The sequence below is a fragment of the Anabrus simplex genome, chromosome 1 (genome assembly GCF_040414725.1).
Source record: "Anabrus simplex isolate iqAnaSimp1 chromosome 1, ASM4041472v1, whole genome shotgun sequence".
Taxonomy (NCBI): domain Eukaryota; kingdom Metazoa; phylum Arthropoda; class Insecta; order Orthoptera; family Tettigoniidae; genus Anabrus; species Anabrus simplex.
The window spans coordinates 1,161,652,355-1,161,724,443 of NC_090265.1; positions in this window are offsets into that span (position 1 = coordinate 1,161,652,355).

The window sequence follows — 72,089 nt, forward strand, 5'->3', positions numbered from 1 at the left end:
ATACCGATGCATTGAGCGTGTTACAATCACTAACGTCGTGTAAATCATCATTTAATTGGTACCTGTACAATGTCAAGCATCTTATTTATCAATTTGAAAATCTGGAGTTTCCTTAACTTTAGTATGGACCCCTGGACATTCCGGAATCATAGGCAATGAACAAGCGGATTCTGCATAAAAATACGCGGCCAGTCTGCAGACTGACCGTATTAATGTAGTCATGCCCCCCACGGACTATTATAACCTTGTAAAGGACTCAGCCAACCATGCTTGGCAACACGAATGGTGTAACTCTGACCGACATAAAGGAAAATTTTATTATCAACTTCATCCTCACATACCTACTAAATCTTGGCACATACAATGTTCATACACTAGACGACACATTACCAACATAATCCGGTTACGCTTTAATCATGCCCTTACCCTACAATATAAATATCGCTTTTATCTCACCACCCTACCGCACTGCATATGTGGAGATCAAAATGGTAACATTAACCACCTACTTTTCCAATGTCCTGTTTATTCTTCCGCCCGGAGATTATTTTTCGAACGATTAGCACGCATTAACACCCTTTCCCCAACCAGTGTTTCTTGTATATTGCTTGATCCCACCCCTGTAATGATTCAGATAATCAATCGTTTTCTTGATGACTCCCGCCTAACGTTGTAAGCATTACAATTGCATTTGTTTCCTTGTAAGCTATTTGCTCTTGCTTCCACTTGTATTTTGTTTATATACATGTAGGCTGTCTCTTGGATGGGATTACAATATACACTTATCTGACTCAGTGATGTGGAGATGTTATTACCCTCGAGAAGTTTGTGAGTGAATATCGGTACTTCAGTGTTTTTAGACCAAGTGGACCGTGTTATAATATTATAATGTGTCTATCAAACAATCAAATCAAATCGAATAGAAATTAATTGGGAAACGTGCTGACATCTAGCGGTAATATTTATTACTATGTGACCGTTCGCGCAGGAAAGAATCGGAAATTGTTTCCAACTGTTCCTAATCCGCGCATGCGCTCTCGTACACAACACAAACTATCACAGATTTACTGCACGAACAAAGCTAATATTTTTGGAGATATACTGACCCGCAACACATACATTATGGAGAGGGAGAATGCCTTGATAATATTCACAGAATAGATGACGGAACCTTACCGGCCAAAGTTCTAAGCTAAAATATTTCACATAGGAGGTTTTTTCCCGGAAGCGACGATCTGTCTCGAAATCGGGACGAAACATGTATCACTAATAGGTTTTAATGTAGTCTAATCAATAAACACGATTTATGGTATATTAAAGGTGGAACATTTGTTGTATGGATTTTCACACGTTAACAAAATGGTATGTTAGTTTTCGAGCAAAATTAATATAATGTGCGTAATAAATCATAATGGACTCTCGAGCTCTGAACGTCGAGAAATGTTAAAAATGACGACAGCGGTCGCTATGGCGCACTCCCTCCCTGGAAGTTCCACAATCTCAGTCTACTGAAGACACTGTAGAGAGTATGAAACCCCCTCACACGTGTTGGAGAAATGTCCTCGGGCATGATTACTACGCATCAAACGATACAACTCTAACCAACAGTCTGAGATCCAAGTAAATTGAGGTCTAGGAGGCAGTCCATTGCGTATCAGATGGTTACAGCAATTGTCGCATAGACAAAATCGCCATTTACTGCAACTAAATTTCAGATGGAATAATACATCCTACTATTCGAATTAAAAACTCTACTTCACAAACTCAAGAGATGGACGGAGAGAAGAAAAATGTACGTGAGCCTGTATTCCCTTCTTTCAAAGATCAGATAACATCGACAGACTCACCGCATATTTTTTGGAGCCTGAGGAACGATTATCAAAGTAGAAGGAAACATATATACATCAACTTCAAGGTCAGATTGTAAAAACCATTATAAAATGTTCAGTAGCAATCGTTAGAAATCATCTATACGGATGTCATAACATTTCAAATTTCGTTAAGAATGAATCTATGGATCGAAACTTAAATGCATGTAAATAACACGTATCACTTGTGTATTATTCTGTATCTCATGGTAAGCACATTGTCATATTACATTATCATCACATTATTCTTGTACTTCATAACTGGTCAGTACGCTGTGTACAGTGTCACCTTATTCGAGTACCAGAAGCCTTTAGATGATGATGATGATGATGATGATGAATGGAGTAAATCTCACAGATGGTCCATTATGAAAGTACGGATGGTGAAATTTCCTCAGTGTTCTGGAAGTGCGGAGGTGGTAATTGACAAGGTCAGAGTTGCTACTAAATATCTATCCAATATAACAAGAAATCGCCGTGTTTGTATCAAATCATGATTATTACAGATACGTCTTCCTCAACATTATACTAATGCCGTATCTAAATATGAGCGCCTCCGAGTAGAAATATTCTGCATGAGCGCTTACTACACCTGTGCTACATCGTTACTACGTAACAGCACTGTGTGCACTGAAGCCTGTAAACTGCTCTCACTCATTAGAGTGGAGTTACTACTTGGATAATTCTCTCGAATGGAGAGTTGCGCGTTTGCAGCAGAATTAACATCGGCACAGACCAAAAATTATTTTTTTACAAATGTTTCTCGTAAATATATTCTGATCACGTTTCTACCAACATAAACTCAATAATTACACGGTTCCAAATGATGAAAATAAAACTCTGGATGATCAGCACGTTTCGGACATATTTTTTACATTATATGCCAAATTATTCAAAATGTTTAGTTCATTCTCTCTTTAACATTATCTATGTCAGAAGAACTATCCCAATTACAGCACTAATGAAATTAAATGGCGTATGGCTTTTAGTGCCAGGAGTGTTCGAGGATTTGTTCGGCTCGCCAGGTGCAGGTCTCTTGATATGACGTCCATAGTCGACCTGAGCGTCGTGATGATGATGAAGACGACATATACAACCAGCCCTCATGCCAGTGGAATTAACCAAGAATTGTTAAAATTCATGACCCTACTGGGAATCGAATACGGGACCCCTGTGACCAAGGACCAGCACGCTAACCATTTAGCCATGGGGCCTGACATTACAGCATAAACTGGCTGGTTCAATTCCGGCTCAGTCCCGTGGTATTTCAAGCCGCACATACATGCTTCGTATGTGTAGATTTACCGGCAAGCTAAAATCTAGGCATCTCCACGTCGCTGAAAAACGCAAAAGTAGTTTCTGTACCCTAGAACAATACTACGAAATTAATAATAATAATAATAATAATAATAATAATAATAATAATAATAATAATAATAATAATAATAATAATAATAATAATAATAATAATAATAACCTATATGCAAAGCAGAAAGTCTGTCTGTCTGTCCGTTTGTCTGTCTGTCTGTCTGTCTGTCTGTCTGTCTGTCTGTCTGTCTGTCTGTCTGTCTGTCTGTCTGTCTGTCTGTCTGTCTGTCTGTCTGTCTTTTATACAAATCTACACCGTTTCACCAATCCGAACCAAATTTTGTATACTAAACTTTCAGGACCCTGCGGGTAGCACTGTCTACAAGAAATTTTGGCACCCCTATCCATCCCCTAGATTTAGGGCATTTGGCACGTTAGCACAGAATAAACATCGAAAAATCTAATTTGTCGTCCGAGGACGAGACAAAGCTCTTTTTAATCTTCTCGACGCGAGGACTAAAACTAGATAAGTCCTCACGGAACACCGAAAATCACGCTTTAAGGACCTAAAATCAATCGTTTTAGAGATATTGGCACCAAATTATACCCACTCTAGGAATCGGATCAAGAAATGACCGATTGTAACCATGGTAATGTCAGATCAAGGGATCCCGCACATCTTTCCATCTCAGGATAGGCCTCTTTGCATATAAAACCATAGTGAATCATTACATAGCCCTCTTTATAGGCAAACAAAATATACATTTTGACAATTTCAGGGCCTGAGAAAATTTTAATGGAATGTTTAAAGAAATGCTAGAGAACACTCGCTGAAAGTACAGTAAAAGTAAAGCAAAGCCATTCCCATACGACCATGAAGTCCCTTGGGGGACTGGAAGGAAAAGGCAATAATAAGAATAAAATCATTATTTTATGATTGGCTGCCCTTCCCCCCTCCCCCGCCCCAAGACATTATTCTGGCACTCACTTTTGGCGTAGGCTGATCGAACCTCAGGCCATGTGCCTTTTTAGATGTGGAACTGTAGTAATGTTCACATAATGTGTGAAATTATCTATGAAAATTGTCATGAAAGGTATGATGCTGATGGTGGTGGTGGTGATATCAAGTTGGAGTGAAGCTTAAAATTGAATAATTACCGGGTGAGTTGGCCGTGGGTTCGAATCCCACTGTCGGCAGCCCTGAAGATGGTTTTCCGTGATTTCCCAGTTTCACACCAGGTAAATGCTGAGGCTATACCTTAATTAATGCCACGGCCGCTTCCTTCCAACTCCTAGGCCTTTCCTGTCCCATCGTCGGATAAGACCTATCTGTGTCGGTGCGACGTAAAGCCACTACCAAAAAAATTGAATAATTACTTCACTTCTTTGATGTAGGGTAACCACTGTCACCACTTTGATATTAACTTTAGTAGTCCAGTATTTCTCAGTTCTAAGTATTCCCTTAGTTGTTTGGAGAACTTCTGGTTAATTCTCCACAACATTTGTGTTTCTCCTTTTCTACTTTTTTCAAATCCCTCGATTCGTATCACTGCAGACTGATTTTTATATTGATTGTATATAATTGTTCGTCCTCGGTACATGATTCTAATCACCTTTAGAATCTCAAAGAGCTTGGTCCAATCGACATTATCGAATGACTTTTCTAGATCTACGAAATCCATGTACGTGGGCTTGTCCTTTATAGTTCGATCATCTAAGATCAGACGTAAACTCAGGATTGCTTCGCATGTTCCTACATTTCTTCTTAAGCCAACTTGTCTTTCCATTCTTCTGTAAATAATACGTATTAAAATTTTGCAGACATGAGATACTAAACTAATGGTGCGGTAGTTCTCACACCTGTCAGCATCGGCTTTCTTCGGAATAGGTATAATAACATTCTGCCGAAAATCGCATGGCAATTCTCCTGTCTCACATCTTACGCACTAGATGGAATAATATTGCCATGCTGGTTTCTCGTAAGGCAGTCAGTAATTCAGAGAGAATGTCATCAATTTCACGTTCATCGTTCCTATTTAGGTCTCTTACAGCTCTGTCAAACTCTGACCTCAAAATTGGGTCTACCCGTTTCATCAGCATCTATAGCGTGTTCTTGTTCCAGAATGAAATCATATACGTCTTTACCTTGATACAACTGTTTGATATGTTCCTGTCATCATTCTGCTTTTTCTTCTTTCCCCATAAGTGGCCTTCCACCTGAGCCCTTAATATTCATACACCTAGACTTCCTTTCTCCAAAGTTTTCCTTGGTATACTGTGACCGTATCGGCACAATTAATAGGTATTTCAAGGGATATGCTTGGTAAGGAAGCCGGTAGCAAGCTCTCTTTGTGTAGATGTTGGGAGTATCACCAGGTTGTGCAATACGAAGCCCGCCAGAGAGGCGCCTTCACCCGCCCACTGGGTGGCTTAAAGAATCCCCGAACTAGGTACACGTCATAGAAGAAGCAGGAGAAGAACACTGTTTAGCGACTCCATATTGGAAAACATATGCCAGCGTACAGCGATGCCAAGGCGATCGGGCAAAATTTAATGCATTTTCGGCATAAATAAGGCTTAATTAACAATACTCCACCCGTTAGAGTAGTGGGCTGAATTTTGGTGGAATTATAAAGTCAAGAGTTCTGGTAGAAAATACTCTCCAAGCGAAAGGCGTTGGTAAACAACTTATATAACTCCGGTCGCGTACGGACGCCTAGTGAAAAACCAGATGCCTTCGGGGATTCCCTACTTCCCCTCCAAGATGATAAATTAATTACGGCAGATCCGCCGAACATATCCAATTCCGCATGGCATAGCGTACTTGTGCATAACCAAGTCACACAGTCTAGCGTATTGCTAATTTCGACAGGCTGGTTTATCCAGGAGCAGTCGAAATAAGAGTGGGGATGAAGTCACTAAACCGCCCCTACCACCGGGGCTAGTATAAGTTTTTTGCAGTTCCAGGGAGCTTGAGCAGTCGTTGAGGAGCTTTCGACGGGAAACGACGGTCGGTTCGCTATCGGATTACCGCTCCTTGGTATACTATGTGAACAAAGCGGCAGGGAAAATCTTTCAGTTTTTTTTTTTATTATAATTTGTGATAGGCAACAGACGATTACGGTAATGAGATATACTTAAGATATCGGTTGCAAAGTAGACTAAGACTTCGTGAAAGATGAAGTAGGATTTTGCATAACAACTACTTGATAGTACGTAGAATTTCTCGAGCAGAACAAAGAACTGTATAAAATCACGCTGTTTCTGAACAGAGCGTAGGTCAGATTATTAACTGATTAACAATCTAGTGAGGAGTGTTCCTGAACTATTAAACCATACAGAAGATAGGGATAGAAAATTCTGCATCATACGAATGCTGGGAACGCCCGGTTTAACAGTGTAATAGACTAGCTGAAAGTAGCCGATATATTCATCTCCTTGTAACTGGCAGTGGGTAGACAAAGAAGTAATAGGAGTGAACGGTAACACGTGTGCAAGAAATTGATAAATTGTGTGAATTACAATCTAATTTCAGTGATCCGTGTGTTACTAAAATGGATTACGCGAGACAAGATATGGAACTTCTGAACTCCAGGACTACAGGATCCAGCGCCATGGAGTAATCCAACATGGGCAGGCCTCCGGATCCTCCGGACAGGGCCGAAGACGTCAACTGTTGAGTACAAAGTTATGTTTCTTTCCAATGCTAGTATTTCCCTTTGTAAATAATAGTCATGAAGTATAGGGTTAAAATAACATATATAAATAGGTTTAATCCGCCCAAGAATGGTCGGGAATCCTTTTATTCATTTTTGTTTCAATTAATTAATTAGATATGGGAAGGGAGTGATCCTGTGTTAGTGTATAGAATAGGGGACCCCTTTTAGTGGATATATTTGCATGTTATTATAATTTGTTTATTTAGTGCTGAGAAGGAATTGAGGGGGGAAAAGGAGTAGAATGATATGTAGATTAATAATGTAGATCTCATCTGAGCAAGTGCCTAAGTTACGTAGGGATTAGCGAGGTGACAGAGTCATCAACAAGTGCCCGTATGAAAGGAAAAACTTGGGCTAGAATCAGCACTATGTTCGTAAAGTCAGAAATAGCATGTTGTTGCATGGTAATATAAGTTTTGGCTGTAACTGGTGATGTTCAAGGAATGACGTGCCGAGGTTTGAACCCCTGTCCTCCACTACACTATTGAGGTTAGATGTAGAAGGTCTGTTAGTGGTTTGGAAGGATTTAATAATTTAAATTAATTTGAATTTCATTATTATTATTATTATTATTATTATTATTATTATTATTATTATTATTATTATTATTATTTTCTTAATGTAACTTGAGCAGTGTTTTGATACTATACATTTCAAGCAAAAGGTTAGAAGATTATTATTATTATTATTATTATTATTATTATTATTATTATTATTATTATTATTATTATTATTATTATTATTAGTATTATTATTATTATTAGTATTGTTATTATTTTACCTAAGGTATTTTGATTGATGATTTATACCGATAGATAGGGTAGTATCTGATAGGTACACACACTAGCCTCAGAGGCGGAGAAATAGGAGTATTGCTGTGGTCAGGGGCTAACGGATGGTGCACTTTGGAAGGAGAGAAGACACGAGTCGAACTCCAGACCTCCAGAGATATGAGAGAATGAAATGTGAATTAACGGTCGAATTTGAGAAATGATTCTCGTGTACTGAATGTATGTGGGCTGGTCCGAGCATTGAATAAAATGTGCCAGTTTTCTAATGAATTAATTTGATGGACACAGAGAGAAAAAGGCCTAGCGGGAAGCAGGCTGAATGGTGTTTTTTTTGTCTCCGGACCGTGGGACAAGTGTCAGCTGTGAATCTATGGCTGAGAGGGGAGAATCTGGAACAGGGAGGAAGATATACAAGCAGAAAGGTTGGTCGGACCAACATTCTGGTTTCTTTTGAGAATAAAGACAGCAAGTGCTTTAATTGCCACCCCGTAGACCATGACCTACAGAGCAATATAGATGTTTATTTTTGTTATGACAGTTCGATACACGATTAGATTAATTAGGGCTTGATTACAGTACCCTGGATGGAGACGACCAGAGTCTCAGGTTCGAACCTCATGTGGGCACAGCAGTGATCAACAGCTCGCTAAGACAGCGGGTTACAACGGTTAAATTACAGCCATCGTCCTTATTGATACATGTGTTTGATATATTTTCTTTTTCAGGATGTGTTTTTGTTGGTTACTTTTAATCGATGTCGATTTGAATCTAGACTTCGTGAAAGTCCACTGGTAGTGATTGCAAATGATAGTTCGTTGTTCAAGTCTGTGTTTATTATATATGGAAGACTTGAGTCCTTTTTCTTTCCTTCTCCGTGTTTTAGTGACGGATTTCTGATATGGTCAGAATGTTCGGATTAATTATGTTTTTAATCTTTACTTCATTGATTCCTAGCGTTAGCCGACCATTCAAAGGCGGACATTTTTCTTTTGTGTAAATAGAGTCTAATGTGTAATACGGGATTCAGTCCCATGGAATACTCGCATTGGGGGAACATGGCTTGTTTTGTTTGTTTTTGTGAATATGATAGGGTACTCAGTGGTTTATGCTAAACCGGGTGATGACGCGCACAAAACAATTGCGATAATACACAAAACAATTTGTGTAGCATACATCCAAACTAATGTAATAATTATGTAAGCAATATATGACACAGGCAATTCAAAGTGATAGTATGTGAAAAAGTGAAATCATATTAACAACCTCTCGGTTATTCTCTGTTTTGGTAGAGAGGGATATGGATATCTACGTCTGTGTCAAAAACGAAAATTTATTGGAGTAGAGAAAATAACAGCTAACGTTGCCTTTCACATAGATTTTGTCTGTGGAATGTGGAGGTAACAGCCGATGTCAATGGCAGCCCGGATTTTTCCGCTGCTAAAATAAGTGATTTGCTCATATTAATTGTGTAAGAAGTATCAAGAGTGTATGTAAATTTGTATATTTCACCGAGTGAGTAGTAAATTGTTCCAAACGATTTCATGCCTATCTATACCGAAAAACATGCATCCAGAATCCTCTTCCGTTCATTGTAGGCCTTTAAGATAGCTTATGTTTGATAGCCTCTTTATGCCGCGAACGTTCTTCGGCCCTGAGGAGTCCGTGTTCAGACCTCAGGAACGGGAGAGTAGCTTTGATCTAGCTGAGTGGAATGGTCGATAACTCTTCATGTGAGTGGATTAAGTATACAACCCCAATGAGGAGAAATCGGCACAGACCAAAAAGATCCCTTGACTATCGACTTCCGTGGAGCATGGTCCCATGTGTTCGTGACCCGAAAGGGTTGGTTTGTTGTCACATGGTCCCATGAGTCATGGGGGACGGTGGGAAAGGTTCCAATACCTGTGTGCAGCATGTACCTTTCCTAGGACCATACAACCTTCGACATCCTTGCACTTCTTCTTCAGCTATTCTACCTTCAGCTACCTTGCACTTTCTACCCACTACATTCTTCGCCTGTATCTTTTCTGCCATCATCATTTCTAGCAGTCTTGTGTTTTCGTCGTTCATCAATCAGGTCTAGTATCTCCTGAGTTATCCACTAATACATAGTTGATATTTTCTTCATTCCTAACATTTCTACAGCAGGCCTACTGCATTCTTCATGACTATCTACCCTTCTTTTATTTTCCTTCACCCTTTTCATTTAGCCCTTTTGCAACATGTTCCTTGAAACAATCCCTCACACTATTTCCTTTCAACTTGTCTAGATCCCATTTCCTTGCATTCCTTCCTTTATTCAAGTTCTTCAACTTCAGACAGCACTTCATGACCAACAAGTTGTGGCCAGAGTCTGCTCCTGGGAATGTTTTGCAATTCAACTCCTAGTTAATGAATATCTGCGTGATAATAATGAAGTCTATTTGATACCTTCCAGTGTCTCCAGGTCTCGTCCACCTATACAGCCGTCGTTTATGGTGTTTGAACCGAGTATTAGCAAGGACTGAATTATGATCGGTGCAGAATTCAACCAGCGGACTTACACTTTCATTCGTTTGCCCGAATTCTCCTACTGCATTGTCTTCTCTTTCTTGGCCTACAACTGCATTTCAATCTCCCATCACAGTTAGATTCTCGTCATCTTTTACATATTGTATTAAATATTCTATCTCTTCACATATTCTTCCGATTTCTCCATCATTCGCTGAACTAGTAGGCATATAATGTTGCACTGTTGTGGTGGGCATTGGATTGGTGTCTATCTTGACGACAATAATTCTTTCACTATGCTGGTCGTAATAGCTTACCCGCTGCCCTATTTCCTTATTCACTATTAAACCAACTCCTGCATTACCCCTGTTTGATTTTGTGTTGATAATTCGGTAGTCGCCTGACCAAAAATCCTGTTCTTCCTGCCAACGTACTTCACTTATACCAACTACATCTAACTTTAGTCTATCCATCTTCCTTTTCAGATTCTCTACCTACCGCAACGATTCAAGCTTCCAACATTCCAAGCTCCGACTGGCACAATTTAGCATCCATCTTCCTGAGGATCACCCCCTCTCGTTTAGCCCCCACACGGAGATCAGAAATGGGGACTATTTTAACTCCGGAAGGGAACCATCATCAGTGCATCATTCATACAGAGACAGCTGCGTGTCCTAGGTAGTTAGTTACGGCTGTAGTTTCCCGTTGCTTTCAGCAGTACCAACACAACTAATCTACGTTGAGTATTCCTACAAGGTATTTCAGCCAATCATCTGGACTACCACCCTTGTAACGTCCGAAAGGTTGCTACTCCCCTTTCGATGAACCATTCGTTAGTCTGGTCTCTCAATATATACCCACCCGACATGGTTGTGCCTGCAGCTCGGCTTCTGCTTCATTGGGACACTCAACCTCTCCACCGTGGAAAGGTCACAGGGTTCGCAGGGGATGGGGCTAGGCCAGAGATATTAATTATCGTTGTTTAAATTTTGTTGGTACATTAAAAGTACATCTCGTAGGGTTTCACAATTCCGGTCCATGCATTTTACCCCAAATTTTTCAGTTTCTTCACAGGACGTGCAAGCGTTCTAGGCCACAAGTTTGAAATTTCCCCTAACACATGGAAGTTTAAGAATTAGAGTGAAGTTTTTACAGGAAATTTAATTCTAAAACATTCGTGTGTTCTCTTGTTTGTAAGAGTAATAGATTGTTGGTTATTTTTAAATTTATCGGATAAAGTGTGCTTCAAAAGAGAGAAATGTAGTATATCTTGGAAAACGGCTAAAGTTTGGAGGAAGATGTATACGAGCATTTTGGTAGAGCATTCAGTTTTGAATACACTTTATGTGCTCCATTCTTTCATAGGACTCTTCAGATAGGGTATTCACTCTTTATGGTTCGCGACTCACAATTGTTCCTACTTCACCACTTTTAAACGAACACCTGCTCTCCTGATAAGTTGACATAATTATAAATAGCCTATTTTTATTTCATTTTATATTCTGAAATACTTTCTGTTATACAGAGGCTGCCTTGCGACAAAGTACATTTTTACATTCATTTTAGGAGAGAAATATACATTCTTGTAAAATGTTGGTGCTAAGCTAATAGTAACAATGATTTCTTAGGATTATCAATGAACTCCTTAAGGCTATGGTGGCAATCTCCCAGAACGTTGTAACTGGCAGTGATACCTGTCTCAAAAAATTGGTGCCAAAACCGGGAATTGTTCCCATCGCTCCAGTCATGAGACCCACCATATTGATTTCCTCTTGATGGTATTCCTCCCTGTAGTAAGGAATTATTGGTAGGTAAATATTCCTATTCTTGAGGTTGACGTCTGACGGCTGCGAATTGTGGCTTTCGAAGCGAACAGTGGGGTGGATGATGCATCCTCTCTTCTTATTCGTGAAGGCAATGATATCTATCCTTCTGTGGTTTACGTTGTCCGCTTAGCCATGAAACCATTCAAATTCCTTGAAACCATGGGCTTTAAGCTTTTTCGCTGTTAACGAGTGGGTGTTATGATGACGCGTATTCCTTAAAAGATCACCATGAGGACAAGGTCCCAGAAAATGCGTAAGAATTTTAATCTTCTTGAGGCAGCGCGTAGAGAGAGAATCGTTCTGAGATCTTCCAAGTATCGAACTAACTGCTGAAACGTTTGTTGTCATCTTAATTCCCTCACGCCAATCACTAAATGACAAGCATTGATGGTCTCAAATCCAGGATTTGGCAGGAGTATATTCATTGCATAAACATACACCTCTTCCTTTCTGCTGCAAGTTACACCACTCACTGAATGCCCTTTCTCTCAGAATTCTTCTCACTTTTCGGTCATCGGTTATTTCTAAGCGAGGATGTAGTGAATTATCAGATGGAGGGACATTAAGGGATTGTAGTGAGAGAGTTATTTCTCCTTTCAGATTTCTTGTAAAAGGGGTGTATTCTTCACGTACATTACGGCAGGCAATTAGAAGTCTCTAAATTTCAAATCTATGAGCTCGAAAAGTTAAAACCAAAAATTCAATGTTCTAGACACTTAAATATCACAGCGTTCCGCATCAGCACTAACGCTAGCGCAGTTGACTCTGCAGTCACTCAGTTCCAAGACCCTGAGAACGCCCTCCAACTTTAAATACATATAATCAATGTAAACCCATTAGACCTTACACCACCCCGCTAGTCCCATAAAATATATTGCCACCATTTTTCGATATTCCAAGTTCAGCTCCAAGCTCCTGATGTCACATTCCAGCATTACGCACCTATGAATAAAGCCGAGACCCGTGCCGCCATCTTGTTCCCAGTTCAGCTCCTATCCCATGAGGTTGCATTCCAACGTTTACGTCCCTACGAAGAAAGCATATGCACTAAGTCTTACATAATCTCTTAGTCTTATTAGTACAAAGTGTAGTTGCTATCTTGTTCATGATTCCAAGTTCAGCTCCAAGTCCCCTACCTCTGTACACTAAAATAAACCTGTGACCAAGAATGAACTATTTTAAGAGCGATATTGGTAACGGGGTATCTTATTTTAAGTGTATAGATCACATGAGATAACCATCAGAATAGCAGTTTAATTTTTGAAATCGAGCATCGTGCGAACATTGACACCTTGATATTGGGTGTAGCTGCAATTATTTCGAAGTTAACATTTAAGCACTTGAAGGCTGATAGCCTTGCCGTTATGGCTCACGTGGGCAATATGTTGATATCCTTCTTATAAAATCGCGCCTCCTACGTCGATTGGCACCTTGATATGGGATGTAGTTGCAATTGTTAGGAATTTAATATTTTGGTAGTTTGAAGGCTGATATCCTTGCCGTTATGATTCACATCAGCAATATATTGATATATTTCTGTTTAAATCGAGCCTGCTGCGTCGACTGACACCTTGATATGGGGTGTAGCTGCAATTGTTTGGAAGTTAACATTATGGCACTTTGAAAGCTGATAGCCTTGTCGTTATGGTTCACATGGGCAATATGTTGATATATTTCTGATGAATTTGAGCCTCCTGCGTTGACTGACATATTGATATGGGATGTAGTTGCAATTGCTCGGAGTTAGTCCTATAAGAGGCCTTGTATAGCGGCCATCTTACGCATTAGCCCCTGCGTCAGCTTTACCGTATTATGTTACGCCGCTATGAATGACGCATACACATTAAGCCTTACAGCCGCCATCATGTTCCAAGTGTAACTCCAAGTCTTGGAAGGTTAAGTTAGCTTGCGTGGTCAGCGTAACGTTAGGCCTGCAATTAGCCCACCTATCGAAATTGAAGTCTATTAGGTTAAGCTTCCAGTCTTATGCGGTTATGCCGTGTGTTGAACTTTGAGTCTAAGAGAGTCTAAGGTTAAAGATTTTACTCCTAGGCTTTGAACTAGGGTCTCTATTGTTAACACCATTAAGACTAGGATCAAACACGGGAACTGCAAGGTTAAGTCTAGACACGCCATGCCTGTTAGGTTAAGCTTACCCTCTTTGCCACAATCACATTGGCTGTTAGGGTAAGCTTGCACTTTTTAGCATCGAACTTGGGTCTGTAATGTTAACGCACTTTAACCTAGGGTTGAACCCGAGGTATGTAAGGTAAGCCTGGACACGTAGCCAGCGTAAGGTCATGTAAGTTTCAGGGCACGCTCTTAGCTAGCAGCCTGAATCGCACTGTGACGTCACCCAACGGTGAAGGCCTCGTCCAGGGGCCACCGAATTCCGGATGCGACAGAACTGTCCAAAAGTAACTACTAAGAGCACTTCGTATTAGTATGTTTGTATCAGAAAAGTACTTTTCCGGAATTTTCTCTGGTTTGATAGTTTGGAATGGGAATATGAGAGATGGGCATATAACTGTGTTTACTATTTTAAAGTTCCGATCAGCATGTAATAGTGGAGATATCAATTTCTCCATTTTATTTTGTAAATTTTTAAGTTTCTGTGTAGGTTGAAATATTATTTCATTCGAGAAGTTAACTCCCAGATAGCGGGTTGTTTCTTCATTTTGCAAACTTGATATATCACATATATCATAGCTTTTAAATTCAGCTGGGTATTCGATTAACTTTCCGCGTTCGATGCAGATTGCCGTAGATTTCATTGGGTTAATGTAAAGCTGTATTTCATCAAATCTCGAGAGCTCAAGTGCTGCTGTTCCACTATTGCGTATGACAATCAAGTCATCAGCGAAACCCATGATCGTTAAAGGTTGATAATGCAGTACTAAAGAATATCCATAGAGGCTTGTGAGTGAGTTTTCAGTTAGTTCGTCTAAAATACGATCCGTCTCTATATTGTAGAGACAGGGAGAAAAAGGTGAACTTTACATAACACCCGTTTCTAGAATGAAGGTGGCTGTCTTTCAAGTCACAGTTTCGATTGTTGTGGTGTTCCCTGTCTGGTGATTAACTATTACATACATACATATATTATCATTATAGACTGTTTTGCCTTTCAGCGTTCAGTCTGCAAGCCCCTGAGAATTTACTAAACGTCGCCACAATCCTCGATTTGCAACCAGTGTTGTGGCCTCAATTAGTTCTATACCTCTTATCTTTAAATCGTTAGAAACCGAGTCTAACCATCGTCGTCTTGGTCTCCCTCTGCTTCTCTTACCATCCATAACAGAGTCCATTATTCTCCTAGGTAACCTATCGTCCTCCATTAGCTTCACATGACCCCACCACCGAAGCCGGTTTATGCGTACAGCTTCATCCATCGAGTTCATTCCTAAATTAGCCTTTATCTCCTCATTCCAGTACCCTCCTGCCATTGTTCCCACCTCTTTCTACCAGCAATCATTCTTGCTAGTTTCATGTCTGTTATGAGTAAGATATCCTGAGTCCACCCAGCTATCGCTCCCGTAAAGCAAAGTTGGTCTGAAAACAGATCGATGTAAATATAGTTTCGTCTGGGAGCTGACTTCCTTCTTACAGAATACTGTTGATCGCAACTGCGAGCTTACTGCATTAGCTTTACGACACCTTGATTCAATCTCACTGACTATGTTACCATCCTGGGAGAACACACAACCTAAATACTTGAAATTACCGACCTGTTCTAGCTTTGTATCACCAATCTGACATTCAATTCTGTTGAATGTCTTACCTACTGACATCAATTTAGTCTTCGAGAGGCTAATTTTCATACCATACTCATTGCACCTATTTTCAGGTTCCAAGATATTAGACTGCAGGCTTTCGGCACAATCTGCCATTAAGACCAAGTCGTCGGATTAGGCCAAACTGTTTACTACATTTCCACCTAACTGAATCCCTCCCTGCCATTTTATACCTTTCAGCAGATGTTCCATGTAAACTACAAAGCAAAGGTGAAAGATTACAGCCTTGTCTAACTCCTGTAAGTACACTGAACCAAGAACTCATTCTACCATCAATTCTCACTGAAGCCCAATTGTCAACATAAATGCCTTTGATTGATTTTAATAACCTACCTTTAATTCCATAGTCCCCCAGTGTGGCGAACATCTTTTCCCTTGGTACCCTGTCATATGCTTTCTCTAGATCTACGAAACATAAACACAACTGCCTATTCCTCTCGTAGCATTTTTCAATTACCTGGCGCATACTGAAAATCTGATCCTGACAGCCTCTCTGTGGTCTGAAACCACACTGGTTTTCATCCAGCTTCCTCTCAACGACTGATCGCACCCTCCCTTCAAAGATGCCAGTGAATACTTTGCCTGGTATACTAATCAATGAGATACCTCGATAATTGTTGCAATCCTTCCTGTTCCCTTGCTTATAGATAGGTGTAATTACTGCTTTTGTCCAATCTGAAGGTACCTTACCAACACTCCACGCTAATTTTACTACTCTATGAAGCCATTTCATCCCTGCCTTCCCACTATACTTCACCATTTCAGGTCTAATTTCGTCTATTCCTGCTGCCTTATGACAATGGAGTTTATTTACTATCCTTTCCACTTCCTCAAGCATAATTTCACCAACATCATTTTCCTCCTCCCCATGAGCTTGGCTGTTTGCAACAACACCACCATGATGATTTCCTTTTACATTGAGAAGATGTTCAAAATATTCCCTCCACCTCTCCAGTGATTCCCTGGGATCCATTACGAGGTCACCTGATTAACTGTTAATTCCTTTACTTTCTCAGGAATTCCTAATATCCTCAAAGTATCGAGTAAATTATGGTGCCCAAAATTGACAAAAGCCTTTCTGACGTCTAGAAAAAAACCACTGTTATATCAGGTTGTTTCAGTTCCGCCGAATTTAAAACCGAATAGAGTGTAGAAGTATTGATATGTGTATCGGCTGAAGATATAAATCTCCGTTGTTGTGGATTAAAAGCAACGTATTCTCTTAGGCGTTTATTAAGAACTCGCTCGTTTACTCTCCTAACAATAGACAAGATTGTGATTGGTCTCCACTTCCAAATGTCAAAAACGGCAACTCCCACGTTTATAAGAAAGGATCTTGCCTTTCTAAAACAGGGTGGTACCTATCCTGTCTGAAGCATACTAGTGGCTCTTGTAACGATTACCTCGGAAGCTATGTCACTTTCAATAGCTCTAACGATGACATAATCAGGTCCAGGTGAATAGTTGACTGCGATTCTACTTGTTGCGAGCTGTGTTTCATCTTTAGATATAACATCATTAAACATGTCATTGTGAACGGTTTGTGTAGCTTCACTAACTTTTAAGGGGTAATTTTCCCCTCACTGAATTATTTTCATGTTCTGATATTTCATGGAAATAGCCCTGTACATGTTGAGAATTTATCAGACATCTTTCATTGTTTCATGAAGGACCATTCCAACTGCTTTCCTACGTTGCTGGAGGAACACAAATTAACTTAATCGATATAAATATTTACTTCGTCTTTTTTCTATATCCCTGTCAGCCGACTTTGCTGATTTGGACTCTGCTTATATTCTTTTTTCCGTACTAACACACGATTTCTTTTTGCTCACCTTGAAAAATTTCATTTCTGGGTGTTTAGGCGCTGGCAAAAAAACGAATAGCAGTGGACGGAAACGTTAGAAAATTTTCTACAAATGATAATAATTAAAAATCATGGATGCCACTTTGTAGTTTTCAATTCCATATCACCATTTGCTCTTGGCAGAACGAGTTATGTGTGTTTAGTTGTTTTATTTCTTTTCTAGATTAATGGGTATAATTGGAATATATGCTTTGCCCCTCAACGTATATTTTGCCACCCTATTGGCAGTGCAGGGAAAGTTTCGTATTATCACTGCCGGAATCCGCTGTTAGAAATAGGCCTGTTAAGGAATTGTAAATTAATTGTGATGTAACATATTCAGAGCTTTCTTTCACACCGATTGTAAATTATTTTATTTATTTCTTTACCGTGAATTTCTTGACTTACCTCTCTATATCTTTGCATTTTATTAGTCGCATATTATCGTGATGATTACTTTAATTAATAGCCTTAACTTGCCATTCACTCGCTTTTAATTATAGTGAAGATTAATGTGAAAACTGTTAATTATACTTCAATATGAATTAAATGTTATGTGACATGCTTACTACGTTACTCATCCATTCTTATGGCAATTAAATGTGAACCCAACCATTCCACCCAGTTGGCTTTAGATCGTAGATGATTCAGTATTGACTTTACAGTATGGGCATCTGAATTTCAATATTACAACGAAGGTTTTGTTGTCTGACGGATTGCAAAACAGTAACCCACTTTCCCATTAGTCTAAAATCATATTTTAATTAGCAGGTACTTTAATTACTGACACCAATATAATTGAAAAATGTTCACTTACGCATCAGTATAGATCTCATTTTCAAAATCAACAGAAACGTCATTTTGACAAGCCGCAGTTATCACAAATTCATTAACAGCACATCTCTAAATACAACAGAAAATTATCTTAATAAATTCACTGTCCGTCATCGAATAACCTCAGGTAATCTCCCGCAACAACGATTTTTTATTTTACTTGTGAGCTTAATATCTTAGAATATTTTAGAATTTGAACATGAGACACACTAATATCTTGGCTTTATTCTGTCCATGACAGAAGATGTCGTTAGTTCGTTATATTATATGCAGAATAATTCTCCTTGAGTAAATGGTAATACATGTTTTAGCACTGTGAGAAACTTAAGAGACATCATAAAATTTAAATTTCTTGTCAAATTTCTCTCTTCATCGACAAATTTTTACCAGTCATTTACCTTGCTTGGATGAGCAAAGATCAAATAATTCCAGTTTCTTCTGAAACCTAACCTGACAAGAACGAATGAACAATATAATGTGCTATCGTTTATATTTTTTAAGAAATCTGGAGCATTACTATATGGCAGATTTTTTACGCCTTCGTATGGTTAAAGTTTCATAAGTTCCACTTATGTTTGTGATTTTTCATTAGCTTGCTTGCTTGCTTTATGTCGCACCGACACAGATAGGTCTTATGGCTATGGGAGAGGAAAGGTCTAGGAGTGGGAAGGAATCAGCCGCGGCCTTAATTAAGATATAGCGCCAGGACTTGCCTGGTTTGAAAATGGGAAACCACGGAAAACCATCTTCATGGCTGCCGACAGTGGGGCTCGAACCCACTATCTCCTGGTGATTTTTCATTACGATATTATCAGTTATTGAGAGGAGTAGGACTACTCAGCTTACAAAATTGAAGTTCAGATTAACATACAGAAGGAAGTCACCGAGCAAGTTAGCGCTGTGCAGCTTTGAGCTGATAGTCTCGTATATCCCCTTTGGAAGCTACATTTTAATGCACTTTTCCCGATGTTCTTCATGGATCTTGTTGACTATAGTAATCTCACTATTTTAAGAATTCACAAGTATTGTTAACGAGTTGGTGTTACTAATATTAGCAGAACTTTACACTATGCTTTGCTCGATGTGTGCGCTAGTATTATGTCCTCTCAGCTCCGCTCTCTACGAGCAACTGGTATGTACTCACCACCGGAAGTTTTGGTGGAGCAGTACTTGTTAGGCTCATAAAATCTGACGCAGCACCTCTGTAGAGGAGGGCCGAATAGCTCAGCACATTCATCACCGACACAAGTAAACGTTGCTCTGCAATAGGACTGAAAAATACCAGATAGTAGAGTACTAGTGCATAACAGAGAGAAATGAGTATAAACTAAACTAACCGATAGACCAGGATTTCCACCACATGTACCTTGCGTGTAAATTACAACTTATCTAAATTTTATCTAATATCCAATCTAGCTTCTAATAGCATCAGCAGAGAAGAGCTGTCAAACTTTTGTAGTACAAGAGTTTTGAAGCCTGCAAGAAACCAATGCAACGGAGCTGTTCCATGTAAACATTCTAAAATAACCAGAAATGTAACGAAGAACTATATGGTAGCGTAGATGAATTTAATGGCCATTTCATTTCGCCAACGGGAATTAATCCGGTCGAGAAAGAGAAAACAACTGATTCATATGGTAATACGCCATCTTAACACACGGAAGAATTTTGCTTCAGTCACGTCACACCGTAAGAACTGATTGACTCAATAAAACGCATCAAGACCAAGGCGAGGGGCGTAGATAATATAGACCACGAAATGCTCATGAAAATTCTTCATCACATCATTCATCCATTGGCGAATATCTTTAATTATTCACTGCAACAGTGGGCTTATCCGGAAACATTAAAAATGGCCATAGTTCTCCCGCATCCGAAAATTAGACTGGCAAAGGACGTCAGTGACTATCGGCCGATTAGCATCTTATGTATATTGTCAAAATATTTAGAATTGGTTGTTCATAAGCAGATTACCAAATATCATACTCAACACAATCTCTTCGATATCCACCAATCCGGCTTTAGAGCAAGACAGTGCATTAACACGTGTGACTGATGACATGTCCGCCTCTGTGGTGTAGTGGTTAGTGTGATTAGCTGCCATCCCCGGAGGCCCGGGTTCGATTCCCGGCCCTGCTACGAAATTTGAAAAGTGGTACGAGGGCTGGAACGGGGTCCACTCAGCCTCAGGAGTTCAACTGAGTAGAGGTGGGTTCGATTCCCACCTCAGCCATCCTGGAAGTGGTTTTCCGTGGTTTCCCGCTTCTCCTCCAGGCAAATGCCGGGATGGTACCTAACTTAAGGCCACGGCCGCTTCCTTCCCTCTTCCTTGTCAATTTCTTCCAATGTTCCTATTCACCCGCAAGGCCCCTGTTAAACATAGCAGGTGAGGCCGCCTGGGCGAGGTACTGGTCATTCTCCCCAGTTTTATCCCCGACCCTATGTCTAACGTTCCAGGACACTGCCCTTGAGGCGGTAAAGGTGGGATCCCTCGCTGAATCCGAGGGAAAAACCAACCCTGGAGGGTAAGCAGATTAAGAAGAAGAAGAGGAAGAGGAAGAAGAAGAAGACTGATGACATATAACAAGGTATGGACAACAAACAACCGACAGTTCTAGCATTACTGGACTATAGTTAAAGCTTTCGACACTGTTGACAGAGACAAACTTACATCCAAATTAAATAATTTTAATGTCTCCGCGAGTGCACTCCAGTAGATCAGTTCCTATCTCACCGGCCGTCGGCAGTGTGGACTTAACAACAACAATGAATATTCAAATTAGCGTACGGTTGACGTGGAAATACAACAAGGATCTGTACTGGATCCCCTACTTTCTCTTTGTATGTAAATGGCATGTATTCCGGATTAAAACACTGTAAATACCACTTATCCGCCGATGACATACAGGTAAATATACTCAGAAAACACGAAAATGTTCACTCAAAAACACTTGATGACTTGATGACCATAGATATATGGGCCAAGAAATCACGGATTAAAATTAAACCCATTAAAATCCCAGGCAATAATTATCGGTTACCCTAAATTATTTTGCAAACTCAATCGAACAGCATGATTCTTCCTTAATATCACTACGTGCGATTATTTGTATTAATATTACTACTGTAATTATTGTTAATATTTTTTCATGTTATTATTATCAGTACTTATTATTAACAGTGTTCTAAGTTAAGACTGGTTAAGTGCAAGAAAGGGAGTACATCGCTAACCTTGTCAGAATAAATAAAACATATTATTATTATCATTTGTTTTTTTTTCTTGCTATTTGCTATTTGCTTTACGTCGTACCGACACAGGTAGACCTTATGGCGACGATAGAATAGGAAAGGCCTATGAAGTGGAAGGAAGCGACCGTGGCCTTAATTAAGGTACAGCCCCGGCATTTGCCTGGTGTGAAAACGGGAAACCACGGAAAACCATCTTCATTGCTGCGACAGTGGGGATCGAACCCACTCTCTCCCGATTACTGGATACTAGCCACACTTAAGCGACTGCAGCTATCGAGCTCGATATTATTATTATTATTATTATTATTATTATTATTATTATTATTATTATTATTATTATTATTATTAAGAAATCACCAATGTCGATCTCCCTATTTTTCTGAACACAAGTTTAACGATCAAAAGAAGCGCAACAGTGGTTGACATTTCGCAACTTGCCCCATGAAACTGACACTAACAGATTTTCAATTTCACATATGAAGAATCTGTGGCTTTATGTTCAAGAATTCGCCTTGCCGATTTTGAAGGACATTTTCAGTAACACTGAGGAAAATATTACAATCTCTTGGAGCAAGATTTAAAGAGAATTACTTTTTAACTCAAACGAAATAAACAAATCCTTTTGTTTTGAATTCCATTCCGTTTGTCTACAGTTTTTAGCGTTTACATTCGTAAAAACTGAAATAAAAAATAATTTCAAAATTATTGTGGTTTAGTGAATAATCACATGCCGTAAATGCCTTCTTTATACGCTACTACACACATTCACTTCGAACATTCCAAATCACTCAATAGAGAGAGAGCGCACAACGTTCTGTCAGTAACCAGTTTGCAACCCGGTACCAGAGTAGGAGTACGAAGGAAGCGGCCCCAGCATTTTCCTGGTGTAAGTGAGAAAATAGAGAATAGCATCTTCAATACTGCCGATGGCGGGATTTGAATCCATAGTCTCTTGAATGCAAGCTTACAGTAACGCAGCGCATACCAAGCAGCAAATTTGCTTGGTAATTATTAATTACAATACTCCGGAAATGGACAATGTAATTGAAAGTTTTATCCTACAACTTATTTGTTTTAAAAATGGATTTCTCGCCAGTCTTAATTCTGAATTTGCGCTCTTGTAAATACAATAATGCTATTCTCCATTTTTTCAGATCTTGTCGTATAATGAAGAAATTACAGTACTTAAATTATCTGAATACGATTGTTGAAGCAGATATTACAGATATTTTCGAGTAAACTATGATCCAGTTCTGTAATATACAGACATGGGTACCATACGGTAAGGTTTTATTGCTCCATAGAGTAGCTGAGCGAAACTGGGGCCGTAAAAAGTTAGCAGTAAAGAAATATTAGAGATTTCTCCTCCCTGGAGTAATGGTTCGTAGACAGAATTTTGTTACTTTGCGGCGAGCTTAGAGCAGTGCGCTATAAACTAGTGTTACTATCTTTGCCACCTTAAAATCTGCAAAGACATCAGGGAAGGCTGGAATAATCCTCATTCTCATCTCTTCCACGTTGGCAGAGGAGCCTCCTTCCCGAGATTTCAGGACAAGACTTCAGAAAATAGGAACATGACAAAAACATTTATAGTATTGTTACTGTTACCAGCGGAAATGAACACAGGCTGCTGCAAAGGTATAAACAGCAATGAATTTGCAATCCATAACGCGATTAAGAAGCTGAAGTTTTTGCACGTTCGAGATTTGAAATACAGTGCTGATAACGACATTTTAAAAGATTTCTGGTGTCCTTATCTCTACGCCATTCACAAGAATAGACTATGTAATTGAAAGTTCTTTTGTAAAACTTACTCGTATTCCTCTTTTTCATGTCTTTCAAGCTGGCAGAGCGGCCTACTTTCCGAGATTTCAAGACAAGGCGCCAGAAAATAAGAACATGACTTAAACACTTATATCATTCGTACTATCAACAGTAACACTGAAGAATGCACAATATATTTCGAAGTCTTCTCGTAAAACTTCCTTACTGTTCAGTGCACAGATTATACGGTCCCGAAGACCGTAAAGTGTAGTGTGTCGTAACAAACATATAGCATTATTACGTATTTTCAAAATACTATGATCATTCAACAATAGAGTAATTCAAAACTTGTTGCGTGGTGGCACTGCATATGGGGCAGAGTTCATATTACAGTAATTAATGAATAACATATATTTTAAAGTTAATTTGCACGTCATAAACAATGTCATCACTTCTTGGAACAAATAAAGCGTATATTATTGTAATTTAAATATGCCGTTATCTCTGAAACAACCATCCAAAACTACTTTGCCGTACATTGTATAGGGGTACTATTTAAGTACATTGAACAATTCGTATTTAATGTATGCATGTGGTTCTCATGGAAAATTATTACAGGTGTTCTTCCGTTTCTTCTTTCTGTATGATGTGTCCGGTTGCTCCTAACACGGAGAATAAACGTTTACACATCTAACTCATCCGGCATCTATATCATTGTAGTATCAACCTAAATCAGTAGATACTTTTGGATGGTTCGGCGGCGTCCGGAATCCGGTGGCTCGTGGTCGGGCCCTGATCCGGTGAGTGACGTCACAGCGCGGTGCGGACTGCCAGCTAAGAGCGCACCGTTAACCTCACATGAGCATGCGATGGCTACGTGTCTACGCTTAAACTTACAGACCCACGGGTTAGACCCCAGGCGTCAGGGCGTTAACCGTAGAGACCCTAGTTCGAAGCACGTGCCCAAGCTTAACCTCAAGATCACTGGGTTAGACCCCAGGCCTCAGGGCGTTAACCGTAGAGACCTTAGTTCGAAGCACGAGTCCAGGATTAACCTCACAGACCCCGCGTTCGACGCCAGGTCTAAGGACATTAACCTTACAGACGTAAGTTCGATGCCGAGGCGAACAGCATAACAGTGTAGGCGTAAACTTACATGATGTTAATGGCTAAAAGTGCAGACATAGCCCTACGCTGAGCAGGCGTTAACCTAACCAGTTGCGCTTCCCTACACCCTGGCTAAAAGTGCAGGCTTAACCTTACGCTGACCACGCACTAACCTAACCGTTTGCCCTTCCCTATACCCTGGCTAAAAGTCCACAGACCAGGCGTTATACCTTCCTTATATGAGCTTAGCGGAAACGCGTTGTAATAATAGGACTGGGGGGATGATGTATGACTTAATACATACGATTTATCCATGGGGGCGTAACATTGGAAGGAAACGTCAGGGGCTTGCAGCTGAACTAGAAACAAGACGGGGGCTATAACGCTTAACATGTATGCTTTATTCGTAGGGGATGTAATATTGGAAAGCATCTTTGAAGCTCGAAACAAAGCGACTGCGGAGTCCAATACGCTAGTGCGCGAACTGATGCGTAACGCGCTATTGGCTTTCAGTGTTTGGAACAATGAATTTTTGATTTTAACATTTCATGCTTATAGATTTGAACTCTATAGACTTATAGTAGCTTACAATATTGTTGACATCAATTAGGGATTAAAACTTTGTTTTGAGAATCGAAAAATGATCGCTATACACTTGACAGGGAATGGAGTCCAGGGCTCTGCAGTTTGGACTACTTAGTATCATGAAAATTAAATGTCTGCGCATTGAAAGCGTGCGTTAAATTGAAAACACCCAACCTTCGAGGTACAAGAAATTTAAAAAAGTCACCGACCTGACTACGAATCGAACCCGTGGCTCCTCTACTTGGGCAGTAAACAAGCATGACTTTACGAGAAAAACTTGCGCGTATACCTCCTCCTTCCCCTCCTCCTTCCCCTCCTCCTTATAGACCTAAACTTCCTCCTCATAGACTTATTAGCCTACGACTACCTCCCCGCCCTCCTCCTCCTCCTCCTCCTAAGTTCCAAAAGTGTCTACTTACATCTGTCATAGAGGTTGGTGGTTTCCGTTGAACTAGGACTTCTATAACTACTAAGCAGTGATCTATTCAAATTAACCCTCTGGAGCATAGGTTGCTGCATCTGCCAGCTGCGCTTTTCTGAATGTAGCCTTCTTCATGGAGGCTGCTGTAAGGAAAGCTAAATATCTCGGACATACCTTACGGAATACCAAATATTATCTTCTACTTTCGATCACATAAGGGAAGGTTGAAGGAAAAATGTGTAAACGGTAAGGAAGTATATTACAGCTGAACACTATAAGTCAGTGGAGAAGGATGCTTGCTATGGGAAGTCTGTTACACACAGTAAGCAATCGGACAGGAGTGCAATGTGTGGTTGCCAGCATTCTTTAACAGATATGAGCAAAAAGTAAAACGATACAGCCAACCTACTGCGTAAATACCGATATCATAAGCAACACTGCCATTGGCATCACACTAATTCAAATCATATGAACGCAAGTCTTAATTTCAAAACTACTTTATTTTCCGACACGGATTAGAAGACACTAGTTCTGGTCAATGTCTCGTATCTCCGTGTATAGAATAATGTCAGTTATTTTCCGTTATTAAAGTCAATATTATAAGTTAATGTTCATATTAATAATAAATGCATGTACTACTCACTGCAGTTGAAGTTTGTATGACAGCAGTCATATTCTGGTGTGACTGGTGAACAACCCAGTTCTCGGTAATACTTCAGTAACCTGTTGTTGCACTACCTAATGTTGCAATCTCCTGTTATAGCTATAACAGATCTTCTTCTCCTTAGCGTGCCTGTCCGCCTCGGACGTTGGCGATCAACATGACTATTCTGGCTTTATACATTGCAATACGGAACAGTTCTGCAGATGTTTTATTGAACCAGGTTTTAAGGTTGTAAAGCTAGGAAATTCTTCTTCGACCAGGATATCTTTCTCTTTCTATTTTTCCTTGGAAGATAAGTTGAAGCAGCTCAGATCTTCTGTGATTCCTCGTGATGTGTCCAAACTATTGCAGTTTACGACACTTCATGGTGTTGATCAGCTCTGGTCTCTTGTTAGCTCTGCGTAAAACCTCAACGTTTGTAACTTTCTGAGTCCATGATATTCTCAAAATTCCTCTGTATAGCCAGAGTTCAAATGCTCCCAGTCTAGCAGTGGTGGCTTTTGTAAGGGTCCATGTTTCCACACCATAAAAGAGAACTGAAAACAAAAGGCATAAAAGTAGCCGCATTTTGGTATCCATGGTAAGGTCATGATTCTTGAAGGTTGAGCTCATTGAGTTGAAAACACTTCACGCTTTTCCAATGTGACACTATATCTCTTGCGAATTGCCCCATGCTTCGTTAATGATGGTACCCATGTACGGGTACTGTGAAGCTCTCTCTATACTTGCTACATTGAAGAACAGATTCACCCCTCGGATGTTCTTCTTACTGATGATCATCAAGTTTGTTTTATTAGTGTTGATATCCAGACCATATCTCTTGCTTCAGAAATTTTGTTCATCAACTTCTGTAGCCGTTCCATCGTATCTGCAAAGACAATTGTGTCATCTGTGTAGCGCAAATTGTTGAGTTTGACACAATTCATTAAAATTCTTTCTTCCACATCAAACAGGGCTTCTTTGAATACGTGCTCAGAATAAAGGTTGAAGAGCATCGGTGATATTATATATCCTTGCCGGACCTCTCGGCATATTCTCACTTGCTCAGATTGGTCTTGATCTATTGTTATGAGTGCAGATTTGTTCCAGTATAAATTTGCTATTATTCTTAGATCTTTCCCATCAACTCCTGTTTTCATGAGTACGTCTATCAGGTGTTCATGATTCACACGATCAAACGCCTTTTGATAATCAATGAGGCATGCAAATACGTTACAGTTGATATCCCTACATCTTTGGAACAGTACCTGTACACTAAATATTGCTTCTCTAGTGCCAACTGCCTTCAGAAACCCGAACGGGTTCGAAATTATCTGTTCTTCACAAATACTATATATCCGCTTGTGTATCACTTTAAGAAATAATTTTAGCAGATGGCTCATTAAACTGATGGTACGGTAGTCCCCACATTCTTAATCATTCTGGAGGGATTTTACCTGATGAGTAAATGTTGTTGAATATTTTTGTGATCATTTCTATTTATTCCTCACTGAGCAGTTTGAGAATTTTTGCTTTTATGCCATCTGGCCCAGCTGCTTTCCCTTTCTTCATTTGTTGTATGTCCACTTCCACTTCATTTACTGGGATATCTGGTCCTGTTGTATCTGATATCTCTGGTTCCTGTCTCCTCATGTCATATCGGAATAACTGTTCCAGATATTTCTCGCATTTTATCTTTTTTTATTCCTTGTCGATTATGAGGTTACCACTACTATCTACTAGCTTTGCACAGCTTGATATGCGATATTCTTTGTTGCCTCTCTGACCTTCCACTGCACATTGAAATCGTCATCTCTACTCTGATAAAACTCTATTTCTGCACATAATACAGTTTTTCTTTTTCTTTGGCTTCTCTGACTTTCCTTCTGATTGTAGTTTGAACCGCTCTGTATTCGATCAAACCTTTCAATTTTCTCAAGTCATATTTCCGTGCTGTTTTGGGGACAACATATTTCATTCTGATCTTAAAATTTCCAACCACTGGGACATGGTCTGATTGTATATCTGCTCCTGGATATGTTCTGACAGATGCACAACCATTTCCGTATTTCTTGTTCACCATCATGAAATCAATCTGATTCCTCAAAATGTGTCCTGGTTTGTCCATGGGCGATTTCCACGTGTATAACTTACGTGGTGGTAGTTTAAACCATGTATTCATCACCAGTAGCTGATTTGTTTCTGCAAATACACGTAGTTCCAAGTAATTTCCTCGAGCGTTCCTGTCTCTTAGACCAAAGGGTCCAACGGCATCTGGCTGTTCTATCATGACTTTAAGAACTTCGGCATTTGAGCCCGTGGCTTTACCGTTCTTCTGAAGTTTTATAGCATATACAACTTTATGCGTACTTATTTCAGGGCCAATTTCACTCATTCTCTTATCAGGTATTGGGGATCATCCCTATCATCTTGAAAATGAGATTTGATGTATTCCTGCCACCTTTGGAGCTTCTCTTTTACACCTAATATGATTTCATTGTTGTCATTTCTCAGAATTTGGCCATGTCGTTTTCGTTGCAAACTATTAAGCCCTTTTACCTTTTTATGTATATTGAAAAAATCATGCTTCTCTTGAAGGATCTCAATTTCTTTGCATTTGTCAGACATCCACATTTCTAGACTTTCTCTGCATTTTTTACGTATGGTTTTGTTCAATTCTTTGTATTTAATTCGATCTTTTGTTTTATACTTCCTTCTTTCATTCATCAATTTCCTCTGTCATCCAATTCTGCCTCTTGTTGTTAATGTGCCCTATGTGAATGTCTTGGATTTCAATCATGCTGTCATTGACAGAATTCCATGTGGATTCCAATTCTGTGGGATTTGTGTTTTCTATTGTTTTCTTTTCTTCCAAAGCATTTCTCACTGAATCTCACATCCCGATGCACTAATATTTTGATACCAATACGTTTGGATGGTGGAGTATTTCTTACAGCTTTTCTAAATCGAGACCTTCTGAAATCCATTACTACTGGATTATGATCACTATTAATATCAGCATCAGGATACGTTTTCACGGATTTCACATATTTCCTTAGAAGTTGACCTACACAAATCGAATCAATTTGGTTCCTTATAATATTTTCAGCATCATTGGAAGGTGAAGTCCATGTTTACAGTCACCTTTCGAGGAAGATTGAAGAATATGTTATAAATAAACAAGTCATGTTCTGCACAAAACTGTACCAGTCGGTCTCATCTGAAATTTCTTATTCCAAGACCACTAAATTATTTTCTGCGCCAGATACAATTTTTTGTAGACCAGTGTTATCTCTCCCTTTTTGGTGAGCTTCATTGACTCTTCTAAGGTGTTGTAGAAATACCCTATTTTTTCGTCATCTTTATCAGTAGTTGATGCATGTACCTGAATGATGTTCATAATCCGATGTGATGTTTGCAATCTCAATAACACTAAGTGGTATAAAATTCAGAACTGATTTTGCAATCATTGAAAAGCAAGGCAACTCCATATCTATGATTGGTGCAATATCTCGCAGGATCATTAATGCAGTGGTTTCCCGTTGCCTTCTGCATCCTAATGTCGTTGACTAAACTGGTTCCTCCGCCTTTGGGAACCATTTCTTGTCCCCAGGACAATAGAGTGCCCTTACCCATACCCACTCATCCACTCTCAAGGAGACTGTTGGCACCTGGTACTGGGGATCTCCTTATACGTGGAGATAAATGGTCCCTTCATTCGTTAGCCGCCTGCATATACAATTTGGCTTTCATGTGCAGTCGTTGCCCCCTCTCTACCGCGGGGCGGTGAATGTCAGAATTTCACCGTGATTGAAACGAGGAAAATGAAATAGAGTGTGGCTTTTAGTGCCGGAATTTTACAAGGATATGTTCGGCTCGCTAGGTGCCGCTCTTTAGATTTTACGCCGGTAGGCGACCTGCGCGTCGTTGTGAAGATGAAATGACGATGAAGACGACGCATACACCCACTCCCAGTGCCACCGAAATTAGCCAATGATGGTTAAATTTCCCGACCCTTTCCATTTAGCTATGGAGATGGACTATAATTTCGGTACAAATGGATGAGAACTCTTGCAGGAGGATTCGCGCAATGAAGAGAAGGATGCTAAGTTCAGAATTAACTCGATAGATATAATTGTTCGTATGACCGATTTCGGTGGTGGAATCAAATGAAGCGATTTTAGTTTACCGAGGATAATAATTATCTCGGTGTGTACGATAATTTCCGCAGGGGGGAACCAGGAGGACGATGATTGGACACAGTTTTAATGTCTATGTAAGAGATATAGAATTAGATGAGGTCACATGCCTTAACGGATGAGCTGACAACACATGGGAGAAACTGTGAAGGTAGGAATGACAAGGTATAACCTGAGACGAGGAGCTGACCATAGATATTCAAAACTGTAAACGAAGAAATAACAAGATCTAGTCTAACATGAGCAGCTGATCATAGGTGGGCGAAATTGTACAGGAAGAAATGAAAAGGTTTACTTTGAAATGAGCTGACCATAGTTGGTTAAAACTGTAAATATAGGCATGACAAGGTTTAGATGGCCCCACCAGAATGCAATGAATACAACACGCACAAACAAAAGAAATAATTTTCATTATTTAGATGCGAACTCTCATGGGTTGGTATTCTCTCTCCTTCATCGATTTTCATTCAGCTCGCTCTGTAGGCTCATATAAGAAGAGTGATTGTACAAATAAGTATGGAACATTGAAAATAAAATAATGTGAGAGAGACCTAGTACTCAAGTATTAAAGGTACTTAGTAAAATTCTGGAGACGGCGAGAATGTCAAAAGATGAATAGTCAAACTGACTAACAACAATAGCGATTGGATCAGGACTATCAAGGACACTAACACTATGAAATATGATATAAATAAATTCTTATGATGATACGAAAATTTTGACAGTACATTTAAAACATTAAATTAAAATCAGTATTATCAATTCCATTTTAAAAGACTTACCGAAGAGTAATGTAATTTTCAGGAGAAAATGGTAGGAACACTCTCTGTAAATAATGTACCGAAAACTTATTAAAGTTGGCATGCATGATCAAATTAAAATCTGTATAACGCATACTCGTACCTAAGCTAGTGCACAGAGTGATGGGTTTGCATCACCGCTTCATTTTATCAACTCAGTGCCTCCATTAACTACGAAACGAGATCATCTCACGCTGCCCTAATTTAATTTGTTTTTGCTGTAGTGTTTTACGTTCCCTGATTAAAATAACAGATGGACCTACCAGAATGCAATGAATACAACACGCACAAACAAAAGAAATCCTCTTCATTATTTAGATGGGAACTCTCACGGTTTGGTATTCTCTCTCTTTCATTGATTTTCATTCCACTCGCTCTGTCGGCTCATATAACGGATGTACTTTAACAGAGGGAAGTCAAATGTTTGATGCTCTGCATAGCAGAACGATAGTTAAGAGAAGAGTAACCGTGAATGATAAGTAGGTCTGCAGAGAATTAATGCACCCTCTTCCCGGTGGAGTAGGAAAGGTGTAGTACATCTATTCCCTTACGTCTCATCCCTATAACTTATTTGTTGTTTCTGGAGAAATTAGTCTCGTAGAAGAATGTTCAAGAAACACTCAGGAGCTACCTGTAACACCATGCTCCACTTATGAATGTCGTTAAATACATATTTTTTTAAATTCTGCTAGTAGTTTAACGTCGCTAGCCTTGTGTGAAAATGAGAAAATATGGAAAATCATCTTCAAGGCTGCCGACAGTGGGATTCGAAACTACCATCTCCCGAATGCAAGCTCACAGCTTTGCGACCCTAACTGCTGGGCCAACTTGCTCGGAACCGTGACAATCTGCTGTTTAATTTTGTTTCCGAAATAGCTCATACTCAAATACCAAATGTCGTGTCAGTCATCCTACTAAGTTTGGTATGCTACCTTCGTAGACAGAAATTAATCCTTGACATGAGGGGTGTATACGCCGCAATAATAATAATAATAATAATAATAATAATAATAATAATAATAATAATAATAATAATAACAAAGGTCTAGGTAGACTCCGATCACCACTCAGATAGAAATTTCTGCTAATAGTAAAGATCCCTTACAATAATTCATTATGGTTGGCTCCACAGAATTACCGAGGTTTAGCACTTAAGTGTAATATATAATAATAGATATATTCACATATGTAACTGCATGATAGGAAGTTAAGAGGAAAGTAGTGGAAGTAATAACTGGGAATAACAAGGACAAAGTTTGAGCTCAACGTCGGATCAAATAAGGAGCACAATAAGTAAATGTTGCACTTAGGGATTCGCGTTAGGTTCGGGTATAGGATTGTCAAGACAAGATAAGAGAGCACCGATACCTTTGACAAACAAATCTATTTGAAAAACGCAATGCAAAATTTACAATAAAATCTAGTGATATTTACAATAGTGGCGTAGAAAAGAAAGGAGTTCATACAAATATAGTTTCGTCCCAGCCATCGTCTCTAGAGTAGATACATCGTATAGAAAAAAATAAGAGAAAAAGCGGAGGGGAGGGGTGATAAAGAGATACATACATGCCCAAAGGCAAATAGCAAGATGACCAGAAATACCTCTAACACTTTACACAAATTTAAATACCTGAACAGAAGAAAAGATTTCGTAGAATACCTCAGAGAAGTTCACTGGTTATACATGTTACGCAAGCCCAGGTTTTCAGAATGATCTCTGGGAAACATTACACACCTCGAGGGTGAAAATATGAGTTCGCTGATGCCAACGAATACCAGGCAAATTATTTGACTGCAATTTTAACCATCACGACATCCCAAGCAGGTCAACCCAGTCTCACTTAAACTTGAAACGTTCAAAACAAAGTAAAAGTGTATGGATCAAGATCAGGGTTGGTGAATAAATACTTCATGCTCACAGTTGAAGATGTCACTGAAAAGCAATAGTTGCCAGACACACATTGCTCAGAGAGCTTGAAACATTTCGCACCAGGCGTAGACACAAAATACTTTACTAGGAAATGGCATGCTCCCCATCAGGCGCTAGGTAAATACAAGTGCTTATATTGCAGGCTTTTAAAACATAATTAATTGTCAGTCAAACCGCATGTCCATGTCTATCGTTCCGGAGCGAGAAGAAAAAATATTATATACACTGCCCCTTAAAATAAATTTATAAATACTCGAAGCATTTTCATTTTACTGTTAGTTCTATTTATCTTAGTGTGAATGTCCGAGAGCGTGTTCAGCTTGCCATTTCAGTAGCTGCTTTTCCTGGTACCTCGTACATGCATCATTGTGTAAGGGTGTTGATTGTGAGCGTAGGTTTAATTGGGCGGGCTAAGAATGGGAATGAAGTGGCCATGGTCCTCATAAAGGCACCATCCCGGCAATTGAGTGAAGCTCAAATTGAAAACTACACAAAATCATTTGGAGAATGGACAATGGGAGATTATGGCTAGCAACCATAAATGTCTGTGTCGTAACGCACTGAGATGACCTGTTCAGATTGGTAATTGCTATTTTAACTTCACATTAATGTTATAAAAAGTTATTACCTATAATACAAACAAGAATTTACCCAAACTACAAGTTCTACAAAACGAACAAAATATTAAATTATAAATACATGAAGGCTCCAAAATACTAAACGTACAATTCGAAATAATAGATTTCAAAATGTTAAGGAACACTACTAACTACTAAATAACACTACCTATAAGCATTATACATATCGTCCTAGATAAGAAAGGAAGTATGAACCAAAAATATACGGAGGGAATGACATTTATACACAGTGAGATTAACGTGGAGCGTTAACTTAACTACCTCCCGAATGGTCCGACAACGTTTAAAATCCATTTTCTCAGAAATTGTATCACCATATTCTATGATTTGTTTCCAAATGTTAGATGCATATGACTCCTAATCTATACCAAGTGTTTAAATAAAGGTGTCCGATATTGCAACAGGGGATGGGATTGATAAAAATGAGAAGAAATGTCCAGAAACAGATACCCGTTGAGATATTAGCGATTTTATTTGTGCTGTGTATTTACGCTTCAGACAATGGACGTTATCCTAGCAGCTATATTTAACGAACACATGACTGTCACACAATGAACGGCCGAGCAAGTTGGCCGTGCGTTTAGAGCTTGCATCCGGGAGATAGTGGGTTCGAATCCCACTGTCCACAGCCCTAAAAATGGTTCTCCGTGATTTCCCATTTTCACACCAGGCAAATGCTGGGCGAAGGCCACGGCCGCTTCCTTAAAACTACTAGGCCTTTCCTATCCCATCGTCGCCATAAGACCTGTCTGTGTCAGTGCGAGGTAAAGCCACTAACAAAATAAACCACAATGAACGTCGAATAACCTTCCTCCCTACTTTCACTGTCTCAACGGCTAGGCTGAAGAGCATACGGGTCAATGGTCTGCTCGACAACTGGGCACTTAATTTAAATATATGGAAAGTAGGGCGTTCTATAACATGAGAGGAATACCTATACCACTGAGATGAGAAGAAACATAAATTTCATTAACTGATAGAATCACACCAATAAATTTGCACGAGAGAATGACATATGGTTACACGCAATAAATCAACTATCTGGAGAGCGCCTCTATGTCCACGTCAGTCTGTTTTATACCTGACTATCATTTGACACCTCCAACACACCTTGTAAACACGCACCTAGGAATTTACACTTTGCAAAGAATAACGGCGTACCCTTCACTTATTATCGATACCCGGTGGTATGCGCAATACACATATGATTAAATATCTACACTGGAATTGCACCTCTTGTGAAACGAACACAATTGCATCTACAGCTGGGAGAAGGACTTTCTCTTTCGTTCCCAGCCCATGTACGGAATTCACTTCGCACTTCTTTCGCGCTGTCCAGACACATAATTATTTATTGCTACCAAATATAATTTTATCAATGACCCGGTCCTATTCAGTCTTACTCTGATTATAATATTAATATTATTCTTTCATCCTTCCGGTCTGCCATCTCAAACACTGTCTCGTTCCCTCACACACTAGGATCTCAAACACCAAGCTCGATATCTGCAGTCGCTGAAGTGCGGCCAGTATCCAGTATTCGGGAGATAGTGAGTTCGAGCCCTACTGTCGGCAGTCCTGAAGATGATTTTCCGTGGTTTCCCATTTTCATACCAGGGAAATGTCGGGGCTGTACCTTAATTAAGGCACGGCCGCTTCCTTCCATTTCCTAGACCTTTCCTATCCCATCGTCTCCCTAAGACCTATCTGTGTCGGTGCGACGTAAAGTAAATAGCAAAAAGTGTCTCAAACCACATTGTTCATTCATTTAGAAGACTCTACTTCTCCAGGTAATTTAACTAACACCACATCACTCGCGTATTATATAAATCATGGATCGCACCCCGAGTCGTGTTTTCACCTGCATCTGGTTAGCAGCCTTAATATTAAATGGGGCGTAATACCTGCCTTACCTGTGAAGCATTGAAACAAATTACAGTATACTTGAAATATGATGACTCATAACGAATAATGGAATCGTGGTGACTTAGAACGTCTGTCGAAGTATTACTCCCATCTTTAAACTATTTCACACACAACAAACACTAGTGGCCTTATAATTAATTTATGCAAGAAATTCCACGGGATAAAATTTTGATTACCCCAATCACAGAAGACCAACCAATATAAAGACCTATTAATAAAAAGCTTCACTCCTTTCGAAAGACGCTTATGGCGCTCACCTACCCTTTAGATATTTATATGCTAGAGAAAACATATACGCAACTTTTAGCATTTTACTGGCGTGATGAAATTTATGGTTAGAAAGATGGAATGTAGCTAAAGTTTCTGTTTGCAGTAGGTACACCTGAGGGTTTTTGAGCTGTCATCACGGAAGCCTCGTTAATGGAGATTTCTCGGTTCGTCTTCTTCTTCTGGGTCTCGTACATAATGGCTTGATCTGCAAACTGCAGATGGACGTTCTGGACGGTCCCTGATGAGACGAATTGCTGGCACAAGGCGCGACTCTCATAGATTCCCCTCCTGGGTTCGACGAGCACTCTCGTGCATATAGGCAAATGGGATTTTTTATGATGCACTGTTTTAGGCATCATGAAATAACCTGCTATGGATAGACACACTCCTGGACTCAAGTGAACTAACCGAGTAACGGCAAATACCCTGCAGCTCGCTAATCATTTCCCTTTTACAACACGTCACAGTTAGTGATATCCGTTGTTTTAGATGAGCGTCACACTTCCATCCCTACACTATTCCCTGGCTATACTAGCACTTCTTATTTGCTCGATTAGCGCCTCCCGAAACTATACTTGTCTTAATCACGGCAACTAATCATTCGTAGAACATATCGACATCTCACTATATTCGAGTAATCAACAGAAGCTACCCGCTCTTATAATGTTATACACATGAGCCGCTGCTAATTCTAATAGTCTGAATTCCCTGAATATGTTAACACAAAATTACAGGCACTTATAATTGCACGTCACAAATCCTTGTTTTACACCACAGACTAATTATGTCACATGCGTATCAGTTGAGCACGGAATAAACTTCCATGTAACACAGTTTAAATTTAATAGCACATAATATTCTTTAGTATAACTTAGCAACACCTGGTTCTCTATAAAAAACGGCGCTTCAAACATGAAGGTATAAGGAATGCTTCAGAATGGAATACTATGGACTAGTTCGGGTTACTAATATAGTGAAACTGGCCTGTTGGCTGGAGAAGAGGTAGGCTCCGTCCCCTTCTGATTGATCGCTCCGTTAGTAATGATTTCTGAGAGTCGAGTGAGTACTCAAATTGTAGCCCTTAAATTCTACCTTCCACTGAACGAGTTTCATTCAAATCGCATCGGTGGATCTCTCGTAATCTTCTAAGCGTTCTCTCGAAAATTGCTGGTTCAGATATTATCTTCTGAGGATTCACTCATTTCTTTCGAGGGGCGCGACCCTAACATCTATTTCTTTTTTAGCACATCTGTCTAAGGTGCGTCATTACTGATACACTCGTTATGTAGTACATTTTCTGACATCCTTATTTTGTGTAAAATACGCCGATTCAAATGAGTCCTTACTCATAAATTTCCAAAGCTTGTATCAAAACTTTTATTACTATGATTATAATTAATAAATGAACACTATGAGTTGGCACCAGTGAATACGCAGGAAAATAACTGAGAGTTTCCAGTTCGTGTGTTAAAACACTGTAAGTAGACTCCGCCTTCTGATCTAAAGGTTCCCCTGCACTTGGCGTGCTATCCTATTTTCTGTCTGCTGACAGAGAGGGTAATTTCAAGGACTCGCTGTACTGGGATCCTTTTCTCTCTGTTCGTGTAACTAGACCTCCGCTCTCCGCGCTGGCGCAGCGCTACTCGTATCCCGGTCAGGGCGAAAAATGCTCATTACGACACTATATGTTGTAGAATATCGCTGAAAACGGCATAAATTATTAGCTGGAACTCATGCATTCCAATGAACGTGATATTGAACGGTTACAGTACCACACGCCAACTAAAATTCAATTTACAGATAAACGTGTTCAAAGAAAAGATGCGAAATTCCACTGAGGTTCAGAATTAAGGTCGGCCACGTGCCACATTCCATATCCATAATCCTGTACTCAAGTTTCCTTTCCCTCTTTCTCCTCCTATTCCTGCTTCTCCTCTTTTCCCTCATGACATCCATGTACTTATATTCAATAGATTTGACTCGAGCAATATCGAAACAACGCAGCACCCACGCCTATTCCCTCTAATATAAATTTTGTTGATAGATATCCATATTCAAATACATAAATCCCATGTAACATACCAATAGTAATTGGGATCTTGCCAAAAAGCTGATTTTAGGACATATGTTCCAGATAACTACCGTGAACCGGAACACACAGACCCAATATTCAAATACCACAACAATAAAAAGGACACGCGTATATCGACACCAGAATATTCAATGTGCTGTCTATCTGTTACGGAAATATCATACTAACCACTTTACAGGGACATACAGAGAAATGAGCTAGTGAAGTTCCCCGATTCCAGGGTAGTGTGTTAAATTTTGTTTTAGTCGCCGTGAGCCACGCCAACATTTAATGTTAAATTTTATTAGCCTATAACTCTAAAACTACCACATATATTAACTCGAAATATTTTTCCTGGAAGGTTAACATCTACATCATTCAAGAATAACTTTGAAGGGTGGATAGCTTTATCATGTCGCATCATGTCAGGAGTTCGATTTGGTGACATAACAGCTAACCAAAACCAAACCCCATGGCACCACAGCCCTTGAAGGGCCTTGGCCTACCAAGCGACCGCTGCTCAGCCCAAAGGCCTGCAGATTGCGAGGTCTCGTGTGGTCAGCACGACGAATCCTCTCGGCCGTTATTCTTGGTTTTCGAGACCGGACATAACAGCTACATCATACAAATTGTTCTGGCCATGGCAATTCTTACTTTATTCGCTTCTAAACGTTCATTTGATCCTATAGAAACGAAACAACTTGAAATTTTAAGATCATCTCAGCATGGTGTAAAATTCGTGGTAGCTGTGGTTCCCCCACACGACAGTACGAAAAGATTTTAGACTTAGCCATTTTGTTCCCAAGTCAGCGGACTTGATTCCGACCGTGGTTGGTGGTATTCGAGGAAGATTAAATGTAACACATTCGTATCGTTGAAGGACACATTTGAGACAAACTACCGACATCCTGGACCATCTTAAAGTACAGGGAGTCACAACAACCGGAAACATCCTTGTGAACATATGTTCTACTGACTGTCATACCCGTCATTGGCGGGTTCTTGTTTGTATAAGTGAAGCAGTAAAATGGCAGAATACTTCAAATAACAACAGTGAGTCAATGCAATGTTATACTTGATTAGTCATACAGATATAGGACACTGTAGGCCACAACATTGTTTTCTTTGAGATCGGTGAAATTAGGGCAACCACCTCCCTTATGACTGACTTTTTTCGCTCACTCAGTGAGGGATTGTGTTTTCGATAGTCATCTTCATTATCTTCCTGGTCAATTGTGGCTAATGCACGAGCGGATTTCAAACTTATTTAAACAAACACAACAACAATCACCATTATTATTAGCTATTTCATTGTCATGACGACATAACAATAGTGGCTATCCCCGACAGCGAAGTTCGCCGTTGATGAACTTACCAATAACATCTTAAATTCTCGAACACCTCCATTATTGTAGCTCGTAAGGTGAAAATGTATGATGTATGGAATTTTATAACATACATCTTCTTTAGTTGTCGTTATACGCGTTGTTAAGATCGAATTAATTAGAGAAATATTTGGAAGTTTTTAAAAAACGTGAGGAGTTCAGCCATGCTGATGGTTCACGTAAAGGGGGAATATAAATCCCATTCGCAGCAGAATTGAAAATATGAATATGGTATGGATCAGTGTATCACTTACCAGTAGTTAACAGAACGTGTACGAACCACAGTTATGGCATGCTACTTCCCTCCAATACTGACACAAGCTGTTCTACTCGGACGTAGAGGATGGTTGCCTAATTGTAATTCCTCTAGAAACATTAATCAACACCACCACCACCATCTACTCGGGCAGTTACTTGATACGCAGAGATATCGGAGATGAGTGGCATCAAAAGAGATAAAACACATCACAACAAACAGTAGTCAATGTAATGATACTGGTGACCAGTTTTATGGAATTTCGATATTGTGGGCATTCACGTTTAGATTTCTACTACTCTGTGATATTAGGGCACCCAATGCAAAGTGTGTCCTCCTTCCATGACTCTCTCTTATCATAGTCTTCACGTGATCGTTTCATCACGATTATTTTTCCTCATTTCGATAGTCATCCCCACGATTTTCCCTGCTTATTTATTTATTTATTTCGTATGGCAAAACAAGGATACATTATAAATACGTATAAATATATTTCTTAAATAAGTAGGTAATTTACAGGTCAGCATTAAAAACTTAATGTCCAGACTTTTCAGCCCGTCCACTGCTTCTGTAGAGGCACTAAGTAATTCTTGAACAGATCCATTGAATCTTCTTTTTGGGTAGTCCATAACAACGTGCTGGATGGTCTGAGGCACATTATCACAGTCGCAGAATGGGTCTTCAGATTTTCTCCGCTTGTGAAGCCAGAATTTACACCTTCCATGGTTTGTCCTTATTCTGTTTAGAGATGACCATTCCCTTCTCGGTAAGTTGAAGCCAAGAGGAATTCTGCAAGGAATATTGATTAAACGCAGGTGGTCAGGATTTGAAGAGGTCCATTCTTCGTGCCAGATCTCATCAGCATCAAAATATGTTTCCAGGAGCTTCTCGCCTACCTTCCATTATGGGTTTCTGGACTTTAATCTCCTTGGTTTCTGAGGATTGCTGTCCTGATGTAAGGGCAGTTGAGGATTACTGCGATATTTCTGCCATTCTCTTACAAGAGCTAGTTCTCTTCGTATGTGAGGGGGATGGATGTTGGATAAAACAGGTAACCATTTTAGGGGTGTCGATTCGATGGTGCCTGATATTGTCCTCATGGTGCCATTCAGTTGTGTATCAACTTTTGAAGTATATGCACTGTGAAGCCACACAGAGCACCAGTATTCTGCAACTGGATAGATCAAGGCAGGAGCTGATGTCCGTAGTACTGTCGCGTTTGCTCCCCATCCTGTTCCACTGAGCTTGTGTAATATTTTGTTCCTTGTTTTTATCTTTGCTGCAGTGTTAGAGAGGTGTTGCTCGTATGAAAGTGTCCGATCTGCTGTGACGCCCAGATACTTTGAATATGGGTTATACTTAAATTTTTGGCCTTTGAATTCGACTTGAGGTACATAGTTGGCTTTTTGGTTGTCTAGGTGGAAGCAGCTTACTTCAGTTTTGTTCAAGTTAGGATTGAGTCGCCATGTACTGAAATATTTGCTGATATAGAGCGATGATCCCCCCGGGTTTTCACCTTAAGACAATCACGACACAAGACATCACCATTTCAGTTAACACAATGAACAATATTTCCATGTTAGAGATACTCGATGTTGATACGGACTAAACAATAACATGAATTAAAATCTCTGTTGTGATAGTCAGTACTCAGACGTAAACGATTGGAAATTGTATTCTCTATAACGTTTGTTATGCAGAATTTATCAATAAAACTACTAATAACATAGATATTTGAGAACTGAACTTCAGGCCTCACCCTACACTTCCATTTCACGTAAGGTGAATACAATTATTTATAGCCTAGACTGTAGTACCTTTTCTTCCGACTTTCCAAACCACTCTTCAAATACTTTTCTCCAATTTTCTCGTGGCTCGAGGGTGATATGAACGAATTAACAAAAGTCTAAATTCGTGAATATTTCTTTTATAATTGCCAGTATGGTAAAACTGTATAAGATATAAATGGTCGAAAATTATTTTCTTTATTTGTTCTGTAGTATTTATCGATAGGACCACTAAGAACATAAATATTGCAGAATAACATTTTTGGCCTTCCTCTAAACTTTTATTTAACGCACGGTAAACATATATTTATTTATAGCATAGACTGTATTTTCTTATTTCTCGACTTTACGTACCGATTTTCGTTAAATTCTGTTCACCTATCTTCTCGTGGCTCGGTGTCGATATGGTCTATGTAACAGAAGTCTACATTCGTTAATGACTTTGTTATCATAGCAGTTATAAGTGGTCTATTCTGTATAGCCTTTTTATGAAGTAATTATCGGTAGGACCAATGATAACCTAGAAATTTGATTGTTACATTTTAGGCCTTCCCCTAAACTACAATTTCATTCAGCGTGAATACAATTGGATGCCGTTATGCATCAGTAGACTAAGCGCCATTTGACGAAAATTGAGATTTTAGCGCCATCTTGTAGAGGAAGGCTTGAACTATTTATAAAAAATTCCCCACTGCATTACAAGAGGCCGTTAGTTGTTAGTAAACAGAAAACCTAAGCGACAAAGCTGGAATCAGTAAAAATGTATATTGCATCAGTAGACTATGCGACGTTCCAGTTTGCATCATTGGACCAAGCGCCATATTCCTCACATTGCGTGCAAATGACAGCGAGGGAGCCCGCGTTTTTGATAGTGCTGACATTTTTACGTGCTGATACATTAAGTGGTTTATCAAGTGACGAAGTTCAGCGATGTATCAAGTACTTCGAAAAGTAAGGAGAAGGACAATGCTACTAATGCAGCTTGCTAAGAAGGTTGCGTCTGAGAATCATTCTCTAGAATTTGATGGTGAATCTCAGGAAGTAAATCTAAATAAGTCAAGACAGGGACGACCACGGGAAAGTAGAGTTCCCTTTCACCACGCATTTATACCTTTTTGGCCAAAAGGAAAACCTATTATCTCTGAAGCCGAACTAAAAGACTATGGTTCACTGATGCACCTAATACCTTCAGATGCCAAACTATTGTACCAGAATCTTCAAGCAGATTCTGACATCGTGGATGACGTAGACAGGATTAATGGAGATCCTGATTTCGAGATTGAATGAACTGAGAGCAACAGTCTTATTACCTGTCCAGTGATTTGTGTGTATTTATGGGAGAAAATACCTTTAATCACATTTTCTGTCTCAAACAGAACAAAACAAGGCTTGAAATATCACGTCAATACTGTACTCTCAGAATATAATAGGCCTATCGTGAAGGAAAATACATTCAAAAATTGTACAGACTACAATGGCTCATGTCCTACCAATGTATTTGACTCATATAGTTTAAATTCCACAAATAAGTAAGTCGTTATAGCAACGACTTTAGAGAATAGCTTCCCTTCTAGAATTTCTCCATCTAAAACTTGAATAATGTACCGGAGTTGTGGCGCGGCTCGTTTTGGATCAAGCACTTAGCGGGCCTTTTCAGACAGTAGGAGATTCAGTTTTTAATCATGGCTGCCACCAAGTTATATTTTTTGAAGTTTTACTCAGTAGACACTCAACATTTGGGGGTTATTGGTATAGCATCGTGATACATTATTCGCACTTGAGAAAAACCTTAAATTGCATCAGTAGACTAAGCGCCATTTCTTCAAGAAAATCTATGTAATGCGAGTATAAAAATGTTGAACTTTGGTGAGAAGGTACAATCTATTATCCTACAACACCAGTAATACCATATTTAGCAAAATTATGTTCGCTCGAATTTACACGTAGAACCAAATTTAAACGCGATTATCTCGCAACCAACTTTTGGCGCTTGGTCTAGTGATGCATAACGGCATCCAATTATTTATAGCCTAAAGTGTAGTCACTTATTCTCAGAATTTACATAAAGATTTTCATCAACGCATTTTGAGCACGTCTTGTACCGAAACATGACTACAGCTACTCCAAGTGGGGTACACCTGGTAGAGCTATTAATAATTTCTATACAACTTAGGAATATCAAGTATAGAATTATAGTCAATACCACTCAGAGAAAAACAAAAGGACCCTATCAACACATGTTTACGATGTTCATACCAACTGAAGGACGTTAAACATATATCATTACTCTTAGAAGGAAGGAGAGAGAAATAATAGGATTTATAAGAAGAAACAAAATAGAGCTGACTACTTAGGAAGAGAGATGTGAGGAACACGTGATCGGATTTCCTGGAAACACCTGCAAAATGCATATATTGGATTATAATTAATTATTCATAAATCCAGATCCTTAAAATGCATATATTGGATTATAATTAATTATTCATAAATCCAGATCCTTAAAATGCATATGTTGGATTATAATTAATTATTAATAAGTTCAGATCCTTAAATCATTGGTCAGCATAGTAGTCTTCGGTTCAGAGGGTTCCCGGGTTCGATCCTCAACTGGGTCGGGGATTGTAACCACGTCTGTTTAATTCCTGCAGCTCGAAGACTGGGTGTTCGTTCGTGTTCGTCTTGATGCACATCTTCATTTACACACAATACATCACACTACCAACCACCACAGAAACATGCAATAGTGAGGTTTGGTGACAGGAAAGTCATCCGTCTGTAAAACTGGGTTCAACCCACACAAAGTCCCGACCCCAAGCAATTGGTTTAAGGCCAGGAAGAAGAAGGAAAATGAAGGGTTGAAGAGGCTACATCCAGAAAACAAGGACTGATGATACCTGCCTAGTTGTACAATAACATTTAGCAAAGGAATAGGCTACTTACGAGTAACTTAACTCGAATCAGTTTTCCTTGAAGACTGAAGCTGTATTGTTGTCTATTGAGTTGAAAAGTGTTAATACTAATTTCAAACTGAAATAAGGCACATTACACGTATCCCGGAAATGTAACATTTATAGATATGTTTATGTTACATAACTGAGCGAGCGATTTGAGCTGTGCACTTGGGATGTGGTAGGTTCACACCCTACTGTCGGCAATCCTAAAAATGGTTTTCCGAGGTTCCCCATTTACACACCAAATAAATGCTTGGGCTGTATCTTAATTGATATCACGGTCGATTTTTCGCAGTGATAGCCCTGTCGTTACCAATCATAGCCGTAAAATCTCACTGAGTCAGTGCGAGGTAAGCCCACTAGCAAAAAGAATATGTTATACAGTTTTTCACTCTGTATAGCACATCTCGATTAAGGATTCATTTCATTCGAAATTTGTACAGCTGGAGGAAGGATGGTTTTCTGTTCTCTGACTCCTCGTCTTGATAGGAAACATCCTTTCCAATGACCATGAACTGCTTCATCTTAGACGTGACATTGCCCAAGAGTACTTCTCTTGATACGTCGCCTCAACACAGACAGATCTTACGGCGACGATGAGATAGGAAAGGACAAGGAGGAATGAAGAAGGAAGCGACCATTGCCATTAACTGAGGTAAATCCCCAGCATTTACTGGTGTGGAAATGGGAAATCGCGGATATCTTTCTTCAGGGCTGCTGAGAATGGGGTTCGAACCCATTATCTCCCGAATGCAACCTGACAGCTACTTTACCCAAACCATTAGTTGTTAAAAGTTCAAATGATCCTGTTAACGTGCTCAGATATTAGAATCTGCATTCATTGACAAAAGAATAGCACACCAACATCCCAAACAGATAGACAAATAACGTGGCTAATAAATTTTCCCTTGGGACAACAACAGTAGAAGACAAAGGGATTTTCATATTCCCTAATTAATAAAATCTTTCCATTCTTTAACCAATATCCTCATTTTCCCCTTCCAAAGATGATTGCATGATGACAAAATATATATGCAGATGTGTACGAGGTGCTGAGAATGTCTGAATTTGGACTTTATAAGACACGATTCTGAAATAAGAACATCTTGAAAAATAGTAAATATAATTTGCTCACCGTCAAGGATGTATTTTTCGTGAGAGTGCATTTGTAAATCTTACGATGACCATTGAATCACCCGACGTTATCGATTTCTCGGGACAGACTATGGACACTTGAAGTGCGCTTGAGTGAAGATTCAGAATCTCTTTGTAATCTGAATGGTTTTACTATGCCATAATTATTTAATGTTATTCCTCGTTTCTTCCCCTCCTCTTATCAAATATAGTCATAATGGCTGAATTTGTCCGGCTGACTATTCTCTTCTTCTATTCTGACTGAGATAGCTGATTTGCTTGGTTATCTGGTGAACCCGTGGCTGCTCGGCTGCGAGCAATGATGTGTAAGTCCCTTTTGGAGTGTATTTCGTATGAAAACTTGATGCTTGCGATAGTGAGAGACAGTATGAAAGGGGTAAATGTCTCTGTGCTTTGTGAATGTGAATGTGGCTAGCGGCCCAGTATGCTCTTACTGAGCGTGTCCTCTCATAGAACATAATTCCAAACGTCCCATCAGGAACCACTGGCAATATTCACATTGACAGCATTACTGTAGACGATGTTGAACTAGCGTTAAAAAATCTCAAGCCAAAGTCTTCCGCGGGACCAGATCATATACAGCCGTATGTTATAAAAGGTTGCAAAGATGTACTGAAATATCCCCTCCTCTTCATTTATAACTTAATACTCCAAACATCCGTATTTTCGAAAGTATGGAAACTGTCCCGAGTATGTCCTGTGTTTAAATCGTGTATCCAATGTTGATAAAAAAAACTACCGCCCAATATAAATTATTTCAGCTATAGCCAAGGTTTTCGAATTTATTTTATGTCGTAGACTCACCGTCTATACAAAACCTTTAAATCAGAACAGCAACATGGATTCATTTCAGGACGATCTACAGTAACAAATCTTATAAATTTTACACAACCAATATCCGTAGAACTTGATAGAGGTGGCCAGATAGATGCAATATTTACAGATTTCGAAAAGGCCTTTGACAATATTGACCACGACATACTCCTAAAAAAATTAAATATGCTTGGATTATCTTACCCATTACTATGTCTTTTCAGCTCGTACCTAAGAGATAGAAAGCAGTATGTAACTTATCAAAGAAACTCATCCAGAGAGTACCCTGTAAATTCAGAAATAGTCCAGGGCTCTAATCTAGGGCCGTGGGTGTTCCTGGTACTAATCAATGACTTACCGGAACGAGCAAAATTCTCGGACTCTCTCTTGTACGCCGATGACTTTAAGGTATTCAGATCCATTGTCAGCATTAACGACTGCGAACTGCTCCAGGCTGACTTAAGTAATTTAATACAATGGACGACTGAAAATCAACTACATCTAAATGTACATTAATGTGTATCCATGTCGTTCACTCGAAATAAAACGTGTATTTCCTTTAACTATAAACTAGGTCACGATGACCTGAAACCGGTAAATGAGATTAAAGACTTCGGGATATTATTAGACCGAGAACTCACCTTCACCCCACATATACAGAAGGTAGTTGCTGAGTCATACTGGACATTAGGATTTGTGATGAGGAATGTCAAGCCCTTTAAACTCCTAAAAACCTGTATACACCTCTAGAGCTCTCCCGTCAGGCCTAAAGTAGAATACCCAAGCGTTATATGGAACCCATCAAAATATATATTGCACAGATAGAAAAAATCCAAAAGAGATATTTAAAATACTTACATTTCTAAAAACGGTAATTATCCACACATAGCACACAACGAACTTCTAAATTTTGAAATAGAAAATTTGGAACTGAGGAGGCCAAAGGATGACATGAAGTTTCTGTACAAAACTGTGAATTCTATTATTGACAACCCTGACTTTTTATGCCTCTTGAGCTTCCACGTGCCCCGCTTTAATGCGAGGACAAATGTAACTTTTCATAACAAAAAAGTCAGAACAACCGCTCAAAAAAATTCCCCACTCTACAGGCTATGCAATGTCTACAACAGTGCAGTTCAAAAAAATAATTGTTTAGACTTCTGTGTACCTCTGGACCTGTTTTTACAACAATTCAGCATCTCCGCGAAAAATCTCTAATTTATAATGATGATTTGAACCACAAAATGTATTATAAACATTGTACATTAAGCCCTACCCCATAAATTCAATTATAAATGTTAGAACTAGAAGAAAATAATAGTTTAGATATGAAATTATGATTTTTACTTTTATTTTTATTTTACTCTTGCATGTAAAGATTAAATTAGATTAGATGTGAAGTACTGTTCCTTTCTCATTGTAAATATTATATTATTATAATAGTTTTGGTATTAGGTTATTAGACTAGTTTAGGTACGAAATTATGATTTTTGTCTACTTGTTTCTTGTAAGTATTAGATAAGTAATATTATTTCTTTCTCAACGTAAATATAATATTAGAATAGTTTAGATATTAGGTTATCAGACTTGTTGAAACATTAAAAAGAAACACGTGTAAACATCTGCCACTGTAATTGGGATTAGAAATCCTGTAGTGCGCAGTAAATAAATAAATAAATAAATAAAAATAAGTATATTGCCGAGGCAGTATGCTCCTTTTCGCTGAATGTTACTTGGGACACATTTAACTAGGTTTTATGTTCTCATTGTCTTTGCTTTCCAACGTTAAAAGTGGCTGGTAGTTAACCCCCTTCGTCCTTAAGCTCAGTACTGAATACCTATGGTTGCATCTTTTATGTCTGTACCAAAGACTGCAGTTGCGTTTGTATTTTACAGTTATGTTATTTGGTAGTTCGCATTTACATTTCTACTGTATTCTGTTGTAAAGTTTGTGTTACATTCATGCTTATATGCCTACTGAAGTGAAAGATGCTGAACAGCTTTATGGTTATTCCTTCCTTTATCGATCTACGTCTATCTACTTCCTCTTCTTCATAACCAACCACCACCAGCCTCACACCAGTGACATGACAATCGCACTCGACCAGAATTCACGATTAAGAGGATGGTTGCATAGTTTTACTTGCCCCTAAAACAGCAACCAACAACACCAGCTTAAATCAGAATAAACGATGTTGGTAATTTTGTTCACAGAAACCATTTAAATGTTGTTTTCTGAAAAGTCAAGTAAAAGTACTGGGAAGAGTAGGGCCTACAAGACGACAAAGATTACTAACGTGGAGGAAAGATATACTCATTTGCACGGTTCTCGCATGATATACAGACCTCTCCCGCCACAGAACGAACAAGAACCTGTCTAGTTATCAGGATAATGAAGCCAGCAATGGATATTTTCCTCAAAACAACTGAACGCTTATTGTTTAGTTATTCTGGATGTTATTGAATACTCCATTGAAAGCGATTAACTCACATTTATAAAACATTCAGAAATCTCACAACTAGAGACATGTGTGTATTTTCAACAAGACACCCTCCAATTCTGTCACTGTTGTTCTGTGTACGTTTTCAAAATGTATACGAAGATTATTAGGATTCAACCAGTATAAAAATACTACATTTTTACAAGACCTAATGCTGATTTAATTTGTATGTGATCAGTTTTTAATATATTCATTTTAGAGGTAAAGTAAACATTGGTGTATAACTTTGAATTATGAGAATTAATTTATATTTATTTTCGGAATCATTTTCAAGTACTTTCAATTTCAGCAGCAGTAGGAAGTTCACAAACAGTTATTCGGAAAACTAAAATATGAAACGTACATAATGTAATGTTTATAGAATCTGCATACAAGACATTAAAATGTTTTTAACTCTGATACGAGGGAACCCGTGGTAACATTCATGATATTTATTTCAATCCATGCCAAGTACAGCAAGTAACAACGAAATGGCGTTTTGTAGAGGAGGCCTATACGTCTAATTTTATTCTCATTGGTGTGTCACACAGTGTATCTCTACCTAGATAAAGGAGGGGATTCACCTTTATAGGTCAAATAATTGCATTTTTTCAATGTATATGTTTCTTTATTGAATACTTTCTTCTTTCAACTGGTGAAATAAATTATCAGCCCTAATGCTCCAAAACACACTGTAAGTGATGGTGGTGGTGGTGGTGGTGGTGGTGGTGGTGGTGGGGGTGGTGGTGGTCGTGGTAGTGGTCGTGGTGGCGGTGGTGGTGGCGATCATTTTTTTAAGAGGAAGTACAACTGGTCAACCTAATCACAGGGGAAATGGAGGAGGTCTGACACTTGGTAGAACGAAGGTAACGGGAAAGGAAAGGGAGGGAGGTGCAGGATAGGCGTGGAAATGAAACACTCCAAAACCGGAAAATAACAAATGTTGACTAAGGAAGGTCAGATACAATATATAAAAGTGAGGAACCTAATACAAGTACAAGCAATGCCAAACAGAACTAGGAGAACCGTGCTCTCCAACTGCCACTTTGAAGTTCAGAACACCTAGTCCCGATTTTAGCTGCGTCTTACAAACGTAGAGGGTACTGTGGCTGTATTCTACCACCCCACACCGGGCTTGCATATTTGTAAATACACTAGCGGAATAAGATATCCAAACACCATGAAATAAGGAATGCATAATACGGAACTTTTGGCAATATATTTGTCGAAGTAATGATTAAAGGTACAAAACTGCAGGTTTATATCCGCGCGAGAGAAGCCATCGCAAATGTGCCATGCTGGTCCATTAATAACCGGTGTAATCGCCTGACTGTTGAATGCAGGCATACAAACGTGCATGCATTGTGTCGTGCAAGTGCCGGATGTCAGCTTGTTGTATGAAGTTCCATGCCTGTTGCACTTGCTCGGTCAATACTGGGACAGTTAATGCCGGGTTTGGATGACGCTGGAGTTGTCGCCAATAACGTTCCATAGGTGCTCCATTGGGACAGATCGGTGGATCGAACAGGCCAAGGCAACATGTCGACACTCTGTAGAGGACGGTGGGTTTCAACAGTCGCATGGGGACGTGCATTGTCCTGTTGGAAAACATCCCCATGAATGCTGTTCACGAATGGCAGCACAACAAGTCGAATCACCAGACGGACGTACACATGTGCAGTCAGGGATAACCACGAGAGTGCTTCTGCTGTCATAGGAAATTGCTCACCAGACCAGAACTCCCGGTACAGGTACAGTGTGTCGATGCCGCAGACAGAATGCAGGCGCACACCTGCCTTCCTTTTAACCAACACACGGAAATCACTGGCACCAAGGCAGAACCGGCTTTCATCGGAAAACACAACGGACCTCCACTCCATCCTCCAATGAGCTCTCGCTTAACACCACTGAAGTCGCAGAGAGCGGTGGTTTGGGGTAAGTAGAACGCACGCCTTAGGATGTCTGGCTCGGAGCTGTCCTCCAAGTAACCGATTTCGAACAGTTCATCGCGTTACTGTGGTGCCAACTGTCGCTCGAATTGCTGCTGTAGACGCAGTCCGCTGCGCTACAACCATACGCCGAATACGGCGATCTTCCCTCTCGGTGGTGCCACAGGCCGTCCAGAACCCGGTCTTCTTGCGAGCGTACCTCCTCACGACCACTACTGCCAACACACATGCACAGTGGAGACGTTCCTGCCAAGTCGTTCTGCAATAGCGCGGAAGGAAAATCCACCTTCACGTAGCCCTTATCATACGGCCTCGTTCAACCGCGGTGAGCTGTTGATCCTGGCCTCTTCGTCGTCAACTCACAATCACTCCGTCCAATCTCACAGGTAACTAACGCTCTCGCACAATACAGCCCGTATTTAAAGCAAATATGATGTGCAAGATCGTGGGGCCACTACTAGCGCCACGCTAATGCGATTTGCGGGAAATGTTAATCAACGTTATGTTTCATATGTACCTACCAACGTTATTTTATCTAGCACAACCCCTTTTTGGTGTTTGGATATAATATTTTTCCGCCAGTGCATGTCGCTTACTGCCATTTACTGGCATAAGCTCTTTGGCTCGTTTTCTGTACCGCTCACTTTTCAAAATTCAAAAATTACTAAAGACATGTACATGAAGTTTTGCATAATACTGTACTTCATATACGTGAAAAACATGCTCTATGCTCGTTTAATTTACACACAATTCAGCTTCTAAAGAAAAATTCTTTTAGGTCTACAGCTCAGAGGCCGGTTGCGTCATTATACAGCACCACCAAAGGCTATGTGGTTATATAACAAAAACCGATGATGGTCCCTAAATGAGGCTTAAGATGGACGATTTCGGCTGAGATTAGTTTTCTGTTGCCTTCCTCACTAGACCAGATAGTGGTATTGCAGCACAAGAATGAGTACACGTTTCACTGTCCATGCTCCAAATGTCGTTACTCAGCACCACCAATACCCAATGTCTTCCACATTATATGTATAAATAAGAGACTTCAGCGGATGCTACATTTCACTTTGGAATCTACCACTAGATATATGAAAATATACCAAGAATAGCTAGAGGTGGCAAATTATAAAATTAGCAGTGTTGTAATTAGTAAAGCCGGCCCCGTGGAGTAGGGGTAGCGTGCCTGCCTCTTACCCGGTGGACCCGGGTTCGATTCCCGGCCAGGTCAGGGGTTTTTACCTGGACCTGAGGGCTGGTTCGAGGTCCACTCAGCCTATGTGATTAGAATTGAGGAGCTATCTGACGGTGAGATAGCGGCCCCGGTCTAGGAAGCCAAGAATAACGGCCGAGAGGATTCGTCGTGCTGACCACACGACACCTCATAATCTGCAGGCCTTCTGGCTGAGCAGCGGTCGCTTGGTAGGCCAAGGCCCTTCAAGGGCTGTAGTGCCATGGGGTTTGGTTTGGTTTGGTTTGGTAATTAGTAAAATTAATCTGAAAGGAATGATTACGAAAGATACATTTTTTAGAGAAATGTCTTAGAGGCAGTAAAACGGGTGGAGAAAGCGCGATTAACTCAGTGGCTTAGTTGCTGGCTTCAATCCCGGACGTCTGAGATTCGAATCCGGTCGACCGCGGGTTCAGGTTTTCATCTCAAATGTTACGTGGCGTCAGGAAGGCTATCCGACCTTAAACCTCCGTCCGAAACAGAAAATGAGCCTGTAAGGTTCCAGCGACACAGGAAATAACTAGGATAAACAGAAGAATTGTTTGCCCAACCTCATTGGCTGAATGGTCAGCGTTGAGACCTTCGATTCAGAGGGTCCCGGATTCAATCCCCGGTTGGTTCTGGGATTTGAATCACCTCTAAATAATTCCTCTCAGTCGGAAAGTGACTGTGTGTGTTCCAACACACTCCTATTCATTCACACACAACACTACGAACCACCACGGAAACATGCAAGAGTGAATACATCTCTCCATGCAAGGTATGCGTCAGGAAGGGCATTCGGCAGTAAAACAGGGTCCATTTCATATGTGTGACACATTTCGTACCAGCGACTCCACAACAGTGTGGGGAAAAGTGGAAGAATAGGAATAATATGTTAGGGACTGTAGAACACGCCGTTGATATGAGTCTTACTGTTAGAATATGATCCATACACGTGGAATAAATTAAAAATGCACATTTACAGGTCATTTACAGATGAAGGCTGCAACACTACGCTTTTAGTGACATATGATGGGTAAGTTGTGGATCATAACAAGCCATGTGATGAACAATATTACGTGTAGTTCGAACAACAGAATATGGCCGTTTCAGAAATCTCATTCATCAAGAGGTCAAAGCGCATTATGTACAGTATTATCTGTTCCGATACGTTACCGTTGAGATGGCTTATTCCTGACCACAGGAAAAAAATATTTTTTACACAATTTGGTCTTCTCAAGAATCACAACATGAGCACCAACCTTTTAAAAAATGTTCCAATCGACAAAATTTTCATAGAAAACATATTTTAGTCTATGTTCTTATACAAGTTATGTCTTTCTTGTTTTGCAAATTGCTTTATGTCACACCGATACAGATAGGTCTTATGGCGACGATGGGACAGCAAAAGGGTTAGGAGCGGGAAGGATGCGGCCGTGGCCTTAATTAAGGTACAGCCCCTGCATTTGCCTGGTGTGAAAATTGGAAACCACGGAAAACCATCTTCATGGCTGCCGACAGTGGGGTTCGAACCCACTATCTCCCGAATACTGGATACTGGCCACACTTAAGCGACTGCATCTATCGAGCTCGGTATAAGTTATGTTTAAAAAATATAATTTGTCATTATTAAACCATTATGACTAAATGCTATTTAGGAGGTTAACATTACACAAAATATTTATAGGTTCTACAATATTAAAAGAAATGTAGGATATTTATCCACGCTATGCCTTGAATGTAAGTTGTTTTTGATTTATTCCGTTTTAATTAAATTTAACGTAATGAAAATATATTTTCTTGTACGGTATACCGCGAAACAAACGACACTGAATTTACTGCTCACCTACTGTCCAAGTTTCCTTAGCATCGGAGTATTTATTTATTGTATACAGGTCGTAACAGCACTCAACAGCAACACTTTTATAACTGATTATTTATACCTCGAAAAGAAAAAAAATCGGTATAAGAACATGGGTGAGGAAATGCGTAATTGCAAAGTTATTTTAGCTTGATTTATTTTGGTGCAATACGACACTCTCAACACTGTTGCACTGCTACACTGGAAACGAAGTATGTATATCGATAGGTTAGTGCACAAACACTGTATATCCATTTATGGCCAGTTTGGAGTTAATACCTTATTTGGATGTCTCTCAAACGTCCGACTCGTTGGCTGAATGGTCAGCGTACTGGCCTTCGGTTCAGAGGGTCCCGGGTTCGATTCCCGGCTGGGTCGGGGATTTTAATCGCTTCTGATTAATTCTTCTGGCTCGGGGACTGGGTGTATATGTCCGTCCCAACACTCTCCTCATCATATTCAGACAACACACTACACTACCAACCACCACAGAAACACGCAATAGTGCTTACATCCCTCCATAGAGGGTTGGCGTCAGGAAGGGCATCCGGCCGTAAAAACAGGGCCAAATCCACATGTGCGACGCAGTTCGCACCCGCGACCCCACAGGTGTGGGAAAAAGCGACAGGAAAAGAAGAAGGATGTCTCTCAAACACATCTAGTTAATTCACAATAATAATATGTCCAAATAATAGAGAACATGCTGATTGCCAAGGTACATATATTGCATGTCCTAGTTAAATCACCAACTCTATTTCACCAATGTTGTATATCCCATATAATAATTTTAGCCTAGGTATGTCCATTTGGTATTCATTTCACTTGAAGGCGCAAATACTGTATGCCCTGGATGTTGTTTTGAAACTGAAACTGAACCGTTATTATTCAACTGTATTTAATTACTTATTATTCATGCCTTGTGTTTTATTAAGAAAATAAAATAATTTTATAATAAATGATGAAAAGTGTAGAAAAAAATTCCATTGGGAAATACAACGTTTTTGCCTTGAAGTTCTCTTTCACACTGTTAGTGCCAAATGTTGTAGGTCCCAAACGTCCATTAAAATATAGTGAATAATTCCTTTACTGGTGCACAAAAATGTGGTCCAGTTGTCGAAATACAATTGCAAAGAAATAATCTACAGATAAGTAACGCTGGCTACAGTAATATTATTTGTCGTAAGGAACTGCAACTTCATAAACTTTAAATTTGAGTTTTCTCAGAATCATGATTATTGGACATAGAATGTTTGTGCATTAAGCCATCCATATACTGAATGAATTGGGGCTCAAACATCATCCAAATTTGATATAAGTAATTACAGTTAATTACAAGGTATTTTATAAAATACCTATTAAATGAACGGTAATTAATTGATGTTGGCAAGATTTTGTATGCGTGGCACTTGTCGCTCCTGAGCACTGAAAAACTGAATTTTAGTAAAGTAATCTGTGGAAAGGAGTACCTTCCCGCTTAAATTAAACCAACAGAATTTCCCTAGTATAGATACTTATTAGCACGCTCAGCTCTTTGGATGAAAAGTGATCGTAGTGGCTCTTGATTCATAAGACCCTGGGTTCGATTCACGGCAGGGTCAAGGATTTAAACCATGTTTAGTAAATTTAATTATCTCGGGGACTGGATGTTATTGTTTGCCTTAAAGACCTTCATTTATACACATAATGTCACACTATTAACCACGCAATAGATAATACATCCCTCTGCGTAGATTTGGCGTCAGGAAGATCATGCAACCATAAAACAAGGCTTAATCCACATTACTGCTGACCCCAGAAAAATAGGAAAATACCAGCAAGTAATAAAAATAATTTATTTGCAAGACAGTCTGTACAGTACCAGAAAAGAATTGCGCAAATATGAGAAAAATGTTCCTTGGAATTTTCTTGGCGTTTCAAAAATATTCATAAAGTGTGAAGCATAGTCAGAGTATTCATCACTTCTACACGAGCATTTTGTTGACTCCACACTTGGACTTATTGCTAGCACATGTTTGTCACAATCAATATCAGAGCCAGATGCTGCAGGACAAGAAGAATGTCGGAATTGTTTCCACCGGACCGCACAAAGCCATGGCGATATGAGATCACATTTGGAAACCCTTTTGTGCAGCTGGAGTCAGGAATGTTGTGACAAACACTGTGCTTACGACTACAGTATTCGTTCTTTGAAGAATCCGCACTCAGTACTTTTAATTTAAACACATTTATGTACAGTGGATCCTGAACTATCCAGGGATAATTTTCAAGTTTGTATCACTGATCTAATTGAAATTGTAATCAGTGTTATTTCCCGGCTCTATGACTCAGCGGCCAGTCTTCGATTTTTCAGATCTGGGTTCGATTCTTAGCCGCATCCAGTGATTTTAATTTTAAATGATTAATTCCCTTGTCCCAGAACCAGGTGCTTGCGTGTTCCCAACATTCTTGCAACTCACACACAAAACTATCCTCCACCACACCAACATTCAGTTTACCTAAATTGGTAGATGTCATCCACGCCCGTCGGAGGATCTCATGTCGCCATGGCTTTGTGCGGTCCGGTGGAAACAATTCCGACATTCTTCTTGTCCTGCAGCATCTGGCTCTGATATTGACTACACAAGGTTTTCAAGATCCATACGAAATCGAACAGCAGGTTGTATTCGTTGTACTTCCACTCTTTTTTAAACTCCTACTTTTTTCGGCTAAGAACGATTGACCTCCGACTGAATATTCCTTTCCTCCAACCTTTGGTTTCATTGGCAGCTGTTTACCTTAGGACCTATGTATGGAAAGTTCTCGGCTATGCAAGGAGAGGAAAGGGCTAGTATCGGGAAGTTAGTATCTGTTACTTTTGTTAGCCTAAGGCGCAACAGCGGGATTTGACTGCTGTGAAAATGTGAAACTACGGAAAATAATCTCCAGGAATGCTAACTATAGGAACCGAACTCATCTTATCCCAAAAGCAGGCTCACAGCAATATGATTTGAACCGCGAAGGAAAGACCAACCCTGGAGGATAAACGGATGAATAATAATAATAATAATAATAATAATAATAATAATAATAATAATAATAATAATAAAATAGAAATCGTTTCCTAATATCACTTGTGGCCTAATTAGACATTTCCGAATTAAACAAATCTTAGCAGTAACTCATCAAGTTCCTAGACAAGACTTTTTTCTTTCTAGGGGCTTTACGTCGCACCGACACAGATAGGTCTTATGGCGACGATGGGATAGGAAAGGCCTAGGAGTTGGAAGGAAGCGGCCGTGGCCTTAATTAAGGTACAGCCCCAGCATTTGCCTGGTATGAAAATGGGAAACCACGGAAAACCATCTTCAGGGCTGCCGATAGTGGGATTCGAATCTACTATCTCCCGGATGCAAGCTCACAGCCGCGCGCCTCTACGAGCACGGCCAGACAAGAATTTAAGTGAGCACTACTTATAGCATGCATCAGATATCCACCTGCGTAGCTTAACGGTTTAGCATTATTAGCTCAAAATCACAAAATCTAACGAAATAACATTTGTGTAGCAAATGTCAGTTACCAAGCCACTTATTTTTGAATGACCGCGAATTTCCACTCACAGAAATGTGAAGGAAATACCGCTGTTTTATCACCGGTCGTAAAAATGACCTGATATCAGATTTTCGCCGTTAACATACGTTAACCTCACGTAATTAAAATCTGTTTAATAGTACAGTGTTGAAAGTTATATATTCCGCTGGGGTTTGCTGGTCAGAACAGGATAATATGTCAATGAAAATTGACATAAATTATTTAAAGATTTTGGTTTGAGGAAACTAAAACATATTACAAAATTTCGTTACTCCAATGATTATTTACTTGTCAATGTATATTAACATTCCTTAAAATTTCGTCATACTTAATTATTAATACTTTCGTTATTTAGATGTATGAACTTAAAAAATTGATACATATTTGCAACATTTATTAGGACAGGGCACACACCTTAATGGAAAAATAATTTGCTGGGCCATGGTCTTTCAAAGGTTGAGGCCCATTGCACTAGTAGACATGCCTTCACATTCCCTGAAGGAATCACATAATTAATTCACTCACGGACGAGATCATACAAACGGGAGGGCATACATTTGTGTAACGTCGGGCTTCATTGTGTCCTCTCTCAGTAAGTATGTGATTAAAAACACGAGAGTTCAGAGGCCAATGATTCATGTAGTGTTGTCAAAACTGTATCTCTCCCCCCCCCCGCCTTCCTTTAGCTTACCGTGCAGCACCCATTTTATGTCTGCATAACGTTTTTGCGCACTCCTACAGTATAATGAATTTAAGTTTATTTTCCTTTATGCTAAGGTAAAGCACTGCAATTGCTCTGATGGACTGAATATCCGTATGCCGCTGGGAGGCGTTACCAGTCTTAAGCAACATAATGGATAGGAAGAGCATTGTCAGATACGCGGTCTTGTGTCAGGGACGATATGTTGCAGAGAAGGTCTGGACCCTCATACGTCATGGGCAACACTTGACAGCAATACTGTAATAGAGCTAGCTTATCCCTTTCTGTCAGACGCTTGGAAAACTTGAATATCGAATGCAAATCCACCCACCTCTTTAAACATCCGCGAAAAAGACCTCAACAAATCTATTCGAATACGCTTTGGGGGCCGTAACACATTTTGGAGATGTCGTCCATGATTTTCGTTTGTGGTGACGGTTATTGGGCATCCTGTTGTCTCCTTCCGTTGATTTAAGACTGACCCCATATGACGTAACTTGTCAATGACAGCTAACATACATACATTCATTATCATTATAGACCGTTATGCCTTTCAGCGTTCAGTCTGCAAGTCCATGAGAATTTACCAAACGTCGCCACAATCCTCTATTTGCAACTAGTAATGTGGCCTCATTTAGTTCTATACAACTCACCTTTAAATCGTCAGAAACTGAGTCTAAGCATTGTCGTCTTGGTCTCTCTCCACTTCTCTTACCCTCCACAACAGAGTTCATTATTCTCCTAGGTAACCTATCCTGCTCCATTCCCTTCGCATGGCCCCAACACCAAAGCCGGTTTGTGCGCACAGCTTCATCCATCGAGTTCATTCATAACTTAGCCTTTATCTTCTCTTTCGGAGTATCCTCCTGCCATTGTTCCCACCTGTTTGTACCAGCAATAATTCCCCCTACTTTCATGTCTGTTACTTCTAACTTATGAATAAGATATCCTGAGTCCACCCAGTTTTCGCTCCCGTAAAAGAAAGTTGGTCTGAAAACGGACCGATGTAAAGATAGTTTCGTCCGGGAGCTGACTTCCTTCTTACAGAACACTGTTGATAGCAACTGCGAGCTCACTGCATTAGCTTTACTACTCCTTGATTCAATCTCACTTAATATGTTACCATCCCGGGAGAATACACAACCTAAATACTTAAAGTTATCTTTCCAGCTTAGCACCATCAATCTGACATTCAGTTATGATGAATTTCTTACCTTCTGACATCAATGTAGTCCTCGAACGGCTAATTCGCATACCGTACTCCTTGCACTTATTTTCAAGTTCCAGACTGCAGGCTTTTCGCACAATCTGTCATTAAGACCAAGTCTTAAGCATAGGTCGGACTGCTTACTACATTTCCACCTAACTGAATCCCTCCCTGCCCCTTTATACCTTTCACCAGATGATCCATATAAACTACGAACAGCAGAGGTCAAATAATACAACTTTTTCTAACCCCTGTAAGTACCCTGAACCAAGAACTCATTCTAACATCAATTCCCACTGCAGCTCAATTGTCAACATAAATGCCTTTGATATTAACAATCTATCCTTAATTCCATATTCCACCCGTATGGCGACCATATTTCCCTCATTAACCTATCATATGCTTTCTCTAGATCCACGAAACATAAACACAACTGCCTATTCCTCTCGTAGCATTTTTCAATTACCTGGCGCATACTGAAAATCTGATCCTGACAGCCTCTCTGTGGTCTGAAATCACACTGCTTTTCATCCAACTTCCTCTCAACGACTAATCGCACCCTCCCTTCCAAGATGCCAGTGAATACCTTGCCTGGAACATTAACCAACGAGATACCTCGATAGTTGTTGCATTCCCTTGCTTATAGATAGGTGCAATTACTGCTTTCGTCGAATCTAAAGGTACCTTACCAACACTCCGTGCTAATATTATTCTATGAAGCCATTTCATCCCTAGCTTCCCACTATACTTCACCATTTCAGGTCTAATTTTAGCTATTCTTACTGCTTTATGACAATGGATTTTATTCACCTTCCTTTCCACTTTCTTAAGTGTCATTTCACTAACATCGTTTCCTCCTCACCATGAGCTTATTTGATCGCGACACCACCGGGAAGATTTCGTTTTACGTTCAGAATATGTTCAAAATATTCCCTCCACCTGTCCAGTGACTCTCTGGGATCTATTATCAGTTCACCCAAATCGCCCAAAACACTGTTCATTTCCTTTTACCCTCCCTTCCTAAGATTCTTTATTACTATCCAGAAAGGTTTCCCCGATGCTTGACCTAGCCTTTCAGTTAATGCCAAAATCTTCCCACGACTTCATTTTGGATTCAACAACTATTTGTTTCGCTCTGTTTCTTCCATCTGTCTGCATTCGCCCTTGTTTGGAACCGTTTCTGATAAGCCTTTGTTTTACGTTTGCTAACTGCTCTCTCTTCATCATTTCACCAAGATGTTCGCTTCTCCCTATCTTAACAAACAGTCGTTCCTAGGCATTCCTTTGCTATTTCTACTACATACAGCATCACTATATGCCACCCATTCTCTTTCTATATCCTAAACCAGATTACTGTCCGCCGTTCGAGACTTGTCACTAATCATATCCATGTACTTCTGTCTAATTTTCTCGTCCTGGAGATTTTCTACCCTTATTCGTTTGCAGACAGATTTCACTGTCTCTATCCTAGGCCTAGAGATAGTTCACTACAGATCAGATATTGGTGTGTATCATCGAAAAATGCCCGAGAATCCCGTACATTGCTAACAGACTTCGTGAATCTGAAGTCGATTACCATACAGGGTAAACTTCAATAAAACCGGCAAACTGCAGGGACTGATTGCTGAGTGGAAATGGAGGAAAAATGTCCTACGAACATGTGTCCGGAAATGGACGGTGTGCGTGCAACGACAACAAATAGTCCCGGAACACAGTACTTAGCTCAATCGCATCCACGACACAGCAGATGTTCAAAGTGGCCTCCACGGGCTGCAATGCACGTGTTCAGAAGTCGTATCATGGATTGCCTCACCCTTTCATACGTTCCGGCCTCTCGCCAAATAGCGTCACAGGCGTCGTGAACACGCTATTGAAGGGTCTGTACATCAGGAACTGCTTCAGCATACACAACGATTTTTAGATGTCCCCAGAGGTAAAAATCCAGGGTGTTTAAGTCAGGTGATGCAACAAGGCCTCCGCGTCCTATCCAGCGCCTGGGTAAGATGCTGAGGTGATGGCGAACTGTAATGCGAAAGTGGGGTGGTACTCCATCATACAGAAACCACACACCTTGTCTTATTGCCAAAGGCACATTCTCAAGCAATCCAGGCAGAGTATTCTGCAGGAAGTCCAGGTACGTTCCTGCGTCGAGGCTTACGGAATAATAACTGGTCCAAGTACTGTATGTGGTCGCCAAGAATCCCTGCCTAAACACTGATGCTGAACCGATGCTGGTGACACGCTTCAACCATTTCTCGGAGATTTTATGTAGCCCACAGATGAAGATTATGCAGACTGACGATGCTATTTCTGTAAAGGTTACTTCATCGGTAAAGAGGACTGACGACAGAAATCCCACAATTGTGATGGCCTGGTGCAAAAACCATCAACAAAATCCTTCCCGTAGAGGGAAATCCGCTGCTGATAATCCTTGCACTCGTTGCAGGTGATAGGGATAATAGCGGTTTGTTATACAGGATACACATAATCGTAGTCTGGCTTACACCATGTTGGCGGGCTGCTTACCTGGAGCTTGTACTAGGGTTCGTCTCAATGTCTTGTATAACCTGTTCCTCCATATCCGGTGCACGTACAGTCCGCCGCTTCCCTACCCGTTCATCTGTCTGAAAGAACTCATGATCACATAAACGCCCGAAAATGGCTTGAAACATTGTGTGATGTGGTTGGTGTCTGTCAGGGTACTTGTTTTGGTATAGCCGCGCTGCCTCTCGACCGTTTCTATTGGCTTGGCCGTACACGAACACCATCTCGGCTTGTTCCCGACATGAATACCGTACCATTCTGCTTCTAACAGTACGCTGCTTCAATCGCATTATCTGCAACAGAAGAAACACACTGCAAGTAGTCAGCGAAAATTTCATTCGTCAGTGCCATCTACCGTCGCAACGATGCATTTCCGGTCACATGTTCATAGGACTTTTTTTCCTCAGGACATTTTTTCCTCCATTTTCAGTCAGGAATAAGTCCCTACAGTTTGTCGGTTTTGTTAAAGTTCACCGGGTATTGTCTATTATGGATCTAGTATCCCTAGCCTCTCATGTATAGCCTTATGCTTGAAGAATGTATTCGTAACTGCACAAAAGTCCAGCAAACCCTTCCCATTCCTATTAGCTTCTATAGTATCTTCCCCACATTTACCAATCACCCTTTCGTATCCTTCAGTTCTATTTCCAAATCTCGCCTTGGAATCACCCATTAGCACTATCCTATCCTTGCTGTTAGCCCTGACTACTATCACTCAATGCTTCATAAAACTTGTCAACTTCATCCTCATCTCCACCCTCACATGATGAATACACTGAGCAAATCTCGTCCTATTTCCTCCAACTGCCAAATCCACCTACATCATTCGCTCATTTACATGCCTAACAGAAACTATATTGCGTGCAATTGTATTCCTGATAAACAAGCCTACCCCAGACTCTGCCCTTCCATTTTTAACACCCGTCGAGTACACTTTATAATATATACCTCATCTCTCCTTACCCGACTATCACTGCCAAGTAAAATAAAACATTAAAAATCTCTCTGAGTCGGTGCGACGTAAAGCATACAACAAAAGGAATCCTCTTCCTTTTCGCATTTTCACGTATCTGAATGTGTTGCATCCATGCAATCATAACCGTGTTTATTTCGTTCGTCCTGCAATACTTTGTTTTAATGGAAATCAGTAGAAATATACTTTCTGCTCACCACACAAGTCAATTAACTCTTGGTAAAAACCTGAAATATATTATTCGATTGATATATTTAAGTAGTTCTACTATGTTATCAGCTGTCCCCAGTTATTTCTTCACAGTATAAGAAAAGAGTAGAATCCTTAATTCTGTCGAATGCTCACATACATTTACAGCTCAAATCTTAATGGGAATGAAGGACTCCTCTTAAAGTTATTATTCTCCCCACAGATAGCTCCTAATTTTTAAATGGAATTAATCTTCCCACTCAGCTGCAGCAAACCATTATTGGAATTAGAGAACGGTACTCCCACCTTTCGTGGTGGACAGTTCCACTATACAGTATATCATTGGTAAGGTATACAATATCTCTAATTACCGTAGGGACGTATAAAACTTGCAGAATTATACTTACTTCTGTTTATTTTCCCTTAAGCTATACCGTATTTATTCGCATATATCTTGCACCCTAAATTTGTATACGAAACTGAGGGAGAAAAGTAATCTTCGCTTATATCTCGCATCGGTTTCTCTTCATGTGCCAATATAAATACGGTAAGGTACACCTTGCAGCATGCCTGCTCATGACTCAAGGTCGAAGTGCAGTGTATTACGATACCGTCATTTGCTTTCCAGCGTGACTTGGGATATAGGTGTTAGGCTGAGTAGCGCTGGCCTTCTGAACTTAAGTTTGAGGGTTCGATTCCGGCTCAGTCTGGAAGTATTTGAAGGCGGTCAAATACGTCAGCCTCGTGTCGGAAGATTTACCAGCATGTAAAAGATCTCCTGAGGGAGAAAACTTCTGCGAAAACCGTAAAAGTAGTTACTGGGACATAAAATGAAAAACATCATTGTTTATGAGTGACGTATTGAAAGAAGATCAAGTTTTACGCGCAAGTTTTCAAATTAGAGTAATTAAATTTGTGGAGAATCACAATACACGTGCCGGCGGCTGACAATTTAATGTGATGGAGTTTATGTAGGCTACTGTCGAAAACTGTTAATATTCAATAATATGCAACGGAATATAACAAAATGTAATCTTTTATACGAAATCATGAAGCTTCCTCTTTGTTTCTTTGAGGCCCCTTGAACCACGTGGTTCCTAACTCTGGAGAGCTTTCTTCTTAGCCCAGTATTCCTTCAACTTTGCGCTGTCAGAGGCTTCCCTTTCCTTCACTCCCACTCCAGGACGCAGTGTTTTAGTTGTCAGTGACTTTTCTTTCCAGAGTCCCCTTCACTCCCACTCCAGGACGCAATGTTTTAGTTGTCAGTGACTTTCCTTTCCTGAGTTCCCTTCACTCCCACTCCAGGACGCAATGCTCTAGTTCTCAGTGACTGGACAGTTTCGGATGTTCTGATCAGCATTTCATATTCAATTTTTTAAAATTATAAGTCCCTTTGAACCAGTTTCGCCCATTTAGCGTTTTTCCACCTTCCCTCTAGAAGGGTGTTGACGATTCTTGAGGTCAGGCTCGTGTTGTCCATTCTGACTACGTGACCGTAGAAGAGAAGTATCCTGTTTCTTATGGCTGATGTTATGCTCCCTAAATGTTCGTAAAGCTCGTTGTTACGCCTGATTCTGTATTCACCTCTCTTTTTAAAGGGGCCCAAGATCGTTTATTTGCAAGTTGCTTTACGTCGCACCGACACAGATAGGTCTTATGGCGACGATGGGACAGGAAAGGGCTAGGAGTGGGAAGGAAGCGGCCGTGGCCTTAATTAAGGTACAGCCCCAGTATTTGCCTAGTGGAAAAATGGGAAACCACAGAAAACCATCTTCAGGGCTGCCGACAGTGGGGTTCGAACCCACTATCTCCCGAATACTGGATACTGGCCGCACTTAATTGACTGAAGCCATCGAGCTCGGTCCCAAGAATTTTCTCAGTATCTTTCTTTCAGTTCTTTTAGTTACATATTCCTTAGTTGTCCCTTTTTGACCATGTTCAAGCATTCTGAGGCATTCAGTAACGAAGGTCTTAGTACGGTTTCATAGTGTCGAAGTTTGAGAATGTATTATTTTTAAAAATCATTTCAATTCTAAACAAGTTGGATTTACTAACTTTCCGCATATAACTCGCACCCCTATTTAAGCTCCAATTTTCAGAAGAAAGGCGCTAGTAAATACTGAATTACTTACTTATAAAGGAAGGTTCCTCAGAAAGACGTTAAAATGGCTGAAATCATCTTCATACGGCATCCTCTGCCGTGATGCTTGGCTTCTTCGACCGGACTGCACTACTTCTATTCCTCACTGTATCCTTTTGCTTACCAAATTAATGCCTTTAACAGCAAAAAAATATCCATGTTTATTAATGCTGCACATGGTTCAAAAAGTGGCAAATAATGTATTTGTGCCCCTCCTCCAGCCAGCGAGGATCAGATATCCATTTTTCCTGTGAAGTGAGCAATTCGCGCACAGATCTCTTCAGGTTCACTCTCTTCAGATGGTCGTAAAAGCTTAACCTTCGTTTCTCCATAACGGTGGTGATCTTTTCGATTCGCGCATACTTCACCTTGTTTGAGCTAGTGTGGAAGTCAAAACACTCGGACACTTTTTTACGTCCAACGTCCTCTCGAGAAACCTCCTTTCCTATCATCAGTCTATACTGATCTGCATTTTAGGGCAGTCGCCCAGGTGGCAGATTCCCTATCTGTTGTTTTCCTAACCTTTTCTTAAATGATATGACCACAGCACAAAATCTCAGTCTAAAATTTTTTCCATGTTTGCTAGTGTTTCTGGAGTGTAAAGACGTGCGCGACAACTACGCAGTAGTGTCTCAATTTAGCCTGGTAGGAGACGGATTTGGATCTATAAGTATCACGACACATTTTAAATGCAATTTCCATCTTCCTTGCTCTCTCTACCCCAGTGCTTTCTTTATATTGTCATTGGGGGTAATGATCCAAGGTATTTAAATTCCACAACAATTACAATTGGCTTTTCGTCGCACCGACACACATAGGGCTTATAGCGACGATGGGATAGGAAAGGGCTAGGAGTGGGAAGGAAGCGCCCGTGGCCTTTATTAAGATAAAATTCCCTGGTGTGAAAATGGGAAACCACGAAAAACCATCTTCAGGGCTGCCGACAGTGGGGCTCGAACCCACTATCCCCCGGATGCAAGCTCACAGATGTGCAATCCTAACCGCACGGCCAACTCGCCCGGCATTTAAATTTCATGGTCCTCTATATACTCGGACTTATAAAAGAAGATCCGCAAGTCTGCTTTACCAACTATTTCTTGAAAAATATCCACCTGTTTTATGCTGTCTGAAGATTGTCTGCAAAAGGCACACAGTCAAAAGTGATGCCTGTATTCTTATATCCTGCTCTCACTCCATTTTAAGGGAAATTTTCGGTGAACCTTTTTCCACTCTCTGAGTACCTTCATCAAAACAAAAATATCAGGAGAGGGGAATGACCATCCCCATGCCTCAGGCCTGTTCTTATCGCAAACGGTTCCGACAGCTAGCCCCGGAATTTCACTTGGGAGTCTGTTGTATCAGCTACTTATGTTCGACTCCAAATTTCCCGAGAATGTATATAACTGTCTCGTGATCCACTAAATAGTATGCTTTCTTGAAATCCAAGAAAGTGAAATTGAATCGTTTCTCCCTCATTTCCTTAATACTCGTTCAGCGATTTTAGGGAGTTAATTTATTCTGCTCAAGACCGCCCTTGCCTAAATCCATCCTAGTATTCTCACAGGTGTATATCTATATGGACCACCACTCTACGCTGAAGTTCATTAGACAATACCTTGTACACAATGCGGAGGAGAGAGATATCTCCGTAATTATTGGCACTCGACACGGCGCGTCCCAATGGCTTATAGGGGATGACCTGTAGATACGAGTGTATAGCACAGATGTGGAAAAAGTCATGGCCAGATCTGCACCCGTGCATCAACTGAGGTAAAAAGGAAACTCTAAGGCGGAAGACGAGTATTCCCAACGGCTTGTAGGGCGGAAGAACAAACACCAGGCCTTATCAACTTTCTTTTATTCTTGGACACGGCATTGCTCCGTCTCCAAGTGCTACTCCACACAACTGCTATGATGAGTGCAAAACTATTATTATTATTATTATTATATGCAGTTATATGCTTGGCTCGCGTGAATTTCGTCTTCTGATAAAAGTAATCGTTCCTCGATACCGTACTAAGACATTATCTGAAAATCCCTAAAGTATAAAAAGTCACCGAAAAATTGAGTTTCATTTACCCCAGAAAGCCTTTGTACACCACGTTCATTCTATTGCCTTTTGGGGCTAAGATGCGAATTAGAACTGTAGGTGTGAGAAACAGTCTTCTCTCAAGTCGAAAAAAATATTTTTAAAGGAGATTGCAATCAATCATTTTTACGTCAGTAACATCTTCAGTTTTTGAGATATAAGTATCCCAATAAAAATAATTCAACCCGTTTGTCGGTCCTACCCCTCCCCCCACCCGCAATCCTCCTAAGTAGATTTTACGGAAACAAAAATATACATCATTCTTTATTTTTAAAGGAGATTCTAAATACCAATTTTCACGTTTATACGATCTTCAGTTTTTATATGCAAATATCCTCGTAAAAAATTCAACTAATGTCTCAATTATCCCCCCCCCTATGTAGATTTTACAAAACAAGAGAATCGTGTTTATTTTCAAAGGAGATTAAAAATACCAATTTTCACGCCTGCAACACCTTCAATTTTTTTAATATAAGTATCCTCATACAAAGAATTCAAATAATTTTTCAATTCTTTCACCCACGTAAATGGATTTCCGAAAACAAATAAATACGTATTTCTTTAGTTTTAGAGGAGACTCCAAATACCAATTTTCACGTCAGTAAAATGTTCAAGTTTTGTGCTATCAACATCCTAACAAAAAATGTCCTTCTCTTAAGTTTTTTTTTTTTGGAAACAAAAATTACGTGGTTCTTTATTTTTAAAAGAGATTAAAAATACCAATTTTCACGTCTGTAATATGTTAGGTTTTTGAAATGTGCTGTCGATACGCTCATTTTAAAAGTTCATCCACTTTTTCAGTTCCCCTTAAGCGGATTTTCCGAAAACAAATTACCTGTGTTTCTTTACTATCACAGGACATTCCAAATACCAATTTTCAAGTGTGTAAAATGTTACCTTTCTGAGATATATATAGTCTTTTAAAAAACTCACCCCCTTTGTCAATGCCGTTCACCCATATTAAACTGTAATTTCCAAAAATAAAAAATGTGTTTATTTCTAAAGAAGATTCCAAATACCAATTTTCAAGTCTGTAACATCTTCAGTTTTAAAGATATAAGTACCTCGTAAAAAGTATTCAAACTTTTTTTAGCCTCTTTTCTCCGCACCCCCCTTAAAAAGAATTTCCGGAAACAAAAATATACGTGTTACCTTATTTTTAAAGGAGATTCCAAATACTACTGTTCATGTTTTCAAACTGTTAAGTTCTTGAGATATAGATACTCATTCTAAAAATTCGCTCGTATGTTCACCCCCTTAGCGGCGGAATATCCAAATATCTTTCCTTAGCATGCACCTACATCGTAATATAAATTTTACGTCCAAAATTTAATTTCTTGATGTCCAGTAATCTTGCCTCGGCGATAATGAATCAGTCAGTCAGTCATTCAGTCAGTCATGACAGTAATTTTATATACTATACGATGCCGCCCGTATGTGTGTCTTACCCTACATTTTTCTTTCCCAAACAGTAAGTCATGATATGTTTACCATACCGATTGAGAACCAACTTTGACTTAAACGGCATTCAGAGTGTCACAGTTCATCTCAGGTACCCCAAAGACTATGAATTTGTCACTAATGTCGTCATTTTCTGATTTTTTAGGTTAACCCCCTTCCTTTAGGTGTGCTAGGGGTTTCTTGCCCCTACAGTAATTTTTCCAGATAGTAAGTTATATGAGTTTCAAATTTGGTTGACAGTTATGCTGGAACATACACACATTCACCAGTAATCTCTGTAATTTGCGACATTTTCTCAGCTTCTCACCCTCTGTGCCATGGGGACAGAACTTGGAATTTTCATTTTTAAATAATTTTATAGAAGATAAAAGCAGAAATAAGTTTTAAGAAACACATCAAAATCTTCACATACTGTTGGGTAGGCAACCCGCTGATCAGTCATTTCTTGCGCTTTGCTTATCTTCCCCTATTTTTTTTTTCAACCCTTCTCATCCCCAGTGCCGAACTACCAATCAAATTTCGTTCAAAACACTTCATAATCCCTCTCAGATGGAATAAGAACAAACTGTGAAAATTTCAGCGAAATCGGTCCAGTAGTTTTTGAGTCTATTAACGTCAAATATGCCAGCATCCAATGTTGTATATATAAGATTATCGACAGATTTCTATTGTACAGTGGTGGAGTGTAATAGGGGGTCTTATTCCCTAACTTTGCCACATGTTGTTGTTGTTGTTATTGTTGTTTGAGTCATCAGTCCAAAGACTGGTTTGATGCAGCTGTCCATGCCACCCTATTCTATGATAATCTTTACATTTCTACGTAACTATTGCATCCTACATCTGCTCTAATCTGCTTGTCATATTCATACCTTGGTCTACCCCTACCGTTCCTACCGCCTACACTTCACTTGATTCATATGAATGCATTATATATCCATTTATCTGTTTAGGTAGCTGTCACTTAATATATGGCATGTCGCAATAAAAGAAGAGTTATTATAACACTCAGATAACCTCATACGTATTTGGATCACATCACATAATTTTCTTCGTGATTACTCAATCATTCAGGATGGTATCAGGAGACAGTAGAAGTTTAACTGAGCTGGTACTGGCTTGAGTCGCAAGAGGGGTTTAGTTGGAGTTTTATACGTTCTTTGGCTTGAAGTGACGCCGGCGCCTGAAGAAGCTTCCGACACTTACGAGTGGTTTGTTGGTGGGAGCGCTTGCATGAATTCAGGTGTGATTCTCGGAGTGAAACTCATGAACGTTCGAAATGTGTAAGTATAATATTGCCCTTATTATCTATTATTTCGTTCTAATCAGTATATTATAACATTGACGATGAATCAAAGAAACCTTCTGTAACATTTGAATTTCAACAATGTTATTTGTGACAACACAGCAATGCCTCTAAGTGCGTGATACCATATGGTATCACTGGGCGTTTATGATATCAAGCCGTTGATACAGTAATTTTTAAAATATTATATCGTACATTCAAAGGTTACTTGTGTGGTAAATGTAGTTGATTACATATTTATCTTTTATTAGTCCAGGGGTGGACTGACCTTATCAGAAGTGATGGATATATTGGAAGCAGACAATGAGTTAGGACATCAGACTGAGGATATTTTCATTGAACCACCGGATGGTAATGTTGACACAGATGAAGATTCAGCCAATGAAGATGAGGGAGGAATGGTTCATAACCTAACTGGACTTCAGCTGCGTGCTGCAGCTGAAATACGCTTAGCAAATAACGAACATATTGGAGGAGATTATGAACCCCTTGAAATTTCCTCTAGTACTTTCTCACCATCCATGCAGCCTATGTAAAAAATCAACAGCAGCAGCAGCGACAACAACAACAACAACAACAACCTGAAAAACAAGCCCCTGAGTGGATTCTAGAAAGATTAGCCAATCCAGCTATTTATGAATGTATTGACGGTGATTTAGAACGTGTTGATGTTCCCTGCCCTCCTCCTGACTACAAGGGCACATCATAACTTGACTTCCGTAGAGAAGTTGTTCAAGTTGTTCAAGTGTATCTAAAACGCTATTGTGTCCCACAAAAGATTCCTGGGAGAGTAAGTGTTGCCCGAAATACAATGCCAGCTTTGAGATTTGATGGACTCAATCACTTTGTTGTAAACTGCAATAGGAGAAGATGTGCCAGTGAAGGGTGCAAGTCATTCGGCAGAACAATGTGTCTGAAGTGTAATGTAGGCTTATGCGTAACATGTTTTGCTACATACCATGCTCAGTGAGCTGTGTCAACAGGTTGGAACAATATTAACAATTTATTGTACCCTGTACAATGATAGCAGTATAACCGACCAGTGATACCATATGGTATCAGCTAATATCTCGTAAAATAAACTCTTGTTTGAAAATATTGTGTTATTTTCCCAATTCGTATACCCTAACCATCACAAATTAATGAAAATATCATTAAAGTAGGAACATTTTTTTTCGGGGCGCTAATGGGTTAATAAACAACGTGAATGGTGTCCGTTTCCATCCAGTGAAGTTTACTCTCGGATCATCTATTCATATGCTAAAACGAGCAAGCTGACAGCTCCAATATTTTTCTCTTCATGAGAATTGTTTCCTTCCAACATAACGGCACATATTCTTCCATTGATATAGAAGGTTGAATTATCGTCAGTTGGACTCACTAGCTATTGATAAAAGGGGTCACGATGGTTTAGCAGTCTCCCCACATCCACAAGGTCCTCGATCGAACCTGACCGCTAGAGCACCATTACTCACAACAGGCTGACCATATACATCGACAGCATCGAACATTCAACGTAGTTCACACCTCTGCCTCAATCATTATAACGACTGGTTCCATTCCTACAAATACATTCATACATACATACATACATACATACATACATACATACATACATACATACATACATACATACATACATACATACATGTTCATTATAAACTGTCATGCCTTTCAGATTTCTGTCTCCAAGCTTCTGTGAATTTACTATATGCCTCCAGAATCCTCTATTTGTAACTAACTCTCTGGCCTGGTTTAGTTCCATACCTCTTATTTTTATATCATTAGAAATGTATATTGATATTGTGACAGTTTCGTTTTGTCCGATGAAGTGCTTTGGACAGGCAGAGTGTCATATCTTTATGTTAGGTGGTTTTGGGCATGTGTTACCCTAGTTTGGCGAGTTGGCTTTTTTCTCGTGGTTATTTTGTATCTTCTTCGAGATTCTAGACTTGTGTCGGTGACATCAATAAGTAAAATTCCAGTTGGC